Genomic DNA, 72,089 nt, shown 5'->3' with positions numbered 1-72,089 from the left:
GTTTTGTGCTAAACATTGCACAATATTCCAGATGTGTACTGCTGAGAATGATTTGCACCTACATCCGTTGTCAACATGGCTGCAGCGCTCGGTTTTTTTGTGTGATTTCGTTTCTGTAATGGCCGAATTATGTGCTTCGCTGCTTTCCCCACCGAGTCGCTTCAAAACGTCCTTTCGCAAAGGCACGTTTGGGCGTCAGGCGCGAGAGGAGGTGATGAATGTCTACTTTCAAATTCGGCAGGAGACTCCGGCCGCGTCGTACTGCGAATGCGCTGTAAACAAGAAAAGCGTCCGGGTCACTACAATTCACTGATAGGCGGCGAAATCAGGCACCCCTTTACCTGCCGATCACATTGAACGCCAAGAAGCTGGTGGAAAGAACTGCGCCTCGAGTTTGTTATATCCAAACAATACAAGGAAACGTCAACGGCCGGGTCATCGGGTGCCTTGCAATGTGTACTTACATCTCGAGACTATGCCGAAATGCCGAACAGGTGGAAAGCTCGGACAGAGATGCCAGCGGCCAGCCTACGTACTGACATTCCTGTGACTAAATTTCAGAGCGTGAAAGGGTGCTTTTTAAACCTGTAGCAGACAATACCGTTGACACACCCGTAGCAGACGAAATCCTCGGCGAGCGCGGGCGGCGCAGCGGAGTGATACAAAAGTGCAGGTGAGATCGCGTGACCTATTGCCGGCGTGTGATTGGCTCCGGCCACACGTAGCTTTGACTGCGCTCGGACAGAAGCTCCTTGCACTGACGTCACATCGCGTACTTTTGAACACCATGTAAAAGGTGGAGAGGGAAGCTGCTTTTGTACGAATTCTGAGTGCCAGGTTAGTCTTCTCAAACCGTCTGGGAGGAGAATAGCGAAGTCTGTGCATATCCGGGAGGCACAAAGGAGGATCCTGGAAAAGAGGGGAGCTCCTTCTTCCCCTTTTCTCTGGATGGCATCGGAAATGACGTCATGTGCAAGCCACGCGAGTACACAGAAGAAATCCTAAAATCCTGAATTACTACCAACTAGATTGCAATACTGAGGAGCTAGCGGATGGAGGGAATGTAATCTGTCACAGTCCGGGAGTTACGGCCTCTTCCGTTGCATTGTCCAAAGGGGGTGGAACTGGTGGATTCCACGGTGGGCTAGGGGGCAGCTCGATGAGGCCAGCCACACACACACACACACTTCTTGCGGAGGCCTCCCCAGCACGGACCTTGTCCAGTCACCATCGCTTTTCCCGGGCTCGATCCGCTTTTTTGCAGATTTTGAATATCAAGGCTCCGCAAGTTCAGAGCAGACTTTGTGTTCACACAGGTTGCATTTCCTGCGAGACGAAAACAACGGGGTTGAAAGCGCGATATATCAAACCAAGTGCAGGAAAGACTTGGAACCATTCGTCCTGCGGGGTCTTGTTTATATTGAGGGGCATAGAAATTCGGAAACTGATGTACACCTGGGTCAGTCTCCGGGTAATTCAACGAGAGTAGTCACTAATGTATCGGGGCGCAGCCGGATTTGGTGACATAAGCAATATACTAGAACTTGTTCAAGGGACTCGGGGCTTCTTCTACTCAAGAGTCTGAGTGTAACGTACAGGGAATTCTCCTGATCAAATTTTTCATATTTTCACATGTGGAGAGAGTAGATTTCAGGCACCCTCATGGCGTCCTTCCACTCTAGTTTTTTTCGTTCTCTAAATGCCTCAAGCTCGCCATCCGTAACCTTGGTGTTTTGCAAGCCCCCCAACCCGTCGCATGCATTCTTGCCGTGCCCTGTTGCCGAAAAGATCCACTTCGTCGTCTGGAGCTCACTGCACTGCAACTAGTGAAGTTGATACCAGTTCTTAAAATGGGCGGCCGCTCCATCGCTAACATAAGCAAAGCGAGAGTAGATTGGTGCGTTGTCCCTCGAGCTGTGCCTTAATTTTTGACAAGGCCAAGCATCCATGCGCCGAGTCATGAGTTATATCATCGCAAAGCGCAGCATAGCTCCGCATAGGCTTCCTTGACGTTACAACGCACGTAAAGATGCTGATTTGCTTCTTCTGCAATGGTATGCCTGTACTTCGTCGCAAGCACCACGGTTCAATTCTCGACAAAGTCAAAATGGAAAACAATAGCACCCCTTTCACAAGACTGCTTCTCATCATGTATTGCCTTTGCTTGCACGCGTCGTAGGTAGTTATGAGGGATCCACTTTATCACAGTCTTTTGAAGCTCCTTGATAAACGCTGCGGCCGTCAGCGTCTTCTTAATGAACTCCCCCAATTCCCATGTGGCGTAGACTACGTCCTCATCATATCCAATATAGATTTTTTTTTCCAATGTCGATTTTTCCGCTCTTGGGCTCTGGTCGCACTTGCCGAGGAAGCAAGGGAAAGTAGGCTGCGGACATAAACAGAGAGCCTACATATCTTCCGCAGCAGGTGAATCCCCTATCGTATTTTAGATGCGGAGCATCTCTTGCTCGGGTCTATGTCCCGTGGCGTCGTAGTCCGCACTCACACTACGCATACGCAACTCTCCTCCTTCCCTCTCTCCAACAGCTGCGCATTACTCTTTCCGCTCTCTCTCACTACCAGCTGCGTGCACTTCACGTGCGTTCGCTTCTACTCACACCGCGCGCGCATGCGCAACTCTCCTCCTCTAGTCTCCTCTCCTTCAAGTGTGAATATAAGCAGCGGATAGCGCGCTGCGCGCGTTCAGTTCACCGCTGTTGACTCCACTTCACTCCGTTCTTCCGATGAAGTGTGATGGAAGCAACAGTCCCGTCAGTTAGTGGGTTGGCGCAAGCAAGCGTCAGCACCACCCCACAAACTAACAGCAACGCTACATCCACTGAAGACAAAGCTGCGCAGCGAAGGGCACGTGACGCTGAGCGCAAACGCTTGAAGCGAGCGGCAGACCCTGAACTACGGCAACGAGACGTTGACGGCAATTCGTCAACGTTGAGCGGCTGATGCTGAACTACGACAACGTGAAGCAGCGGCGGTTCGAGAACGTCGAGCAGCAGAACCTGAGGTTCGGGACCGTGAAGTTCAATGTAAACGTACGAAGCGAGCGGCGGAACCCGACCTTCGAGAACGGGAAGGCGCGTTGGTTCGTGAACGTCGAGCAGCAGAACCTGAGGTTCGAGACCGTGAAGTTCAACAACGTTACTAACAGCGTTAATAACGATCCGCGATGCTCCGCATCACCCCATGGTTCCCCTCGGGAAGATGGTGTAATTTTTCAGCCCCACGAGACATAGCTGGAACTTGGCACAGTAGGTACAAAGACACACCTCTCGGTGTGGCAAGAACTTGCCCCAGTGAGGTCGCAAAGATATAAACTTTGTGAGGCCAATTGCAAAGCAGGGGTGGGCAAGTTTGTAGACGCTGTATGCTCCGCGCAGGGACCGGGTCATGAAGCGTAGCCCATTCGGTCTCTCCCTCGATTTTCACACGCACAAAATCTTCCTTATTCGGGCTTTGCCATCCAGCTCGCCCGTTTTGTAGTATGCAAGCACTGCATTAACATTCTCTTCACCAACCTTGCATCTACACGCCTCGCCTCCCCGGTTCTCCGTATTTGCTCTACCGTGGGGAGGGGCTGTTGTGCCACTGCAAGATGAATGACTGGTATTTGTTCATTATCGCCACGCGCCCTGCCGGTCTACACCGCATGTTTACACCGCGCAGGGGACGCCGCCGGTGTCGCGTATCGCTGCCTTGCGTCGGTGAGATACGATGGCCTTTGCGAGCGCGGATGTAACCTTCGGCCTCACTTTCTGCTTCGGCCTCACTCTCGGGGGGGGGGGGGGGTTGCCATATAATTTGTCGGCAAGTCTGCATCAAGAAACACTTGTTTTCCTTTAATGTCTTTGTAGTAATTAAAAGAAAATCCTTGTCGCCAGAATGTAGTAATTAAAAGAAAATGCGGACACCCGAGAAAATAAAGAAGAGCAGTGCCTGGACGGTGAGAGAGACGTCCGACGCGGTCGGTGGTTGAAGCGTAACTGTTTATATAACGGTCAACAACGTGGGGTTGAGCCAGTTGGGCGCCACGGGACGCAACCCTGATAACACGGGCGCAATAGTGGAACCGTGGCGCCATCTAGGTAGTGTGGCGAGTGATTTAAATAAAAAAATATTATGCTCCGGCTAGGAGTCCAGCTACGCCGCGGCCCATCTCCGTTACACCCAGGAAGCAACCGGCACGGGCGCCAATCCATGATGTGTCTTGTCGCGTGCGATCAAACAACCATGTAATCGCCTGTTCTTTATTGTCAGCGTGTATATCAAAAATATGTAATATCGCAAAAAAAAAAAGTGAGGAAAACGGACTGAGTTTACATGAAGCGAAGACTAATAGGCACTTTTATTAATTAACGCTAATATATTTAGGCTGCACTTGGAAAACAATATGTTGTGCTTTAAATCGTCCGGTTCACGAGCAACGCAATATTGGAACTTTTTGACAACGGCATCGGCTTGCCTGTGGAGAAGATCGAGGGCGGGGGCGAGCTGAACTTTCTACCGCAGCGGTCGGATGCAGCCGAGAAGTTGAACAGCGTGGTGAGTTGAGACGGACAGAACTAAAACTGAAGCCAATGCGAGCGGGCGGTGAACCCGAGACGGTGGCCCTTCTGTTTGAACGAGTGTGTGCCGTTAAAGATAGACATGTTGGGTTTTGTTCAAGACTGATCGATATCTCTGGTGCCAAGAAGCAACGATTCCCACATGCACAGAAGGCAGCGCAAGCAGTCACTTAATGCAGTGATGTGATTGCTGCGCCAATTGCGCCAAACTGCGCCAAGGGGCTAACCCTGCCACATCCTGCTACATTTCGCCAAAATATGGCTAATCTGCGCCAAGCCTGCGCCAAAGGACCAATTTTGGTCGCCTTTCAAAAACGGAACTAAACTGAAAACCGCAAGTGAGCATGCGTGAGCTTGGTGGCACAAAAGACGCCGCCGGACACAAAGTACCCTACATCAATTGCTATTCGGTCTTGCATGATTTTTCCCGTCGTCTCGCGTTTCGCGCTCTCGTCGTCTGGGAAATCTCATCCCGCGTCTTTTTTTTTTCTTTTCTTTTTCTTTTTTTTTAAATATTTTTTGCGATAGACGCGTGCGTGTGCACACCCTCCGATGTTAGTGTGCCGAGTGCCAAACATGCCGCCCGGCGAGAGTTAAAGGGATTGTCCGGTCGAAACCGGAAGTACTTAAGTTCTTGCGCTCGTTACGTCGAGGGAGCCTTCATGTAGACTAACATCATTTTTATTTTGATATATGATCTCCCGTTATTAATTAAACCTTTCATGAGCCTATGTACGAAACTGCACCCCGAATTTCGCCAGTGTCAATGGCTGACATCCGTAGGTGCTGCGTGACGTCACAAAACGCAAAGGTTTGTCGGATGGTCGGGATAACAAGCGTTGGTCGATGGATGTCTTGTATTTTGTTTCGAATTATATAGTCGCCAAGGCTACCCTACTTAAATACGGTTCTTTTAACGCAGTTCCCAAGCATGTGCAAAAAAAGTCACGCCTTTTAGCAGCAAATTACTCGCAGACAGCCACAAGCTTCGAGCACACGTATATGCCGTTTCGAGCAAACACAACTGCGACGGCCACCGATCGAACTAGGGGCGCTTGCAAAGCAGAGGATGCAGATTTCGCCTCTGAAGCGGCACCTAAGTACACGAAGCGGCCTCTGGGTACACATGTGAGCGGATCCACTGGATCGGTGATGAGGCTGCGGATCGTTCCCTCAGAGGTGATGTCCGCGGGTCGGACACAAACGGCGAATCGTTCAAATGCATGTTGTCACTTGACTTGGAGAAGCTTGGTGAATCGTAGTCACGCTCCACTTTCACAAGCGGGTCAAACAGAATCGGGCTGCACGCGTGCTAAATACAGCTTAAGGCCCGTTCACACTCTTGCGACTGCTTGCGACCTCTTAAACCTGGGTTCCTTAAAACTTCTTAAACCAGAGAACACACTGGCGCCATCTATTGGGAAGCAGTGTAAACTCGGCGGTCCGGCATAATTTTTTTTTTATTTCTCGAGCAATATCCTTTCTTTTTTGGCTCGAAAAACTTTTGTCAATGTTATAAACGAGCCTTTCTATGGGTATTACGCACTATTGACCTCGGAAATCCCGCAAAACCTTCGCTTTTGTGAAATGCAGTTCTAGGGTCACCGCATAGATGGCGCCACAATGTCAGTGTGTTCCCTCATTCTAGAAACATTTCAGAAGTAAAGGCCCGTTCACACTCTTGCGACCGAGTACGACTGAGAGAGACGAGATCTCTTAAAACTTCTTAAATGTTTTTAGAATGAGGGAACACACTGGCATTGTGGCGCCATCTATGCGGTGAGCCTGGAACTGCATTTCACAAGAGCGAAGGTTTTGCAGGATTTCCGAGGTCAAATGTGCGTAATACCCATAGAAAGGCTCGGCTATAACATTGACAAAAGTTTTTCGAGCCAAGAAAGAAAGGATAATGCGCGAGAAATAAAAAAAATATGCCGGACCGCCGAGTTTACACTGCTTCCCAATAGATGGCGCCAGTGTGTTCTCTGGTTTAAGAAGTTTTAAGGAACCCACGTTTAAGAGGTCGCAAGAGTGTGAACGGGCCTTAAGAGATCTCGTCTCTCTCAGTCGTACTCGGTCGCAAGAGTGTGTACGGGCCTTTATGGTATCGTTTCCAGATGTTTGGTTTCGGTATCGCTGCATAATCAAATTGATTGATCCGATTTGGGTGAGGAGTGGATGGACGTAGTTTAATATCGTTGGCACAGCATCACACGTATACCTCAGCGAGCCTCCTGTCCGCTTAGAGCTCAGCTCGTTGCTCTCTTCTGTGAGATGATTGCTGCATAAGCGGGATCTCGATCTTGACAGGAACCTAGTCCCTACGCACGGCGACGATCCACTTCGCTCGACACTGCACATCTCGCGGAAAAGTGTGACACGTCATGTCTTGGCTTGCATGTGCTGCCCGGTGGTTGTGGCACCCAACCGCGCAACAAAAATCTCACCCAACTACGAAAAAAGTCGAGCGCAACAACAAAAACGAAGCACGCTGAGGCAGACGAAAATGCTCGCTTTGTGTTTTATGACGTCAGAGCTTCAATGTTGCCAACAAAAACAGCGTTTACGCTAGAATGCGATTAAAGCAGCATAAATTCAATTACTCACGCAGAGGGACATATAAAATTCAGATATTGCGCGTACGATCCGTCTCGAGGCAATAACAATGATATTCAATTGTTTTCTCGGATACAAAATTTGACCGGACAATCCCTTTAAGGCACGTTTATACTCAAACGTAACGTCGACGGGCGTGGCGCAGCCCGCACAGATACGGATTGGTCGCAGATATCGAGTTTCTGGTTGCCGGCCAATGAACGGCGCGCGTTCTGCGCTACGCTGCGTTCACTGCGCTCAACGTCGGAGTATAAACAGCCCTTTACTTGCGCGGCTAGAGTTACTTCGTGAGCTGAAGCGCTCGCGCGACCACCTTCGCCGTGATCGCGCGACGTCGTATGTGTCCGTCCCCACGTCGCTACAGATATGGCGCTTTCTAAACTGAAACGCATCGACATTCCTGCTCTTGTTTAAATCATACGCTGCTATAAAGATCCCTCCTTAACTCAATGACTGCTTGGCGAAGTTTTGATTACCTAGGTTTTTCTCGATAAGCTTTCTTTCGAGAGGGACCCCAGTACGTGAGAAATCTGCCGCGAAAGAAAGTTGATGACGAGAAGTGAGCTAAAGCAAAGAAGGCAATGTCTGCACGCTGAACCCGCACACCGCGCTTGTTTGTCTCGAGTTCAGTCGTTGCACAAATTTAAGCGCTCCAAGAACTTTTTTACCCTGATTCGATCGCAATGTCTTGCATCGATACGCTCAGGTTCTTTTTTTCTGTGTGTTTAGCCTGTACCTCGCCTGCCGGCCTGGCAAGCACGCTCCGCTGGACTGTTTATTGTCGTCTGCTGGACAGTTACATTTTGCATACTATTTTGGGAACCAGTTGGCGACGGAGCGGAGTGGCATGGTTTCGGTTTTGATTGAGCAGCCGTTGCTTCCGCGCGCGTGACGAAGCATGTGTAACTGCAAGCCTGCCGAAGTTGCCCTCACGAGGAGGTGAACATGATTGCACGAGAGGCACCAGCCGGGACGCTTGCAATCCATTGTTTTACATTTGCTTACTTTTTATAAAAATCTGCCACGTCTGGAACCAGTAAAACAATAGCAAGTTTTTTTTTTTTCTTTTTTTTTTCGGAATTGCTCGGCATTGCCTACAGCACTGTATACTTGTGGGATGTCTCAGCAGCAAACACACAGGCAGTGAGTTCCGCCCCAACACGTCACATCACAACACAACACATAGTGCCCTTCGTTTGTCCAGCACTTAAAACAAATATTTATTTTTCTAAGAATATATTCTCCACAAGTCACTTTTTTAGCTTTGAAACACTGTCTTGGCTGCTCCAAAGGCCACATTTGCTGCTCCAAAACACTGTTTTGGCTGCTCCAAAATGTGCTCCAAAATGGCTTAGACCAATCACATCACTGTTAATGTCTCTGTAGACTTTTAGTTTCTCCCCTTTGTCGCACCGAGCTTAATGCAAAGATTGTACAGCCTTCAGGAATATGGAAAAGCGATTTGACGATTTTATCTTAGGTGGCGACGGTAGATTTGCTTTGGCTAGGCACACATTGTTTTGGTTTGGGAATAAAAGGTTTGTTCTATTTTCTCCTTCAAAATAAAGCGCGTCCGGCCAAGGCGGGCTTGGCACCGCTGCATAAACAGCATTGGCGAATGTGTCTTTCATAATGCCAGGGAGTGTACATCTCGTGCTAATTAATGTCTCCTTAGTTTCCTGGCCCGGCTCGCGAACCGTGCACCACACATGTGAGGAGCGTAATCCTGTGCGAGCACCTACTGAGGCCCATTCTTCTTTTTGTGCTTCCTGACTATATCGATTTCTTTCTCCGGTAAGTCGAAAAGCTGAACGCTTCTTGTCATTGTTTTATTTTTTTTTTAACGAAGCATTTTGACGTCCGTCTCAAGGAGCCGTCCTGCGAACGAAAATTGTGTACTATGGCGAGGTGCTTCAAGCCTTACAACCTGTGTATAACACAAACAGTTATATGACCCCGGTCTGGCTACATGAAGAGCTCGTTCCGTTTTCTCCGCCCTTTGTGCCCTGGCTTTAAAGGGGCACTGACACATCAAAATCATATTTTTTTTATTATCCGAAACGATTGAAAACGATGCCGGGACATTACCCTTAAAATTTGAAATTTGGGAATTGAGTATTTGTGAAGTAAAAAAAAAACAATTTCCAAATGCCGAATTCGAAGTTCCCGCGCGATCCGCGCCGCTGCTTTGACGTGAAATATTGCGGAGCCTGAGAGTCCACTTTCTTTCACGACTCTCTGCTGTTGCCATGGCGACCCAAAGCGAGGAGGAAAGGAGCGAGCGCAGCGAGCGCCGGAGGACCGGTTTTGAGCGGTGTCGCCTGTTTTCCGTTGGAGGATACAAATTCAGGAGACGGCACCACCAGAGCCGTATATGTAGAGAGTTTGGCCATTCGTTGGGAAGTATACACGAACTCAACTCTCCTACGTCACGCCGCGGTGGTGGCGCGTCGGTCGCACTTCCGGTCTGGGGTGGTGGGCAGAAGTCGCCGTGCCAGACATGCATTCTTGTGTTCTTTTCGGATAAACCAGACAAAAAACCTGCGTTCTCGTCAAAATGCTGCGACGGGGGCTGTACCAAAAGACTCTGGAAAGGTTTGAAGATCAGTTTTCTTGTGTTTCTTCCCGCTCCGTTCGTCCGAGTACGTGGATAGTAGCCGTGAAAAGGGTAAACCAGACGCTGTCGAACTACGATTGCTTGTGTGGGCAACACTTTGTGGTCGGCAGATGTATTTGTTTTGTTGCAACATGAACGAGACAAACCCGCCAAGTTGTCCGGGCCACCCGCGGGTTCAGTGCGTCTTCAAATTCACACGGCCACATGATCGTTCGAACTTTCGTCTGCTCTTTCGAGCCTGCTTTTTGTCGTCTGCTCGTTCAAACAAAAGCGGCCCGTAAACCAAACTTTGACCCGTTGATTGCAATAAGAAGTGATTGCAGGCCTCAAGAGACTTATGTAGGCTCGGTGTAAAGAGTAGATACAAGATGTTGATCATTGGTACCAGTGGCCATCACCAACTTGTTACGCTTGGTCTGTTCCCGCTTCCGAATTTCAGTATCGACGTCGATCATCGCCGCTACCTTCTACACTTTTGCAGCACGAGCGACGTCGCGACCGAAAATATCCAGAAGAATCTCATCATGGTTTTGGCGTCCATTCTGCGCCGTTCACGCGAATGAATCGGCGCACGTCAAATTATTTACGCAAAGTTTAGCGGTGTAACGCGCCTTGATAATTTCGCTCAGGGGATTAAAGTGGTAAGACATCGCTATGAGGACGTAGAACAGACAATTCCAGCGCGAAAAACAGTATGCAGACTCACACAGACGCCGACAACGTGACATTCAAATGGTTTGTTGACGCGGGACGCGGGGCTTCTTGCCCGTACTCCATTGCGCATGCGTTCGAACTGTCGTCTGCTCTTTCAAACTTGGCTGCTTTTTGTCGTCAGCTCGTTCAAACGACAGCGGCCCGTAAACCAAACGTTCACCCGGTAATTGCGATACGAACTAAGTGCAGGCCTCAAAACACTCTTGAAGGTTGGTTGGGGTGAGAAGTGTAAACAGTAGATACAAGAAGATGTTGATCATTGCTACCAGTGGCCAGCACCGATTTATAATGCCCGATTCCACTTGCGGTTTTCAGTACCGACGTCCACCATCTCAGCTACGGTCCACGCTTTTGCAGCCCGAGCGACGTCGCGACTGAAAATAGCGAGCAGAATCTAATCGTGCTAGTTAGGATTTAGCGCCCATTCTGCGGCGTCCACGTGAAATGAATCGCCGCAAGTCGCATTATTCGCGCAAAGTTTTGCCTCGTTAATTTTGCTGAAGCCGCTCAAGTAGTCAGGCATTGTTAGGAGGACGTAGAATCAACAATACCAAGAATCAACAATACCAACGCGAAAAAGAGCACGGGGACTCCCACCGACGCCGAAAACCTTCCAAAACCGACGCGCCCCATCGCGGCGAAATACCACGCAGTGCACTCTGGGAACTAGTTGGCCACTCAGTTTCGGTTTCGACTGAGCAGCTTCATCTCATGCTATCACGCCGCGACCGAACGGGCTGCTTGCGTTTTCGATTATCTGACTTTTCACGAAAGTACAATAAATACATTCATTCTCGAGCGATACAAAACGAAGACCGGGGCACTTTCCTTGGTTCTCGAAACACCGGGTACTATGAGTGCGTATGCAAACTTAGTAAGACGTGGCTTAGTCACCTCACCCTACGAGTGCATCTTTGAGCTCAATGTCAGTAATCCCGTCCAGTACTAGTGAACTACAACTGAAATTTGTTCGTCCGGAGCCTTACACGCAGTTTGTTTGCCAAACGTCCGCTTCTTGTTACTTCATTTCTGCGAAAAACAAGCCGTATCCTCACAAGGTATCAATATTGAGGCCAGCGTTTACGCATAAACTTTTAAGGAAACGCAATAAATTCGACCTCACTACTGCACAAAAGTTACTATTATGTCTTCCTCGTGTCATCATATATCTCCCACTCAAATTTTATGCTGATAGAAGATTAACTTTTCGCAAACGTTGAGATCGGCTAGCTACAACGGAGGCCCTAACAAGCGTCCCCTACTCCTCGTTAAGCCTTTTTGGACGAGCTTTTACTGACGCCCGAGATCTGTGCCGGGAACGGTGTGTCTGAAATTATCTCGGCATACTCAGGCAGGAAGAAAGCAAACACATAACAAATATTATGGCCATTGGCAACCGTCAAATGCGCTTTGAATTCGTTCGAGCACTTGTGTGAAGAATGTCGCACCGTGCGCCGGACGGGCATGAACCCCAATGCGGTGCGCATAGGGGTTCATGCCCGTCTGACGCACTTCTGGCGAACGGTGCGACATTCTTCACACAAGTGCTCGACTTTTGCATTCTTAAAACGGTCTGTATGTGCGAATTCGCCTATATGATTGCAGGATAACTTTATGCACACACGCGATGTTGAATATTAGTGGAATGGAAGCGGGTGGGGACTTCACTTCGTGCAGTGCTGCGGCGTCAGTACAGATAAGAGATAAGAAGTGTGTTAAAACTGAGCTTTTCAATGGCACCTCCGAGCTTTACCTCGCATACTCAGGCACATTAAGAAAAACAGTAATTGCAAAAAGTAATACTTCGTCTATGGACGCACGAAGCAAACAAACTTCTTGATCAACAACACTAATGAAAAGGCGCGAGCTCGATGTATGCATACGTATTGGTTGCTACAGCTTGTTGATTCATACACAAGCAAAATCCCCGAGCACCCGAGCTTCGCAGCGTCGAGACTCCCAGCACTGGCTCGTCCACATACCTCGATTGGAATGCTAACAGGATATCCCAAGTACAAAAATACATCAAGCATGTGTTAAGACAAGCGATACGTCTCGGGCTTGTGCTAGAGCTTCGAGGTCTGGCCATTTAGGTTAGTTTAGAGACAACAAATGACGCTCTCGGGACCAGAAAACAATCTCTTGTCGACGTGTCGATTGAAACCGAAACCATGCCACCCTCCTTCCTGGCCAACTAGTTCCCAGAGTGCAACGCGCGCCGTGTTGCATGCAGGGCTTTATGGAAGTAGTCTATTCAATGGTTTGTTTATGGGCGACGGCGGGCTTTTTGCCCACCGTCCACCGCGCATGCGCGGCGCCGGTGGCGTCCGCTAGGGGCGCTCCGGTTTGTTTGTAAACATGAGTTGGTGTATAGGAGACAAATGAGAAGGCGCCATTGGCCGAAAGCGGGCTGGGCGTGTTCCAGGGCGTCTTCAGAAATTCGAATGTGACCAACCAGAAGCCGGAAATAATACCCTGGTGGTGGTCGCGAGAAACAAACCTGATAACTGCATTGGAGTAACTCTCGATGGCTGAAAATATGGTACACGTGATGTTTCAATCACGCTCATCCAAAATGATAGTGGAAGAATGCGACTAGCGGAATGATCGACATAATCCGTACGCCAAACGCCAAGGACCGGGAATTTGCCGTCAAAGTGGTCACACTCTGTCCGCGCAAAACAGAGTTGAGCGGCGCATTCGTTTCTTACATCTTTCTGCATGATCATGATGAAAACAACAAGTGCACCCTATTTTCAACCACGAAGAGTCACTACACTTCACTCTTACGCACTTATTAAAACCATATACGAACAAAGACCTTCGATGATCGATCGGCTCAGAACTGTTTCTCGCTACCACCGCTAGGGGATTCTTTTCGACTTCTGGTTGGTCAAGAGAGCATGCCAAGCCCTCTTTCCGAGTCTACCGCACGCCCTGGCTCTGCCCGCGCCTCCCATTGACCTCTCTACATATTCGGCTCTGGGCACCACAACGAACTCCCGATTTTTGGTATTTCAAAAAGAAGGGCCGTAGTGCGTTCGCAATTGCGTTAAAAAACATATTTTAGGATTGCCGTTATTAAGTGTTATAGAGATGTCGCCTACAAAGCTTCTAAATTTCATGATTCTTGACGTCACGAATCAAAAGAAGCGAGGAGGCTAGAGGCGGGAGAATGAAACGCCAAAAATAAAAAGGCGCGCGCGCGCACAAGAAAAGTTTTTTTCGCGATGCGTTTTTTTTTTGCGTGTCTCTGACTGCAACTTGCATCTTTTTAGACAATAAAAAATATACGACCTTTGGGGTGTCAGTGCCCCTTTAAACATCGGATAATGAAACATCCGCTGCACCGCTAAATATCAGACTAAGGAATGTCAGTTGCCATCATTAAAAATTAATAAAATGCAATGTAGCCAAGCACAAGTGTTCTCAATTGAAATGAATTTACCCGCTGCATTTGAACACACAAATATGCAGCATAGTCTTTGCAGCGAAGCCGACCTGCGAAAACTGCGTTTGGCCGTTCAGAGAACGTGGGAGCGATTTCGATCACTTCTTGAGAAGATAAAACAAGAAAAATGGGGAAATCGCATCAAGCCAATTGAAAGTTCATATGATTGACAGCAATAATAAAATTTAACGAAATAATAAATGGCCTTCTCGGATAAAGTGGGTTCAAAATATCAATTAATTTCATTTTCGACGATATATTTCAAATTTTATATAAAAACTTCAGTGAACATAAAATAGACTAAACTTGTGCCCGTCGATATTCCATGTATATGGCTACACCCGCATAGTATTTGGTAAGCGACAAATATAACAACTCATGAGTTACAAGGCTCTAAAGGTGTCACCGTATTGTCACGTGGGAGCGATTTCAATCACTTCTAGAGAAGATACAAAAAAAAGGGGGAAATCGCATCAAGCAGGCAAGAAAGTTCATATGATCGGCAGCTCTAATAAAAAAAAATTGAACGAAATTAAAAAATGGCCTTTTTCGATAAAGTGGGTTCAAAATATTGGTTAAGTTCATTTTCGACGATATTTCGAATTTTATATAAAAAATTCAGTGAAAATAAACTAAACTTATGCCCGTCGATAGCATGTATAGGGTTACACCTGCATAGTATTTAATAAGTGACAAATATAATAACTCATGAGTTACAAGGCTCTGAAGATGGCACTGGATTGTCAAAGAGGCGATTTTGGCATTTTTTACCTCAAAAACAAAAATACAAAAGTATTTTCCTTTAAACTAAAAAATAGTCCAAATAACATACAAAAGCACAAAAAAATGACCGTAAGTTTTGTATGCTTCCCGTATTCGTACCTGCATACAGAAGTGGGTAAAAAAATCACGGAGTAAAAAAACAAATTTTTTTGTGAAGCGAAATATTTTTTTTTTAATTTTTGAAAAGCGGTTTTGTTCTTTCCAGAAATGGGACAATTACATATATTAAAAAAAAAAAATCGAAAGACCCACCCTGACAAGCGTATTCGATTTCAAATGAAACCACCCTATTGCATTGTAACGCATGGCGTAGCTGGACTCCTAGCCGGAGCATATTTGAAAACGTTAAAGGAAAACAAGTGTTTCTTGATGCAGACTTGCCAACAAAATATGTGGCAACCCCCCCCCCCCCCCCCCCCCCCCCCCCCTGCAAAAGTGAGGCCGAAGCAGAATCTGAGGCCGAGTTACATCCGCGCTCGCAAAGGCGATTGTATCTCACCGACGCAAGGCAGCGATACGCGACACCTGCGGCGTCCCCTGCGCGGTGTAAACATGACCGGCAGGGCGTGTGGCGATGGTAAACAAATACCTGAGTCATTCATCCTGCTGTGGCACAACAGCCCCTCCCCACGGTAGAGCAAATACGGAGAACCGGAGAGGCGAGGCGTGTAGATGCAAGGTTGGTGAAGAGGATGTTAATGTGGTGCTTGCATACTACAAAACGAGCGAGCTGGATGGCAAAGCCCGAATAAGGAAGATTTTGTGCGTGTGAAAATCAAGGGAGAGACCGAATGGGCTACGCTTCATGACCCTGCGCGGAGCATACAGCGTCTACAAACTTGCCCACCCCGGCTTTGCAATTAGCCTCACAAAGTTTATATCTTTGCGATCTCACTGGGGCAAGTTCTTGCCACACCGAGAGGTGTGTCTTTGTATGTACCTACTGTGCCAGGTTCCAGCTATGTCTCGTGGGGCTGAAAAATACGATAGGGGATTCACTTGCTGCGGAAGATATGTAGGCTCTCTGTTTATGTCCGCTGCCTACTTTCCCTTGCTTCCTCGGCAAGTGCGACCAGAGCCCAAGAGCGGAAAAATCGACATTGGGAAAAAAAATCGATATTGGATGTGATGAGGACGTAGTCTTCGCCACATGGGAATTGGGGGAGTTCATTAAGAAGACGCTGACGGCCGCAGCGTTTATCAAGGAGCTTCAAAAGACTGTGATAAAGTGGATCCCTCATAACTACCTACGACGTGTGCAAGCAAAGGCAATACATGATGAGAAGCAGTCTTGTGAAAGGGGTGCTATTGTTTTCCATTTTGACTTTGTCGAGAATTGAACCGTGGTGCTTGCGGACGAAGTACAAGCGTACCATTGAAGAAGAAACAAATCAGCATCTTTACGTGCGTTGTAACGTCAAGGAAGTCGACGCGGAGCTATGCTGCGCTTTGCGACGATATAACTCATGACTCGGCGAATGGATGCTTGGCCTTGTCAAAAATTAAGGCACACCTCGAGGACATTGCACCAATCTACTCTCGCTTCACTTATGTTAGCGAGCGGCCGCCCATTTTAAGAACTGGTATCAACTTCACTAGTTGCAGTGCAGTGAGCTCCAGACGACGAGGTGGATCTTTTCGGCAACAGGGCACGGCAAGAATGCATGCGACGGGTTAGGGGGGCTTGCAAAACACCAAGCCTACGGATGGCGAGCTTGAGGCATTTAGAGAACGAAAAAAAAACTAGAGTGGAAGGACGCCAAGGGGGTGCCTGGAATCTACTCGCTTCACACGTGGAAATATGAAAAATTTGATCAGGAGAATTCCCTGTACGTTACACGCAGCGCGGACTCTTGAGTGGAAGAAGCCTTCGAGTCCCTTCAACGTGCTTTAGTAGATTGCTTATGCCATCAAATCCGGTTGCGCGCCGATACATTAGAGACTACTCTCGTTGAATTACTCGGAGACCGACCCAGGCGTACATCAGTTTCCAAATTTCTATGCCCCTCATTATAAACAAGACCCCGCAGGACAAATGGTTCCAAGTCCTTCCTGCACTTGGTTTGATATATCGAGCTTTCAACCCGCTTCTTTTCGTCTCGCAGGAAATGCGACCTGTGTGAACACGAAGTCTGCTCTGAACTTGCGGAGCCCCGATATTTAATCTGCGAAAAAGCGGATCGAGCCCGGGAAAAGCGATGGTGACTGGCCAGGTCCGTGCTGGGGAGGCCTCCGCAAGAAGAGTGAGTGAGTGAGTGTGTGTGTTTGTGTGTGTGTGTGGCTGGCCTCATCGAGCTGCCCCCTAGCCCACCGTGGAATCCACCGGTTCCACCCCCTTCGGACAATGCAACGGAAGAGGGCGTTACTCCCGGACAGTGACAGATTACACTCCCTCCATCCGCTAGCTCCTCAGTATTGCAATCTAGTTGGTAGTAATTCAGGATTTTAGGATTTCTTCTGTGTACTCGGGTGGCTTGCACATGACGTCATTTCCGATGCCCTCCAGAGAAAAGGGGAAGAAGGAACTCCCCTCTTACCAGGATGCTCCTTTGTGCCTCCCGGATATGCACAGACCGTCGCTGTTCTTTTCCCGATTAGAGAAGATTAACCTGGCACTCAGAATTCGTACAAAAGCAGCTTCCCTCTCCTCCTTTTACATGGTGTTCAAAAGTATGCGATGTGACGTCAGTGCAAGGAGCTTCCGTTTGAGCGCAGCCAAAGCTACGTGTGGCCGGAGCCAATCACACGCCGGCAATAGGTCACGCGATCTCGCCTGCACTTTTGTATCACTCTGCTGCGCCGCTGGTCGTCCGCGCCGCCCGCGCTCGCCGAGGGTTTCGTCTGCTACGGGTGTGTCAACGGTATCGCCTGCTACAGGTTTCAAAAGCGCCCTTTCACGTTCTGAAATTTAGTCACAGGAATGTCAGTACGTAGGCTGGCCGCTGGCGTCTCTGTCCGAGCTTCCCACCTGTTCGGCATTTCGGCATAGTTTCGAGATGTAAGCACACATTGCCAGGTGCCCGATGACCCGGCCGTTGATGTTTCCTTGTATTGTCTGGATATACCAGGACTCGAGGCGCAGTTCTTTCCACCAGCTTCTAGGCGTTCAATGTGATCGGCAGGTAAAGGGGTGCTTGATTTCGCCGCCTATCAGTGAATTATTGTGGCCCGGACGCTTTTCTTGTTTACAGCGCATTCGCGGTACGACGCGGCCGGAGTCTCCTGCCGAATTTGAAAGCAGACATTCATCACCTGCTCTCGCGCCTGACGCCCAAACGTGCTTTTGCGAAAGGACGTTTTGAAGCGACTCGGTGGGGAAAGCAACGAAGCACATAATTCGGCCATTAGGGGAACGAAATCACACAAAAAAACCGAGCGCTGCAGCCACTGCAGCCATGTTGCCAGCGGATGCACCTGTTTCACCAAACCACGTGCATTTACATATATTAATAAAACATAAACTTCAGATCTTTAATTGCAAATCATTCTCAGCAGTACACATCTGGAATATTGTGCAATGTTTAGCACAAAACAGTTATTGAAAAAAAAAAATTACTTTTGCGGACTATTTTGTAGTGCGTAGGAATGCTCTTCTCGATGTTGCGAACCGTCCCTCAGCCTTTGGCTGCGCTCAGACGGTAGCTGAAAATTTTCCGCCCGCACCCTGGCAGGGTGAAGTGCTAAGACTTTATTGCCACGTTTCGATTCTTCTGAACTCCATTATATTACTTTTGTTTCTATCTAAATCATTGTTTTAATTAAACTCCCGTTATTTTAAAACTTGTGTTACGTCCTCTTCATTGGCGCCTCACCGCGGTGCAGGCCGGTCGACTGAACAGCAGTTCTTTCTTTATTTTCTGTTTATAGTGAACCACTGCGCGTGGTGACGGCTTCGCATTAGGTGGCGGCGCTGGCTGCTTCACACTAGAGTGCCTTCATAGACACGCGCGCTAATTCACACAAAGAGCGTTCTCATTGCAAATAAACATCTGCAGCTTTTTGCACTCTTTGAGCCTCTTGAAATTTCATAAAAATATTTCCCCAGATCAATAACTCTCTTGCACCCCTTGACCCAGTCACAGATCATGGCTTTTCTGTTTGCGGTTGAGGCGTGGCAAGAGATCCTGTTGGAGCGACTTGAGTATCGCCCGAGCGCACACTTGGCTGTTGCCTTCGGCGCTGAACCGTTTACGCTATGTAAATCCCCTTTAAAGGGATGGTGAACCGAAATTTGTATTTCAGAAAAAAAAAAACAAAAAAAAACAAAAAACGTAGGAGACGTCGGCGGGACGCTACAATCCCCACAACACTGCTCGTAAAGCGATATCTGGAATGGACGGCCGTATTTTGGGAAAAAGAGGTCGAGATTGAACCAGGCCGACAAGGCGCGTGACGTGAAGATACCTAGTTTTCTCCCCTGTTCGCTTCGCTCCCTCAAGGCTGCGAGGCGGAGAAGACGCGAGGCCGTTCCCTCTCATTCTCGAAGAAACATGACGTGAACATTTCTGTTAAATGCGCCTCCTTTTCTTGAAAAATACGGTCATCCGTTCGAGATATCGCTGTATGAGCGATGTTTTGGTGTTTGTAGCATCCCGTTGCACGCTTTTGCCATGTGTTTTGTGGGGTCCAGATTTCGGTTCAGCATCCCTTTAACTCAACCTTGAATTCCACTCATTCCCCATTGTCTTTCTCGAGATGTGCGGGCGTGTCTAGGGCGGGATGCCCTAGACGCGACCGCACATCGGTCGAAGCAGAAACTCTCGCAATGTCGCTTGTTCCAAGCGATGACTAGAAAAATGAATAAAACTATTTTGTCAGCAAGCTTTCGAGCGATGCCCAGAAATACAAATCAAATCATTTTGTCAGCCAGGTACTAATGGTAAAGTGCTAACCTGAAATGGTAGCACAATGGATATTTAACCAGTCAAGTATAACACCCTGGCATGGAACAAACGCGCCGCAACGTTCACGTGCTATTTTTGGAGTGCTTCGTGGCGCCTGGGCGTTAATGTGACCAAGCACGGTTACTGCGGCATGTGTCGCTTGTCTACCACTAGTCGTTAAGCGCGAAACACATGTACGACGAAACCCTTAAAGCGCGAAACACGTGTACGACGAAACCTTCCGATCCGACGTGCGGACTGCCGGAATGACCTTGGGGGGCGAGGGTTTTCGTAGCATCGGAGAGCGTTGAAAACCCTCGCCTCCGACCGTCGTATTGCGCGGTCGGACGTCGGATCGGACGGTTTCGTCGTACATGTGTTTCGCGCTTTAGGACAGAAACACCCCAGCTGAGATTGATGCGACCACGACCTGGTTACACATTTATTTCCTTGTTTTAAAACGAAATAATGCAACATGATTTTGCAGATTTGTAATTACCGGTCATCAAGGGCCCATCGGGTAGAATTTAAATGAAATCGAGAATGATCTTTTTTAATTGCCGCACGAAAATCGCAAAACTTTGACTTCTTCTATTTGCATGACATTTTCGGGCGCAATGCAGAAAACAATTTCAACAGTAAAACGCTAATTAATTTGCTGAAAATGTACAAAGCATTAAACACTTGACACAAAAAGTTTCAGCTTTAGAATATAAATTTGAAGCGACTTAAAAATTCGCCGAAAAATGCCTTATTATGTAAGGTTTGCTCCAGAAGCCAAGTTCGGCATTTTATTTCGCTTGAAATATATGCTCATATAAGTTTACTTTTACTAATTCTGACAGTAAAGTATGCGTGCATTAAACTTAAAAAGTTTGATTGTGTAGAAAGCTGCATTCTTTATTTCTCCAGCCTCCAGATTTGCGCCGTTGTGCAGTTGGGACAATGGTTTTTTCTATCTTCTCTCCAATGCGATTTTTCTCACGAATACAAAGAACTATCTCGCAAAAGCAAGGTCTGTGCCGTTGTGTGGACAGGTTTAGCTACCTCATATAAAAATGTGTCTGAAAACAAAAAATAGGCATGACAACACCATAAAGAAAAAGCTGAATTTATAAAAAATTAAGTTCCCATCAAAAGAAACAACATTTACGCAAGCATAACTAAAATATCGCTCCTGACTGTTTGCATTCTAAATTAGCTACGAAGTCCAAAAGCTGATTAGTCTGCAATCAAAACTAAAACCAAAATAAAATACAAAAAAACAAACAGATTTAAGCAAGCCTAAGGGCTGTTCACTACTCAGTACCTGCTTAATCCTAATTAGGGTATGGCAAATATGGAGAGATTAGGGCTCTACCTCTAAGAACATGTGGAGTGTATTGTTTTGTATAAACCCACCCGTTTCAAGCTTCTCGGCTGTTGCCAGGTCTGCTCCACATGCAACATTTGGTTTTTCTTTGGGCCTCAGGAAGCATTGCTGGCATTCATCTTCACCGTTACCAGGATTTACCATGCGTGAAATCTCATTTGATTGGTCTTTGGGGTGAATGACACCAGCCCTGTAAACCTTGCGAAAGGGCCATTCCAGCTGCAGGTCCTGTTCCCCGAGGTGTATCCGCATGAAGCAGACAATCCAGCCGTTACTTTCCTTTATATAAAGTTTAAAAACTAGGGAGACACTATAACCGTAAATGGCCCATGTGGTGAGACTATTTAACGACCGCAACGCCACCTCAAGTGCTTTCTTCTTTAGGTCTGCCCACCCCGCAATGTACCAGTGGACCCTCACAGGCTTACAACAGCTTAGCAAACGGAGCTCCTTGCTCACATCGTATTTGTAGTCGGTCATTGCTGGCTGGAGAACTTGCAGTTCTTTGGCAAAACCGGTGGTGCAGACCACGTTAAGGCTGTTGAGCTGTTGAGCCTCAGCCTCCAATTGGCCCTTGCATCTTGCACCCTCAGCCCTGACGTCATTGCTGCACCGGTTCAGGCTGGTCTGCAGCAACATGAGGTCCTCGGATATCTTTCCCGTGGCTCTCTTCATCTCAAGACAAGCACTGCCGACGTCCTTGAGGTCTTCTGTGGCAAGATTGTCTGGAGGCTCACACATTGCTTCGCGAATGCTGCATCCACTCTTGAAGTGCTCCAAAATGTCGCACTGCAATACTAAAGAGCGGCACAGGCAGCAAGGCACGATGCTGAAGCCGCACTCCTTGTAATGGTCCAAGAGGCTGGCTGCAGTGCCGATGAAGCTGCAGCCTTTAGGTGCATTCCAGCAGGCAACCTGGAAAGGATGGAAAAATATATGAAGTATGCCGAAAAATGTGTGCCATCACACAATGTATATGCCAGAAATGTACACGCTTGGTTCAGTTTTTACATCATAGATGAAGAAAAGTAGAAACACAGTGCAAATGCTGTTGACATCAGACCTGTAGGTAACAACCAGGCCTACTTCAGGTGTCATCATTATTGTTGTTTACTGTTGCTCTCTCTCACCTCACTAAATTCTTAACTGTTGGGTCCTTGATAAGTAAGAACGCAACTTTATTAGAGTATATATCCAGCCCGTGTGGCTGGCCGGGATTACATTGATTACATTGTGGAGGGTCGCTCCAACGCTCGGCGGGGACGCGCGCGGTCTCGCGGGGGCGCAGAGTCCGCAGGCGCGCGAGGCACGCGAAAACGAAACCTGACACGGGCCGGTTCGGTGCTCTCCGGACGCGTAGTTCCATCTGGTGCAACGTAGGGGAACCTCAATATACGCGACTCCTCGGTGAGGACCGGGGCGCGAGAACTTGAATACACAACACCCCTCCCCCCTAGACGAATTCTTTCAAATGGGCGGGATGGCGCGTTGTCCGACTTGATCGGCGAAGTGCGATCGGTGAGGTGCTGTTGCTCTCAGATGAATCTGTGGATCGCGCAGCAGCGGGCGAGGGTGACCCAGGAGCAGCGGCCGGGGTCAGTCTGGCTTCGGCAGGTGTTTCCACAGATTCGGTCCTAGACGTTCCCGGCATGCTGCGCCTTGCAGCTGACACGGCGTCGTCACGAGTCTCTTGTGGATCAAGGTCCGCGCCACCAGAATCCGGAGCGCGATCACGCGTATCAGGAATGTCCGGCATGTCCGACGTTCGTTGGCGAATGTGGTCAACATGCCGTTTCCAAGACGTGCCGTCTTGCAGCTTCACCTGATATGATACCGGTCCACTGCGAGAGTAGACGACGGCGGGAACCCAGCGTGGACGTCCCAACGCAAAGCTGCGAGCGAACACGCTGTCGCCGGGGCAGAATTCTCTAATTGTTCTGCTGCTCTGTGCGTGCTTTTCCTGGCGCTGCTCGACGTAGCGCTGATGGTCTGGGTGGACGCCGTCCAAAGCCGACCTGAGTTGGCGCGACATCATCAACTCTGCCGGGCTTCTTCCTGTCGATGTGCTTGGCAGGATATGCTGCTCAAACAGGAAGCGTGTGAGGCACACATCGATGTCAGCGCCTCTCAAGCGTCTCAGCGCTTTCTTGGTGTCTTGGACGAACCTTTCCGCTTGACCATTCGAAGATGGATGGTAGGGAGACACCAATGCTTGTCGAATGTTGTTGCGGGCGAGGAACGTGCGGAACTCCTCTGACGCAAAGGCAGGGCCGTTGTCCGAGACAACCACATCGGGCAGTCCGTGGGTGGCGAACATCCTTCTTAGTTCGCGGACGACAGTCGCTGCTGACGTGGACTTCGTAATTCGTACTTCTAACCACTTAGAATACGAGTCCACGACCAAAAAGAAGGTCTTTCCCTGGAAGGGGCCCGCAAAGTCCACGTGCAGTCGGGACCATGGCCTGGAGCTGCATTCTCAGGGATGCACTGGAGCTTGTGGAGGCGAGTCCCTTGTTACTTGGCAAGTCGCGCAGGTGCGGACCTGCTCTTCGATTCCCTTGTCTAGGCCTGGCCACCAGACGTAGCCTCTGGCGAGCCCCTTCATGCGCACCATGCCGGGATGTGCAGAGTGGAGAATCTTTAGGATCTCGGGGCGGAGGCTAGGTGGCACAACTACGCGGCTGCCCCAAAGAATGCAGTCGCGGTATGCGGAGAGTTCGTCGTGGCGCACATAGTACGGTTGGAACTCTTCTGATGGCTTCTCGTCAGGCCATCCATGCTTGATCCATCGGAGGACGCGGGACAGCTTCGGATCCTGTTTCGTTAGTCGAGCAATCCGCTCTGCGTCGACTGGCCTCTCTGGAGCAGCCTCCAGCAGGAGAACGTCCTCCAGGGGTGGAGGCTGGAAGTCCTTTGTCGGCAGAGGCAACCGACTGAAGGAGTCAGCATTGCCCATCTGTCGACCTGGACGGTAGACCAGCTCGTAGTCGTACTGTCCCAGGAGCAGATTCCATCGGAGCAGGCGTGGCGATAGAACCGCTGGGATGGGTTTGCTGTGGTGCAGGAGCCCAACCAAGGGTTTGTGATCTGTGTAGATCTTGAAGTGTCTCCCATACAGGTACTGGTGAAACTTCTTGACTCCTGACACTACGGCCAACGCCTCTCGGTCTGTTTGGGAGTAGTTCCGCTCAGTCGGAGTCATCGTCCTGGATCCGTAGGCGATTGGAGCTTCCAGGCCAGGCTGATTTTCATGACTCAGCACAAAACCGAGCCCGTATGGCGATGCGTCACATGCGAGAACGAGGGGCTTGTGGACGTCGTAGTGTCTCAACACCGCTGACGATTCCAGAAGCTTTTTTGCGTTGATAAACGCCTGGTCTTCATCCGGTCCCCATCTCCATGGCGAGTCTTTGCCGAGGAGACGATGCAGGGGTTCGAGCGTGTGCGCTGCTCCGCGTAGGAAACGGTTGTAAAAGTTCAACAACCCGAGGAAGGACTGAAGCTGCTGCTTGTCCTTGGGTGCTGGAGCTTCCTTCAGAGCCTTGACCTTTTCTTCAGTCGGGTAAATGCCTTGGCTGTCGATGCGATAGCCCAAGAAGACGACTTCAGGCACTCCGAAGGCGCACTTGTCTTTGCTCAAGCGCACTCCATCTTCCTGGATTCTGTTCAAAACCGCTCGGAGGTTGCGGTGGTGCTCTACTTCCGTTCGGCCTCCGACGATGATGTCGTCCAGGTAGACGTGCACCATTGGGAGTCCGGCCAGCAGTTCCTCCATATATCGCTGAAAGATGGCAACGGCTGTGGCGACACCGAATGGAAGGCGGGTGACTCGAAACAGTCCGCGATGCGTGTTGACCGTTAGCAAGTCGGCGGTCTCGTCGTCCACAGTCAGCTGCTGGTATGCTTGATCTAGGTCAAGGCGCGAGAACACCTTGCAACCTGCGAGGTTGGCGAAGAGCTGCTCTGTGGTAGGTAAGGGGTATGTCTCCCATTGGAGCACAGGGTTGACGGTGCACTTGTAGTCGCCACACAGGCGAATCTTGCCGTTTTTCTTCACGACTGGGACGACCGGGGTTGACCAGCGTGAATTACGCACTGGCTGGTATACGCCTTGCTCGACGAGAATGTCGATGGCGGCTTCTACGCGAGGACGTAGAGCAACAGGTACCTGGCGCGCTTTGAGGAACCGGGGTGTAGCCGCAGGGGCGACCTCGATGCGAACAGGTAGTCCTTTGCTTTTTCCCAGTCCCTCCTTGAAGACTTCAGGAAATTCGGCTACCACAACGCTGACTGGTTGCTGCCGAAGGGTTCGTTCTTCAGAGAGTTGCTTCACGCCACTGAGGCCGATTCCCAACGCAGGAAACCAGTCTCGACCGAGCAGACTGGTGCCGGTTCCTTTCACCACCAGAAGAGGAAGGCGTGCCTCTCGGGTCTTGTAAGTGACGTCAACCTGCAGTGTACCCATCATGTCGAGCCGCTCGTGGGTGTAGGATTGTAGCTGAAGTGGAGAGGGTTGAAGATTAGTGGTCGTGAGGTCCAGAACTCGGAAAGTCTCTGAGCTGATCACGGTGCAGGCGGAGCTTGAGTCCACCTCCATGGATAAAGCATGTCCGTTGATCACAACGTCTGCGAATACAGCGGGGTGACGGAGCTGACTGTTGACAGTGACTGCAGAACCGGAACCTCCTCCACAGGTTGACCCGTGTGGCAAACGGACGGCGTCACGTGGTAGACATCCTGATATGGGGGATCGGCTGCTTCTGTCAGCTGGTGATTACGACCTCTGGGCCGCCGTTCGGAATCAGGTGATCGCTCAGAAGCCTTGCCCGGTTTCTTTTGTCCTTTTGCCGCTTTTTTACGGCAGGCCTTCTGCAGGTGTCCTTTGTTGCCGCAGAAGTGGCATACGACACTGGCGTAGGAACAGTTTACGGCGTCGTGTGAGCCCGTGCATCTCCAGCACTGGACATGAGAAGATTGATCGTTGGTGGAAGCGCTACCACTGGGGGGCTTCCGTGGCGCCTGTGCCACTCGGTTTTGCTCTTGGCGAGCTTCTGACCTGGTGCGACGAAGTTCTTCTGTCTTAACGGCTGCTTCCTCAGCAGCCCGAGCCATCTGAACAGCCTTGGTCAGTGTGAGCTCTGGTTCAGCCAACAGTCGGCGCTGAAGGGTCTCGTCGCGCAAGCCGCATACCATTCGGTCGCACAGTGGACGATCAAGCCAGTCCTCAAACTCGCAATGACGAGCGAGATGCCGAAGTGCAGCGAGGTAGGCCGGCACTGTCTCTCCTCGGAGCTGATCCCGTTTGTTGAATCGAAAGCGTTCCAAGGTGACAGAGGGCTTGCTGACGAAGTGGGTATCCAGTTTAGCCACGATGTCAGCGTATGGTGTCTGCATCGGCGTCTTGGGGGCACACAGGGAGCGAAGGAGTGTGTAGGTGTCCACTCCGCAGGCACTACAGAGGATGGCTTTCCGCTTGTCATCGGTTGCGATGTTCTGAGCTTGAAAGTAAAATTCAAGCCGTTCCCGGTACACGGGCCAAGCGGCTGGCTGATCCGGCGAAAATTCAGCCAGGGCGAGGTATGGGGCCGAAGGAGCTATCACAACAGTCGGGGTATCTTCGTCCGGGGAAGACATGTCGGGTCCAAGGAGGGTGAACACAATGGAGGGCGGCCACGCCCAAGAGTTCTGGTTTCGGAGCGCAGCGCAGGGCTTCACGCGCAAAACGGGACGTAGTACGCTCTGACGCTGTACATACGTGGAAGGCGAGTCCGGGGATCACTTGCCTCGTCGCCAGTTGTTGGGTCCTTGATACGTAAGAACGCAACTTTATTAGAGTATATATCCAGCCCGTGTGGCTGGCCGGGATTACATTGATTACATTGTGGAGGGTCGCTCCAACGCTCGGTGGGGACGCGCGCGGTCTCGCGGGGGCGCAGAGTCCGCAGGCGCGCGAGGCACTCGAAAACGAAACCTGACACTCGCCCGGTTCGGTGCACTCCGGACGCGTGGTTCAATCTGGTGCAACGTAGGGGAACCTCAATATACGCGACTCCTCGGTGAGGACCGGGGCGCGAGAACTTGAATACACAACATTAACTCAAGCAGTGGGCACAACCTGTCACATTAAAGACAGTGATAGAAGCCATATTTGATCCTCTATAGCAGGTTTTGTAGTGGGCAGAATATTGGCTCGGAGGAGCTAGTGATGCTTTTGGAGCAGATGCTTGGTGCCAACACCTGTTTGCATATCACTTGAAAATAAAAAAAGTGATGGCATCACTGTTCAAGTTCATCTTTGATAATGATTGAGGGTTCCTCTTTTATACCGAAGCATATCACTTATTACATTTTGTAATAAGAATACATAGGACCCAAAGGGAACAGAGAGCCTGCTTTTTAGAAATCAGCCTCTGGTGAGGGTAGGTTCCATATACAATGGGTATGAAATAAAACGGTCGAAAAATTAATCAAATTGCAACACTTCAGTTGAGATAAAGCCTCCCACCCCCTTTGCACTTGATAATTTATTTAGCCTGTAAATATCTATTCTTATGCCTGCAAAAAGTGGCAAATTTGTCAAAATGTGTATAAATAAAAATGCGCCTTTAACATCATAAACTTCAAAAACAACCACCCCAATACCATGGGACCTACACTCGTGACACTGCTAGTTCGTGGCGTTGGAACCAGAGTGTAGTCAGCATCAAATTTTTGGGGTTTTTACAATCCAAACCAACGAAGGGCATCTGGCACGGACCAGTGGAGGGCTGAGGATCAATTTCTACCACCTGGGGATCTTTTGACGTGCAACTGAAAGTTCAGTGACACGGCACCTTCTCCGCCATGTGCCCATATGCCTCAGTCATTCACACCCGCCACTTGGAGATCCGTAGGCCGGTGCTTTGCTCCCGAGCCACCGAACAAAGTGCAGTCAAGTTCGCTGGCCTTTAGGTAGGCAGCTGCATGGGAACCAGGTTGACTACCATATTTATTCAAACAAGACCGCCATGTTTGTTCCTCTTCCTCCGCAGAGCCTTTTAAAATTAGAAGTCAACCTACAATCAAGACCGAAGGGGCTCAACTTGAATAGTAGACAGCATAATTTCCCACCCTACTGCTCTAACCCAGTCTGTCCCCGAAATCAGCCACTTCATTGCCTTTCACCACCATGCACTGGGGGAGAGGCAGTGAAGGCTTTGGCTAGATGGCGCAAGCCGCCACCCGATTAAAAGAGTTTGACCGCATCCATCCATCCAAAGGTTGGCGCGAGCAGCACGAGTGTCGCGGTGCAGTGTAGCCACGGCAGACACGATAATCCAGTGAGACCATTGGGATACAAGATACATCCCACTATTTTGCCAATTTTTTTCGTGACTTTTAGGTCCTGATATTGCCGACATCGTCTGGAAATTCAGACTATGATGAGGCCAGTGCAGTTATGAGCAATGTGTGCTGCCTGGGACCAGGAAACGATTTTGAAATCGAATTTTATGCACTGCATGTCGTAAAAGGTGTGAAAAGAAACGAAAACACAAAAATGAAGGGCTCAAAAAACTTTTTCGCTATAGAAGTTTTACAAGAAAGGCGGGCTTTCTTACACCTTCTTTCCTACAAAAGCTCCCTGCCTTTTCACTGCGATGCATCAGTGGTGCCACGGCACGTCAGCCAAATCCACATCGCCTATTGGATCAGAGCCTACCTCACCAGCACCGTGATCATAAACAATAAATTGCCGGCGAATCTTTCTTAAAAGTTTTGTGACAGATTATTCTAATCCACATTTTCTTGAATAATTAGCGATGTGACGGAAATTGCCAAATATTATAATGCTCGGAGCTATGTGCCATCTATCGTGTGGTAAACGAAGCAAGAGAAATGTCAGACTGTGCCAGTGCATAGTTGCCCAGCTGCTGAAAAACGTGGCGTTGGAGGTGATAATCGACGTGGTGGAAGGCCATCGTTTTGCATAGCTATCCTTGACTGAATTCTGGTCGTGTGTCGCGATGATAACCCAGCACGTCCTAGAAGGGAAGATTCATCTACTCGTGGGGTTGTGTTGTGGCGGCACCTTCAAGACAGCAGAAACGCTCGTGCCATTGTCTTTGTTTACTTCGACTACAGTGGTGCTTCCTTAGCATCTGTGTCCTCGAACATCGCCCGGATTTCTTATTTTGCGTATTCCATGCTTGTGATCCAGTCCAGGATATTACTGGTGCATACTGCATTTAAAGACATATATGAAGGATGTGAATTTTGACAAGTTTTCGTCACCTAAAAAAAGTAATTAATGTTAGCATTTTTTGAACGATCGCAACGTCTATGCGATCATGAAATCATATTTCCATGTTGCTATATCTCTGCTAAGGTTACACTGTCTTCTGCAATTATAGAAAAGGCGTGTGGCTAGATTTGTACTATCATTAAAGTCGTGATCGTCCAAGACAACGTACTGCATCGTTTTCTTGTCTTTTTTTCATCCACCCTACCCTGCAAGCCTATCCTGACAAAATAAAAGTTAATAAAGCTTGAGCCCATAGAAAACTGTGCATTTTGTGCTACACCAGTGAGGTCCAGCGCGTCCCCTTCTTTTTTAGAGATACCATGGGAACTGGTGAGGGCGGAGAAGCGACTGTAGTGCTGACAACCTGAAGCGCTCCGTACCGGCATATGGGACCAGTCCAGGGTGTAAGATAGACAGGTGGGGAAACGAGAGCCTAATGAGCGACCGGATTGTGTCCCCCTCGGTTTTCTCTTTTTCTGTGGCGCCATCTATGTGGAGCACCGGGAACTCTCAGTCCGGGTAGGCGACCGGTGGTGACCAACTAAACTAACGGATATGATTTCTCGTGGATTTTCAATGAAGGACTGTCGTGCTCTCGGTTTATTTTGCACACTTTCCCATAGAGTTCCATGCAAATCCGATTCCAATTTTTTTTCCTTTCGCCGCAGCGCCATCTGTCGCAAATAGGGGGTACCCGCAAGCAGACGAGTACACAATCCGGTCACGGCGCTACGGTAGGCTTCAATGGGCCGTTTCCCCACCTGCCTATCTTACACCCTGGACCAGTCCCATGCTGTTGCTACAGTGGCTACAACATGGAGAATAGAAGGGTAGGAGAGGGCATGACGTCAGCCGCGTAGCCTCCACAAGCCATGCTCCCTTGACGCCTCGCCTCTTTCGCATTTTCCTCCTTACTCTCACCACATTACGTGACCGTAGCTAGCCTTCGTCTAGCTATGGTGTACTAGAATACACCACAGCCTAGCCTTCGATCTGATAAAACCTACCGGACGGAGCGCGCGCAAGCCTGCAAGAAATCTTCCTACAATCAACCATCCATCTCGCACGTGACATGTCACGCGCACCAATCGCCAGACAGATCTGCGGTCACGCTGGACACAAAATCGCTTAAACTTTTTATGACTAGGCTTCCCTCCTAGTACTTCTAACCTCTTTGGGCTACAAGGAGAAGTGTGGTGAGCGCGCCGGCTGAGGCGTGGCACTTCGCCAGGGAAAAAGTAGATGGCGCTGCGGCACTTATACACGTTAGCGGCGCGCAGAGGCAGCATTGGTAAGGCTGCGTTTTTATTTGATTACGCCTCCGTATGTCTCATCATATAATAGATATGGAGTGTTTTTACGTAGTTAAATAAAACTGAATGTCGGAACTATCATTTTCTAATTTTGAAGAAAAGGAATTAGTGAAATATCACGAATCGCGGGCACATATCGACGGCTCTGAGCATAGGGAAATGTGTTCGACTACGTAAAATTTGCAAATATTTTGCCACCCAGTGCTATGTTTAATAAATAGAGTCACTGACCACTATTCTTTGCCTTACCTTATGAGTAGAGCGTGAGCACGTGAAAAAATATGCCCTTGTAGTGATAGTGTCCGATGAATTTTCAAACGGCGTTGCGTCTGCCCCTGTTTTTTTTTTAACTTTAACCTGGGGCTGCGTTAATTATAATTATGGTGTTTCTTTTTTATTCTACAGGGTGTCACAAAAAAAATGTACACGGTCTTTTTCCCCGCATAAATAAACGAGGCATCGCCGAACGCTCATTCCCCGCCCAAAAGTAGAGCTAGAGGTCACAACCAGATGCCAAAGTTTCAGCCCGATCCGATGACTTGATCAAAAGTTATAAGTGATTTTCTGAAAATTTCAATGGGAAAATGGCGGCCGACGGAGTTTTCAAACACATGGGGCTCTATGGCACCAGAAACCGAAAACGGGCAAAAATGGGCTCCATTTTCCCATTGAAATTTTCAGAAAATCACTTAAAACTTTTTATTAAGTTATCGAATCGGGCTGAAACTTTGGCATCTGGTTGTGACCTCTAGCTCTACTTTTGGGCGGACAATGAGCGTTCGGCGATGCCTGGTTTATTTTTGCGGTACCGTGTAAATTTTCTCTTGTGACACACTGTAGTTGTCAGGTAAACACAAAAGTGAATGAAAACATACTTTTTATTCAAGCAATAATACCGTCGTGCGAACTCAACGTAAAGCAAAAGGAAATTATGGAAAACACACTTCGAAATGTTATCTTGAGTCACAGTAGAAATGTCTATGTAACATGCCGAAGCTTCAGATACTTCTTCGCGCGCTGCCATTGAGCGAACGTGCTTTCATCCTTGGGCACACCAAAAAGAGAAAGTTCCTTCTTGCACGATTTGTAACCGGTCGTGCACCCGGGCACGAAACAACTGCTTTGCTTCCTAAGCATGAGTAGACACATCCAGCACGGGGGCTGAATAGTTTAAAACCGAGCTCAACTTCGGCATCGAAAGGCGATCAAAGCGTCTGCGGCGACGGGGCGAGCGACGGCGTCCGGCGACGTGTAAGTGAGCGCGAGCGCCCCCACGCGGATCCCTTCCTGGCGGCTTCAAGGTCTCCCATAGGAGCTGCTTGGCGCTCGTCACACTTCTCCTTTTAGCCACTGTACTGTTGCTGTAGCACAGCATATCTAATTGAATTTCGCTCAGCTGCAATGTGTCCATGACTCTCGGTGATGAGAGGTGCAGATTCAGAAAATGTGTCGGTGGCATTGGCGCCATCAGAGCCGTAAAACCCTGTGGTAAAACCTACCGGCACACAGCCCGCTCTTTGCTGCACTCCCATTCTCCTACTGCCAAGAGAACTTCCGGTTCCGGTGACGGAGCACGTCACGACCGTCAAAATTACGCCACGGCTTGTTTGCGGCGAGTTGGAGAGGAAGAAAAACTCAATATTTCAATGATTTCTCGTGTAGAAGTTAATAAAACGAAACGAAAATGGATGCCCGCTCGACGTTCAGTGAACATTGACGGTTGAATGTAAAAGTTATTCGGCAAAAGTAAAAAGGTCATTTCATGGTCCCTTTAGGTCAAAGCGCAGCTGACAGAATAAGCCAATGGGGGTGACCAATAAAACAGCATCAAAAGCGGGACATCGTAGCGTTTAATATCCATCTGCACATGTTCTTTCAGCATAGACTACAAAGAATAACACCAAGCAGCCAAACATTTCTTTGGTCGCTAAGCGAAAATGAATCCCGTGGTCTGCTAGCCAGCCACTGCCCGTGACCAGTGTCGAACCGAAATTTTTATCGGTTAGGTTCCGGTTCAGGGTTTAGGTCCGGCTCAGTTCCGGGGAGCAAAAATAACGGTTCAAACCAATTTGAACTGCTAAATATAGAATATATTTTTTGCGTTCCTTTGACAATAGGCACTTTCAATAGTGAAACGTGTAACTCTATAGCTTTTTTCATTCACAGAATTGACTTTTATTTTCACGTACCAAATATAAATTGCGTTATTTAATTTCTATGAAACAGTAAAAGAACCTAGATTAACATATATGACTCAACATCTATTTTTTTTACCTCAGTCGCATATATTTTAGCTGACTCTAAAGATTATCAGTCAGAGAGGTTGCCTAAAGTACCGGTGATTGGTACAACTTTGCATCACAGTACTGACAGTACTCGACCTATTGAACCCGACGTTTCAATAGGTCGGGCTCAATAGGTCGAGAGGCACTTAACCATCGGCGTATGTCAACGGACTAGGGCACTTGAAGAAAAAGTGAGTGAAGCAAACGACACATCGTAGGTGAAAAAAAAAAAAAAAGCTGCTGCTCTCCACGTGCAGAGTCGCCCCTGATGAAAAAGCCGAATCGGTTTCGAAACGTCGGACTCCTAACTGCTCAGGACTTGGTTGGTTATGGTCCGTATTTCTCTAATAGAGATGATGCTCCTAATTATACATAAATAGCGCAAAGAACAGACAATATATTAAAAATTTAAATCACATTTAGACATTGGATTGCACGGGCTCGAAACTTCACAGAATACTGTCTCGGGAGGCTAAAGTTATATTCAGATTGACGTGCACTTGTTTTGGGGCCTCATTTTACAACTCTGTACTTTGTCAGTCATGCGCACTCTAACATTTATTAGGCTGCGGCATATCATCGTGAGAGTGCTATATATACTGCACAACCTTACGATTTGGACATCCCCTTATGCTGTTAAGTGATGACTTTGGTCTAGAGCAGTGGTTCTCAAATGGGGGTCTGTGGACCCTTTGGGGTCCGCGAAGGCATTCTAGGGGTCCGTGAAGCCCAGCCTCATCAGACATGCCAGGAAATAAAAGTTGTTGTTTTTCAGACTGAGAAGAAACGTTCCAATTTTCGGGTGGGTTTTTATGTCAATAAGAGAAGTCTACTTCACACTAGCCCTTAGTTATGTCCATCTAATAAATTGCTATCATAATTAAACTATTTGCAACTCCAGCCCGCCCCTCGCCCTCTTGCGGACGAACAGAGAACCAGAGGAGCGGGGACGGCAGCGGCACGGAAACGGTGGCAGGGACTGTCGGCTTTGATGCGTGAAGTCGTTTTAACAAAAAAAGTGAGCGCTTTAAAATAGGAATTACTGTGGTCCGCCTTGCAACAGCGTTGTACGAAGGACCGCGGATGTCTAACTTCATTAGGGACTTTTCGTATATCGCATACTCTGCGGATTTCTAGTTTGTGCATGGCCGCCAGCTCAATCTGTCCTCAACTAAACAGCAAACGCTCCCGCTAATAATGTAGAGCTCTAGCGTACGGTCTATAAAAAGTCTATTCTTGGCCCTAAGTAGGAGAAAACACGTCGCGTAACGGTATGTCGAGCAATACACATCAGGAATGGGTTCGCGTTTAAGGCCATTACAAGCACCTTCAAAAGACAGAATACGCATACTTGCTTTCACGTATTTACAGAACAAATAAAGAAATGCTCGAAGCTTTTTAACCGCGTTAGCCAGCCGTTCGTGACGAGAGCTTCAAACGGGCAGTTTCGGAGAGAGGGGCCGGAACGTTGCAAATAACACGGTACCAAGAATGAACAGTATATTATAATATTTATTTTTGATAGAGCAATAAATAAAACCACTAAACACGCCGATTATGTTAACAGTAGTGATGGGCCGAACTTTTGCCGAATCGAAAGTTCGGCGCTGAATCTTGGGATTTGGCAAAGCCGAACTTTTCTAAAGATTCGGCAAAAATACATTGTTACCAGACTTAACGTTGATACTTTGTTTTTCTGGCAAAAAAAGGTTTTATGTTTCTTTTTTCTTAACTTAAATGCAATGTGTAATGTATATTGACATAGTTATTACTAAATAAGATGATATTCTGCAAGATAATTGTATCGGTGTCGTTTTTGCGTGTTTACTGGCCATTTTAGCGACCCCTTGCAGAAGTGGCATGACAACGAGGTTGGGTAGAAGCGAGCGTGATGCAGTCACGAATCACGCTACGAGAGTTTCGGTACTGAGGCATCATTAGCGCAAGTCTGCATCTGTGTGTACATTGTTAAAATAAAGGCAATAATGCTGTGTTCTTGCTTTCTCTGCAAGTCACAGTTTTGTGCACAAAGACATATGCAATGGTTGCTGAGCTTCACCAGAAAAGATAATAATAACATTGTAAATATGCATGTTTATTTGAGTCACTTGACGTCAGCTTTGCATGAAAGTGTGCATCCCGTATTCAAAACGTCTCGTTTTTAAATTTTACAGTGATGTGATTGGCCTAAGCCGTTTTGGAGCACCTTTCGGAGCAGCCAAACAGTGTTTTGGAGCAGCAGAAGTGACTTTTTGAGCAGCCGAAACAGTGTTTTGGTGCAGCAGAAGTGGCTTTCGGAGCAGATATTCTTAGAAAAATAAAAAAAAAAAAAAATATTTGTTTTAAGTGCTGGACAAACGAAAGGCACTTTGCTTGCCGAAATAAACGAATTATGGTCAAGTTCGACCACCTGGGAGTCTTTCAAGATGTAACTGCAATGTCAATGACATGGCACAATTTGCAATGCTTCAGTTAAATGATACATACATATGTACCCACTATAGATGGATAAGAACCAAACTTCACATATTAAAATTTATTTAAAAATGACCAGCATAGTAGTAAGTATCACAGCATTAGGTTGACTAGTTATATAATAAAATAAATGGAAGCAGTCTCCGACTGATTAAACACATAAATACGTCAGTGCCATGCGAAATTGTACACAAGAAAAAGGTGCATTACGACTGGCGGGTACTTTTTGCTTTACGAAACTTTCTGCAAGGCTGCTGCAAGCTTCGCTTTGGCTTAGGCTAGTAATGAAGGTCCACTTTCAATGTCTTCGAAGAGACATTGAGACATTCCACAAGTGTAGAGTGCTGTAAGCATTGCCAAGCAATTCCGAAAAACTGCTTGCCACCGTTTTACTGATTCCAGACGTGGCAGATTTTCGTCAAAAATAAACGTAAAACAGTGAATTGCAATACCGTCCTGACTGGTGCCTCTGTCATGCAATCATGTTCATATGCACGTGAGGGCAACTTCGGCAAGCTTGCAGCTGCACGTGCTTCGTCGCGCGAGCGGAGACGGCTGTTCTATCGAAACCGAAACCATGCCTCTCTGCTTCGTCGCCAACTGGCCTCCAAAAATTTATGCAAAATGTAAGTGCCCAGCCTACGACAAAAAACAGTCCAGCGGAGCGTGCTTGCAAGGGCCGCAGGCGAGGTACAAGCTAAACCCACAGATAAAAAGAACCTGAGCGCATCGATGCAGGACACCGCGAGCCAGGGTCAGAACGTTTTTGAAGTGCTTTGTGCAACGACTGCACCTGAGACAAACAAGCGCGCTGTGCGGGTTCAGCGTGCAGACATTGCCTTCTTTGCTTTAGCTCACTTATCTTCACCAACTTTCTTTCGAGACAGATCTTTCACGTTCCGGGGTTCCTCTCGAAAGGAAGCCCACCAAGAGAAATCTAGGTAATCAGTACTTCGAAACAGCACTCTTTGAGTTGAAAAGGGATTTTTGTAGTAGCGTATGTTTTAAACAAGAACAGGAATACAGGAATGCTGATGGACCTGCGGCGGTCCTTATGTTTCAGTTTACGAAGCTCCCTATCTGTATAGACGTACGGACTGGCTGGCAGGGACACAATATAGTTTTCCCAAGGCCGCTGCTTTCAGCAGCGAGTGCTTTAGCTGACAAAGTACCTCCCGCCGCGCAAAAATGTGCTTTTGTTTCACAGCGTGACGGCATGGCTGGTACCCAGCACGTTAGCGTCGGAGCGTCCGCACACGCCCGCATCTATCGTTGAAAAAATTTTAAAAAAAGACGCGGGACGAGATTCACAAGACGTCGAGAGCGCGAAAGAACAGGCGGCTGGAAAAACCATGCGAGACCGGATAGACGATTGATGCAGGGTACTTTGCGTTAGGCTGTCGCTTGCGCCACCTAGATCACGCAGGCTCAATTACGGTACTAAGTTTAGTTTCGGTTTAGAAAGGCGACCAAAACTGGCCCTTTGCGCAGGCTTGGCGCAGATTGCCCATATTTTGGCAAAATGTAGCAGGATGTAGCAGGATTGGCCACTTGGCGCAGTTTGGCGCAATTGGTGCAGCAATCACATCACTGCCTTCAAAAATGCCAGTTTCTGGTGTTAGGATACACAAACGTTTCGGAAGATAGGGAGAGCTAGGAATGGTCGGAGGTGCAACGTTGAGCATTTTAGTTCTGTGTTTAGTTTTATGCAGATACATGAAAATCGCGAAATAACACTAATTGAAAAAACAATATTATTTTGTTTTGGAACACACTACTCCTGAGCCGAAAACAGAATTGTTATTATTGCGAGGAGTGCTTTAAAGTAACTGTCGGCCAATGTTTCAGAATGCACCTCATCATTTGTCACTTGCGCAGTGAACTGCGTAAATTACTGGTCGATCTTCTATTCTTGAGGCAGAAAATATTAAAGAGAACCACACTCGCTCAAAAACGCACAGTTACCGTGTTGCCTTCTCGACACCGCTCTGTAACCGCTGGTTGTACTACATTGCACGATGGTAACCGCACGGCTGCAGGGCATCCATTTGCAGTCCATGGATCCGTCGCATTCTCGTGCGTGCACAGACATTTGTCGAATCTTTGCCAAACTTTCCTTCGAAAGTTTGGCCTTTTCTAAACTTTGCCGAATCTGAAGTTCGGCAGATTTAATCCATCACCAGTTAATAGGCAGTTTTAGCATAGTGTTACCCGAGGCTACCATTGGCTACCGTGAGCACGGCAACGCTCCTGGCGCGCATTGAAAATTGTACTTCAAAGGCGCAGCGCGAGCTTCCGGTTGTAACGCTACACCGCACGATAACCAAGCCATCCTAAAACTTCCTATCAATAAGCATAGTGCAGTGATCACGTTTTGCAATACACTAAAACCGAGACGGTGAGCAGCGAGATGGAGAGCACCACTCTTCAGAAGCTTGACGGTCACCATGTGCGGCTCGGTTTTTAGAGCACTAATGGCAAGACAAAGCGAAAACACGTTATCTTCATCACCCTCAAAAATATTCTGCCACAAACAGTGACGTGGCCGATGCCTAAAATGCTCTTGCCCACCACAAAGCTTCACACGTTTAGGTTTCTGCACCTTTTAAATATCGGCATGCTCGTTTTCGTAACGCGCATCAACATCACCGTCACCTGCAATATGATCCTGCCGCCGCTTCGCATTTGTAGAGAAATAAATTATTTTTAGCGCACTGACCAGCATCAGCGAGCAGGCGCACGGGAAATCCTGGAGAATCTATCCCCGTCTCATCCACTCTCTTGGAACTACCGGCCCGCCACCTAGAGGGCGTTAGAGTTGCGAATATATTTTCCTTCCCGTCACCACGAACTGAGTCTTCCATCATCTCCGCCGATCCACAAGAGGTCCGCGAAACATCAATGGTTGAGAAACACTGGTCTACAGCGTCAGATAATGACGACAGAATTCTAGAGGTAGGACTGGATGAGTACGCGGAAGTGACCTTTTTCGGTCCTTTTGAGCACATGACTCTCAAATGTTTGCTTGTTAACATCTTCATAAGTGCATGTTAATTTCCAACACTTACAAACATTGCGCATGGTTGTTGCACGCTCTCGTCGTTTCGGTTCTCTATTGGTTCAGAAAAAAAAAATGTGTTCAAAGTTTTAAACTTCTTTCACCTGTTATGTTCAAAAAATGCGAGATTTCTTCTTTATTTAAAGGGACCATGAAATGATTTTAAAATCGAGTTTCATCCACCGCACGTCGTAAAAGGTGTGAAAAGAAACACAAAAACACAAAAATAGGGAGCCAAAAAAAAATTATTTGCTATAGAACTTTTAAAAGAAAACTGAACTCTTTTGCGCCTTCCTTCCTTCGCCTGTTCACTACGATGCATCCGCGGAAATGGAGCACGTCAGCCAAATCCACGTCGCCTATTGGGTAAGTGCCTACCTCACCAGCACCGCGATCGTAAACAATAAATAGCCGGCGAATGTTTCCTAAAAGTTTTGTTAAATAATATTCAGATCCACATTTTGTAGCATAATTAGAGATGTGTGGCGAAAATTGCCAAATTTGATAATGCTGAGAGCCAAGCGCCATCTATCGTGTGATAAATGTCACGATCTTTCTGGAACGTGGACGAAGGGGGCCGAAGCACCCGCCGAGAAGAGACGACACGCAGCCTGGTTGAGGGTGGACGATGACTGACCGGAGCAGTGTGTGCTCGACGGCGTTTATTGGGGCGCGGTGATCAATGTTGCCCGCCGAGGCTGGCGGCCACAGACGGGCGGACCGGAGGGGGGCGCTACATACTTGTCACATCCCTCCCCCCCAGTTTGTTTCTCAAAAAACAAAATAACTAAATACACGACGCGCACGGCCGACACCAACTCTGCGTCTGGTCGTGCAAAGTCTTGGTCGGTCAATGATGAAGATCACCCAGGCGAGTAGCGGTCAGGTGGTCTCCGCTGCCGCGTACTGCGCCTGGGCACTGGAGTTGACGGGCCAGGTGTGGCAACGCCGGGCGCTGCCTGTACGGGTCGCGCTCCACCCGGTGGAGCTGCAGGGGCCGGATTCGGGAGTGGCACTGGTCCAACTGGTGCCACAGGAGTGGCGACGCTTGTCGCCTCCGGGGTGGATGGCGCTCCGCTGGCCGCGACTGGTGCTGTTGGGCCCCCTGCAGGCTGGTCCTCAGAAGCGACGGCCGAGGGTGGAAGCCAGGTCCCGAGGCGAGGCCTGACATGGTCGGCGTGCCGGTGCCAGGTGGTCCCGTCGGGCATGCGGACGAGCAGCGATGAGGCGCTCGCTGGTGAAACCACATGTCCGGCAGACCAGGGTGGGCCAGGACGGAAGTTCCTGGCGTACACCGACGCTCCCGGCTCCGGCAAAGGCCCGGGACGGCACCCTCGGTCAGCAGCCAGCTTCTGCTTCAGCTGCTTCAGGAGCGCCGTGGACCGGAGGTCTGGATGCAAGACGTCCAGGGGGTCTTGACCATCCGGCCCAGCAGAAGCTCGCAGGGGGCACGGCCAGTGACCTCGTGAGGTGTGGTCCGGTATTGAAACAGTACCCGGGCCACCTGCGTCCGGAAATCCCCGGGCTGGCTCCTCTTCAGCTTGTTCTTGAGGGTCTGTACCACCCGCTCTGCTGCACCATTTGAAGCGGGGTGGTACGGCGGAACCAGCATCCGGCGGATCCCATTTCTCTGCAGCCAGTCGAGGTACTCGGCGCTAGCGAAAGCGGGACCATTGTCGGACACAATGATGTCCGGCAATCCCTGCGCCGCGAAGACCTGCCGCAGAGCCGCAATGGTCGCGCTTGCCGATGGACTGGTGACTGGCAGTGCCTCCACCCACTTCGAGAAGGCGTCCACTACCACCAGGAAGTAGTGGCCCTTGAAGGGTCCCGCATAGTCCACGTGCAAGCGGGACCACGGCCTCTGTGGGAACGGCCAGGGGGTGATCTCCACGTGGCGCGAGGCTCGCTGGTTTTCCTGGCAGACCTGGCAGCCTTGCACCTGGTGCACGATGTCCTGGTCCAAGCCAGGCCACCAAACGTGCGACCGTGCCACCATCTTGGTCTTTTCGATGCCAGGATGCCCCGCGTGCAGCAGCTGCAGCACCTTGGCCCGCAGACTTTGTGGAATCACCACCCTGGAACCCCACAGGAGGCAGCCCTGCTCCAAGCTCAGCTCTGCGGTCTTGTGGCTGAACGCCTGGTGACGCAGCTCCTCCCCTCGGGCAACCGCCTTGACCACCTGGGACAGCACCGGGTCCCGGCTGGTCGCCTGCGCCACCGCAGTCCTGGTGAGCACCCCCGGGTAGGCCCGCTCCAGCAGGAACACATCAGCTGGCTCTGGAACGGCAGCAGGCACCTCCGGCAGGGGCAGGCGGCTCAGGGCGTCAGCAGGTCCCAGGTCCTTCCCAGGGCGGTAGACCAGCTTGTACCTGTAGGCTGCCAGCGTCAAGGCCCAGCGTACCACACGAGGCGAGGCTTGCACTGGGACCGCCTTGTCAGGTCCCAGCAGCCCCAGCAGCGGCTTGTGGTCCGTGACTGCCTCGAACTGCCGGCCCCACAGGTACTGGTGGAAGCGCTGGACCCCGAAGATGAGGGCCAAGCCTTCTTTGTCGAGCTGGCTGTAGCGTTGCTCCGCCGCATGAAGCCGACGAGAAGCAAACGCCACAGGGCGTTCCTGACCATCCTGACCCCGGTGCGACAGGACGGCTCCTACCCCATACGGCGATGCATCCACGGTGAGGACTACAGGCTTGGCCGGGTCGAAGTGTACCAGCACTGGAGCCTTAACGACCAGCTCCTTGCTGTGCTGGAAGGCCAAGTCCTGCTCCTTCTTCCAGGCCCACTGCTGACCGTCACGAAGCAGTCGATGCAGCGGCTCCAGATGCGTCGAAAGGTTGGGCAGGAACCTCCAGTAGAAGTTGATGAGGCCGAGGTAGCTCTGAAGCTCCTTCTTGCTCTTGGGCTTCGGCGCCTTGAGCACGGCCTCAATCTTGCGGGGTGCCGGGGCCAGGCCAGCCTGGGAGATGATGTGTCCCAGATACTCCACGCTGGGGGTCAGGAACATGCACTTGTCCAGCCTCAGCTTGAGACCGGCGTCCTGTAGTAGTGTCAGGACTTTGCGCAGGTTCTGCAGGTGGTCCCCGTCGTCGGTACCGGTAACCAGGATGTCGTCCAAGTCCACCGCCACGTGCCTCATGCCCCTGAAGAGGTTGTCCATCTCTCTCTGGAAGATGGCTGGGGCTGAGGCCACGCCGAACGGTAGGCGCGTGTACTGGAAGAGTCCCATGGTAGTCGAAATGGTGACATACTTCCGGGCGGCATCCTGGAGCACCAGCTGCTGGTAGGCATCTCGAAGGTCGAGCTTGGAGAACTTCTGTCCCCCGGACAGAGCCGACCAGAGATCTTCTACCCGAGGCAGCGGGTACTTTTCGACGGTAGCGACGGGGTTTATGGTGACCTTGAAGTCCCCGCAGATCCTGACGCGGCCGTCTCGCTTGAGGACTGGGACAATTGGTGCAGCCCACTCGGAAGACTTGACGGGCACCAGGATTCCCTCTCGCTGCAGCCGTTGCAGCTCCTGGGTGACCCCGTCCTTCAGGGCAAACGGCAGCGGACGCGGCTTGAAGAACCGAGGCCGGGCTCCCTCGGGTACGTGGATGCCGACCGTCGTGCCGGCGAAGGTGCCCACCCCCGGCTGGAACAGGGACTGGAAGTCGGTCAGGAGGCTCGGGACGTCTTGCACCACGTGCAGCGCAGCTTCTTGGTACTCCGGCAGCCGAACACCCAGCGAGTGAATCCAGTTTCGGCCCAGCAGCGTCGGCGACGACCCCTTGGTTAAGTAAAGGGGAAGGATTGCCTCCCTGTCGCCAAGGCGAACGCTAACTTGGGCCCGACCCTGGACCTGGGAAAGCTGCCCGGAGTAGCTGCGCAGCATGACGTCAGACGCCTCAATAGACACGCCGGGGAAGGTCCGCTTGAAGAGCTTCCCGGGCATGACCGACACGCTGGCCCCCGTGTCCAGCTCCATGGTGATGGGGTGGCCGCAGATTTCGACGGACACCAAGTAAGGTGGCACAGACGATGGGGGCTTACTCGTCTGCCACACGTCGAAAATCTGCGGGTCCTCGGCCACGACGTGGACCCTGGCTGAAGACTGACCCGGGCCTGGTGCCGCTCGTCCCCGCCGCGTTCTCTTGCGACGACCACCCTGGCCGCGGGCTTGGCTGGAACCCGGGCTTGAACCAGGCTGCTGCTGCTGGCCGCCGCTCGTCCTCCCCCCTCGGCAGACACGTGCGAGGTGCCCAGTTCTCCCGCACGTGAAGCATTGTGCTTGGACGAACTGGCACTGTGAGGGGGAGTGGGCAGCACCGCAGCGGCTGCAGGCACCGCTCCTTGCCGCCATCTTGTGCACCGCCGCTTCCGTCGACGGTGAGCCGGCCGCACGCGCTATCTCGCTGGCGTCCTTCGCTGCTGCTTCCATTGCCAGCGCTGCCTTCACCGCGTCGTCCAGCGAGGGGTCGGGGAGCTCCAGGAGTCGCGTCTGCATGGCAGGGTTGTTGATGCCGCAGACGAACCGGTCCCGGAGTAGCGAGTCCAACTGGTCGCCGAAGGCGCAGGTGCTCGCTAACCCTCGTAGCGCAGCGACGAACTGCCCGAGGGTCTCCCCGTCCTGGCGGCTCCGGTTGTTGAAGCGGAACCGCTCCATAAGCGTGGACGGCGCCGGGCTGAAGTGCGAGCGCAGCGTGGCGAGCAGCTCACCCAGCGTTTTGACGTGCGGCGTGGCCGGCTTGAGGAGGTCGAGCAGGAGGCTGAAGACTCGGGTCCCGCAGCTGGCCAGGAAGATGTCCCGTTGTTTCTTCTCCGGCGTGTCGTTCGCCCGGAAGAACACGTGGACTTGTTCTTCGTAGACCGGCCAGGCGGACCCATCTCCCTCGAACGGCTCGAGCCTCCCGTACAGCGGCATGGCGACAGGAGCGGGGCGCGGTGTTGCGACTCTCTCGGCGGCGTGGGCCGAACCGTGCACGTTGGTGGCCTCCAGTGCCACGGTTCCTCGTCGCCAGTGTCACGATCTTTCTGGAACGTGGACGAAGGGGGCCGAAGCACCCGCCGAGAAGAGACGACACGCAGCCTGGTTGAGGGTGGACGATGACTGACCGGAGCAGTGTGTGCTCGACGGCGTTTATTGGGGCGCGGTGATCAATGTTGCCCGCCGAGGCTGGCGGCCACAGACGGGCGGACCGGAGGGGGGCGCTACATACTTGTCACAATAAACGAAGCAGCTACTGCGCGTGCGCAGTAGGGCAGGGCCGACAGTTACTTGGGTGGCGGCGACCACGACCAACTGACGAACGTTTATTTTCTTTGTTTTCCTTCCTCTCAAAACTCTGACTGACTGAACGTTTATTTTTCTACGTGTTCTTCCCGCGCGTGCCGACTTCAAGCAGCAAGAAAACAGTACTTAAAACAGACCACGACGAACAAGAACGCTGGATCCATCGACTCCGACGAAGCGAGCTGCTCAGAATATAGGCCAAGCAGGCATTCCGACTCGGCGCTGCGTTGCTTCGTCGCAAGACCGTCTGCCTACGACCGGCTGGCGTGCTAAATGGAATATGCCCGCGCGACCCTTGTGGACCCTTCCCGTATTATAGTTTGATCGCTGACCTCAATTCTAGATTAAGAGGTGAGGTCAATCTCTTCCCCTTGTTTTCCGAGGCAGTGTTGACGAACACTCGTCGATTCTATCTTCTTGTTTTGTGTGATATAGAGCTGAAATAAACGCCGTATGGATTACCTTCGTAACACGGTATGTACACTTTGTTATTGGTATGCCATTTTTATTCTGACAGACTGCACGTCACTGTCGAGCTATAACAGTTCGTGGGAGGTATACGTACAACCCCGGTCCAACCTTTCTTTGCCGAGTTTCGCGTCAGTATCGAGTTGCAATCGTAAAAGAGCGGTCCCGAAGCGCTTACAAACTGCGCGAATATAGCACTTCCATCAAGCGCGCGCGTCCGCTCCGAGTGTAAACAGGTATTTACGTGGCTCTTGCTAACACTCGTAGTTCAAACGTATCTTTTTTTAACGTCGGCTCGCTCCTGCATCTCCGAGGCCGCGAAAAACGCCATCTACGTCGCTTTGCAAACGACTGGCACGGGCCGGCCCTTCTGCCAACAATGACAGGGTGGTTGACACCTGGGGACCTATGTTGGACTTTCGAGAAACTAGAAACAGAAGTGACGTACCGGCAGGAGGAGCGTAACCAAGCAACGGCGCGCACCGCGAAACCGCCCTCTTTGACGCCGTGACGACATGGCAAGATTGACGTCTGTCACTCACTTGAGAGGCGTCAAGAGCCAACCACCGAAGAGCGGAAGTAGCTACGCTGTCCCCCTGCCGTACCTACGCTTTCCCGGCGTTACCTATCTGGAACCTAGTCCCTACGCAAGCGTCCGTTTCTCCGGCAACCGGAAAGGCATTTTCTGCTTTTAGTCAAGTGATGGCAGCCAATCCCTTGCGGCGGCGACCTTCACATCGGCTCTTTTTTAAAGAAACTTGTCAAACTAAAAAAATACACGTGTTCTATTGAAATGAACAAATAATTTTGTAGCGGTTCCAGAAAATATTAGATGGAGTAAACTCGCATAAAAAATTAGAACAACATGCGGGACGCGGATGAGCGCCTAGTTCAAATTACCGGCGCTCATGACTGCTCAAGAAACGGGCTGATGTGGCCTCTTTGGTACGCGGCGCAACTGAGCTGAGCCCGGCGCTCTCCAGAGACGACAAAGTTCGTCTCTGGAACGAGCTAACCTCCCGGCTCAACTTCCTCGGGCCTCCAAGGAAGCCTCCAAGGAAGGAGCCGGAAGGTTGGAAACGCTGGAAAGCTGGCGAAACAGGCGAGGTAATTTGCGTAGTTTACTCAGAGTGTGGACCAAGCTATTGAATTACTTCCTTTACCTGCAGACAAACAGGGGGCGGAGGCGCCCGGGTGCGCTCGCCGGCGTCATCATACTCACGTATTTAGGCGCTGGTGGGCGAGGACTCGGCCCTGGGCGCTCCCGGGTTTTCTTTATTTGAAACCAAGAGGTCTGCACTCTAGCCACAACTTGCCACCCGCCTGAAACTGGCCTCCGGGTTTGCCATTTTTCTTTTATCGAAATAAAATGGAGATTTGGGCCAGTTCGTTCATTGCAAACAAAAAAAGCGCCGAAAAAAAAAAAAAAAAAAAAAAAACACAGGGACGCAGCCGAAGGGAAACAGGACAAGGTGCACTCTCAACTAAAGTTAAATTTTCAATAAACTTCAGTTAAGAGTGCATTTTGTCCTGTTTCCTTCGTCCGTGTCCCTGTGTTTTTCGTTTGTTTGTTTTCTTACATCATTGTTGATCTCAACATACCTCTACTATGGAATCTGTCATGCTTCCATGTGTGACAAAACACACACGAAATGGCAGTGTGCTGAATTAAGTGAAGTGTAGTGTGAAATAATGTCTGTGATATATCCTCAATTTTAAAGAAAGTATTGCAACCTGTGCTTTCAAACATGTTTATTTTTCATGTTACGGCATTGTTGTGAAAAAAAGAAAGCACTTTCAAAGACACCGCTTGTTGTCTTCTTTATACATTCAAACTGACACAAATCCAATATGTGATTATCGAGTAATACACCTGGCCCTGTGGTAACCATAATAGATTGTAAAATGGAACAGGGCAATGGAAGTGTAGAGAAAATGAATCGATGTCCAAACCCGATACGAACAATATATTGTAGTAAAAGAAGCAAAACGGGTCTCACCAGTAGCCTCATTGAGTTATCCGTTTCCTGCAAGGGCGAGCCAGATGCCCTGTTGGCTAGCTACATAACCTGCAAAACATTCTGTTATTGTTCCAGGCATTTTATGCACCCTGCTTGCAAATTAAAAAAAGCTCTATCAACATCACCGTGATGCACCGAATAGCATTTCGGAGGCGGCACTACATGTCCGTAAAGGTAACACGGTGGTTGTGCAACGAACTGCGCAAAGCATTGGAGTTGACACTGTGGAGTTTATGGACGGCCTTGACTGTGGAGCAACACATGAGGCACATACTGCCACTGCGGGCTTCTCTGGTGGCGAGGGCGTCAGTCGAGGTGAGGACGACGAGGGGTGCGCTGTCGCCGGTGGCGTCTCTGGTGTGCGGGAGTGCCACCGTGGCGAGGACGATGAGGGGCTCCCTGTCGCCGATGGTGTCCCTGATGGGCGGGACCTCCATTATGGCGACGGACTCCTTGGCACTGGTGGTGTCCAATCTTTTGACATCGGTTTTTCTTCACAAAAAAGAAATGACCTATCTTGACACGTGCTGAAGCGATAGTGCGGTTTATTTCGTTGGTGTTTTTTCAATAAATGTTTAGTTGTGAGTTCAGCGCTTGTGTCGTTCACACCTTCCTTTCGTCCTGTGTATTTTTTGCGCGCTGTTTATTTCCGTTGCTTAGGTACACTTTAGAAATAATGGGCCATCTTTTGCACACTGCCATCTTTAAAAGTGGTGTAACCTGTCAAACAATTATTATGACCACTGAGGTCACATATAACGTAGAGGTTTTTTTTAACACACCTGCGAGGGCTGATACAGCCCAACTGACTTCCGGAGTTGCATTCTTTAGTGTCAGGCCTTTGATTTCGCAACAAATGTTTTTCTTAGCAATAATGTGACAGCAGTAAATACCTGGGTGGTGTCTCCATAACTTAATACATAGAACACTTTTGAGTAAAAACAATATTGTTTGTTTCAGTGCATAAGAGGCCTCCTAAGGAGTTCACTAGCCTTGCGTTAGCACGTCGGTAAAGTCTGTACAGCCAATTGCTTTGAGACGCTTGCTCCCAGACTCCTGAGAGTGCTGGCAGGAAGAAGCCTTGAAGCATTTTTGACATTTCACAAATATTTAAACTCGTCCAGATGGCAGCTGAATAAATTTCTTCAGCACACAAATTAAGCTAGTTTGCGCATTTCCGAATACAAGGTTTTGAGGTTTTTAGCGCCCCGTCACGAGACGGGACGCTACAAAACCTCAAACACTGACACCCCCAAAAATTTTGTGTTACTTTTTGCCAGGCGTTTTATTATGGTGTCAGAAGAATACCCAATCAATATTTTGCAACAGCGTCACATATATTTTTAATAAAGTCAAAAAACGTAACTGCTTAAAACTGAAACTGAACTGGGCAGGAAGAAACAAATAGAGAGGAGGAGAGAGTTGGCGGAAGTCACCTGGTTATGCGACGTTTTGTTTCTGCAGTCAATATATTTGCGGCATTTTAGAAGGCACGAAAAATGGGTATCATATTTCTTTTCTATTTTTAATATGGAGTGTGTTCCTTCGATGACCCACGACTTTGATTACATTTGGTGGTTGTGTCTAAACCATGGAAAACGGCACGAGACCATAAAGAAGAAAGTGAGCGCAACTCGAACCGGGCATTTCTCGATCGGCGGTTTACGGGCGGAAAGAAAACAAATTTCGAGCCGCAAATTGTGTTCTGGGTAGTTGGGCTGTCATGTCATGTACAAATAAAAACCTTGGCAAGCATAAACACCCTGTCGGTGTCCCTTTAAAAAATAGGCCCCCAAGACTAATCAACTCTCAAAGTTATCACTGCCGATTTCTTTTGAGCAGCACATCCATCATACTACATGTTAGAAAACCCTACCTTTCGAGACCCGGCCCGGCCCAGGCCTGCTAACTCAAGGCCCGTTCACACTTGCGACTTGGGACAGTCGCTGGAGCGACTAGCGACAAGCGACTGGCGACCACCAGTGTTCATACCTGATTGAGCGACCAACGAGTCGCCAGGCTCGCTGCCAACTTAACGGATAGTATTCAACACCTTTTCAAGCCGGCTGAAAGGTTTTTCTGATTAAAGGTGCCGGCAGGAAAAAACAAGAAAACGTAGTGGTGCTTCGGAACGTAAAGTGACGGCTATATGTGCGCTCCCTCAACCGTGATATTGTACGTACCTGCCATGCCTAAAATGTCGCCGATCTCGTTTTAGGCCTGCAGCTTTTTGCCCCAATCCTTGTGGTTGGGGTGCCGCTTATTGTAAAGAAACAAATAGTCTTTGACAGCATTAATAAGAGCTTCCGCGGGGAACCCGCCGTGCGCGCGTCGCTATTTTCCGCAGGAAGCAGTGCCGGATGTAAACAAACACACACATCACTTCCGACGAGACTCTCTGATTGGCTCCGCCGTCCAGCGACTCGGTTTTGCGACTTGAGAAATCGGTCAGGGAGCGACTGCGCAAAATCGGTCGCTACCGACCTGTTTTGGTCGCTCTGCGACCAAAAACCAGTCGCTAGTCGCTCCAGCGACTGTCGCAAGTGTGAACGGGCCCTTAGCGCTACCCAGTCTGGACCCGGCCCGAAGGGATGCCTACCTCATCAGGCCCGGCCCAGTGAGAGACCAAGGTGTGCCTCATCTCTTAAAGGGGCACTCAAGTGGATTCTGAGATCGTCTATTTATTGTCATAACTCAATCTGCGGGCTCTAAGCATTCTAGAAATCCCAAAATTACATTCAAGGGCGGCCGATTTCCCTATTAAAAATCCAATCAAAGATCGCTGTTCTGCGCCTAGGCGCACGCCGTCAGGGGCGCTGTCGGACGGGAAGGCAGCAGGGAAGGGCGTGCGCCATCCAATCACGAGTGACGGCTTCCCGGCGGATTGATCCTTCGAACCGGCGGAGTGATCTTCCGAATGTGCGCGTATTTGATGGATTCTCGTTGGGACTCATTTTGTTTACTTCGGGTCTTGCGTCGTGCGGAGATGGACCTGCCAAATCTAACACCGTTGGAGGTGGAAATTCTTCGGCGGACGGCAGATATCAGCTCAATCTCCTACGACGCCACTCCTACGCGCGACGCCGATGCCTCGAAAGCGACGGACTCGGACGACAGTTCGCGACGCGACACCGGAGGAAGACGACGAAACCGACGACGCAACCCAGCGGCTTGGGAACACCAACTGGTAGGCGATGAGCTGTTTATTATACCTCTCATAGGTATAGCTGATGCTGGTTTTCTGTTTTAAGGTGCCAATGCAGTTGCTGCGTGCCGATGGAAACCGTCGCAGAGTGTGTCTGCTGCCGTGACTACCCGGCCGCCGTTCGCAAGCAGCAGGGCTGGCAGAGCTGCGTGACAAGCCACCCGGATTTCGAGGTGCTGTGCCTCGATCCGGGTGTGCTACAGCTGGCCTTGTTGAACATGCGCCACTATGGTGAAAGAAACATGGGGGCAACCTCGAACGAGTGAGTACAACTTCGTGTTACCGGTCGCGAAACTTGCTGTTCTGCCTCGGCCCCCGTTTTTCTTGCGTACGCATTGAAGCGGCGTGATAGCTTTGAATAGAAATCATCATTAGCGTTCAACTGCTTTTGAATGTTTTTCGCTTTGCGTGTCTGCTTTTTTCTTGTTTGCCGTGCGTTTTTGGTTCCATGCCCATGCCTCCCAAGCCGCGGGCCAAGGATAAGGACGGGTAGCTTTATGACAGCGTCTATTCTCCCGGCAGCTGGGAGAATAATTTTTCGAAATTCTACCGACGATCGCCTCCCATTGGTTGTCTGAAATCATACAACTGCCGGTAGAATGCTGATTTTCTTGTTCTTCCAACATCTCATGGAAACACGTTTCATGGACAACTTTTACGCTGACGTTTCATCGACACTCGTTACGCGAATTGCACGCTGTAGGGACACTTCATCGCGCGTGTATCCCTCGGGCCAGTGTTAAACCCCCCCTCTTCGCCTCCGCTTTCCCTTGGCGACAGTCAATGGTCCAATGGGAGTCAACTGCCGGTTGAATTTCGGGGAAATTATTCTTCTGGCTGCCGGGAGAATAGATGTTACGTGGCTTTATAGACTGACATGGAGTCAGAGTTGGACTACTGTCTCTCGTCGGTTCTTGAGGCTGCTCAAGTAGTCAGACATTGCAAGGAAAACGTAGTCAACTATTCAAACGCAAAAAAATACAAGGGGAGTCACACAGACGCCGGCAACATCGCATTTCAATGGTTTGTTTATGGGCAAAGGCGAGCTTCTTGCCCACACTCCATTGCGCATGCGCGGCGCCGGTGGCGTCTGCTAGGGGCGCTCCAGTTTGTTTATAAACATGAGTTGGTGTATAGTTAGTTGTGCCGATCATTTGTTTGTTTGCAAATACATCACATGCACAGCGAAAGGAAACATAAAAGAGAACCATAATATACGATGGTTTTTCCGGGGAAACAATCACAAGAGAGGTGTAGATTTCAGAGTAGCGAATATTGCTTATTACATCTGATTAGTCTGGTCATTGCCTCAGGTGTATGGCTGGTGGGTGTTCCTTACATTCAATAAATGTGGACATTGTTTCAGGCGCTTCCGGTTCGCTGCCTATAGGCAGTGTGTGCTTTGGCTGTGGCGGAGACTTGGACAGAAGAACAGGCGACCACTGCCCTCCTGCATGGTCAAGGCAATTAGAGGTCACTTTGCCAGCGACACCTACTCCGGGTTTCGGTACCCCTCCCTTTAAAGAAATAAAAGCGCTAAACAATGCATTGCCCAGCAGTCGTTCTTCGCCCAAATGTAATGTTAGGCGTTAGAACCAGGTGACAACTTATTTTTGTCCAGTTAAATGTCATTATCGATTTTCATGTTTCAGCGAGAACATTGGGAGTTTTCATTGGCTGCCATCTTCTTGGCGCCTTTGAGCACTTACTGCTATACTCCGTGTCACCTAACAACCGACTGCTGTGGATGCTACGAGCCGATCGATTCGGTGAACCTTGCTTTGAGAACGGGAAGTGGGAGCCTCGGGAAGAAGATCCTCTTCCTTATCGTTCTCGCGGCGAGATAAGCTGCGAGCCACGCGCTTTCCACGACGGAGCCGCGTCGCCGCGTGGGCACATCACTCCCGCGTAACAAGGCGAGGAGAAAACGTAGTTCGCTCTTTTTCAAACAATAATAGCTGTATTACGTCACCTACAGCCAAAGATTTGACGTTGTTGTCAAAATATAATGTGCATGTGCCTAAAAAGAGCAATAATAATAACTCTAGCAATCTTTTCGCAGTTCGCTATTTCTATTGGTCGAATTCTATGGAGGTGGTGGAGACACGTGATGGACCCCGCAAGAGGATATAGTGCCTGTGTATTTCTATTACTGTGAGTTTACTAGGGCGCCTTGCCATTTAGAACTGGTCATTTTTATTGACTGAAGCCCAACAAACAATATGCTTCCAAAAACAAGCTTCTCCAAAAAGCACTTGAGTGCCCCTTTAAGTTCCAAGCTGCCCAGGGAAGGTTTTTGTGTATTTGATTCGTTTACTAATTTGCATGAAAGACGCTGTCATATCGCAGTTATGTTGTAAACATTTGAAGGCTTACACAGATATAAAAGACAGAGCTTATCTTCGGTAGCCAAAGGCATTCTTTTTTTTAAGTTCGAAAGGGAAAGGGAAAGACAGTCGCACTGTCCCGTGACCGGATTGCCCTCGTGTTTTCGCCTGCTGGCAGCTGCCCCACTATGCTAATGAAATACCCAGAATTCTCTGTATCTTGCGGGTATTCTTAGACCAAGACAGCTTGCTTTATTTATATATATATATATATATATATATATATATATATATATATATTTTTTTTTTGTAAAGTTGAAGCAAGTTTGCGCTTTGGCTTTTTTTTTTTTTTTAATCTTAACGCTTAATTGCGTAGCATTTTCTTCTCAATGCTTTAGAAAGCATGCTACACCATTGCCCGAACCCGGCAAAGACCCGAAAATGAGCCCTGGTCCGAATCGTGGGCCAGTTGGGCCCGGGTTTTCGGGTTGACCCGGCCCCATGCAGAGCTCTACTGCACGCCATTGGGTAGTCTTAAAAAAACAGTGAATTTTAAAATTTATCAATTGGTCTCCATAAACAGGCATCAGTTTTGTTCCTATCCATTGTTCTCTTTTGTTAATAATTTCAAGTGGGGTGAATACATTGAGAGTGGCTATATTTCAGAAAGTGAGATAGTGCCATGGAAGATAGAAAAATATGTATTGAGTAGTAATGCTTCAAAATATGAAAGGATAACTTTTATTCTGTTATATACAGTGCACGATTTTCTAAACATGTGTCTGAACTACCCCTTAATCGTAACACCATGGAGCACTATGAAGTTGAACAACTAAAACAGTTTTCAACTGGATGCAGTCAAAGCAAAAGCTGAATTTATTAAAAATGAAGTTTCCATCCAAAGAAACAACATTTATACAAGAATAACAAAAATATCGCTCCTGTTTTCATTCTAAATTAGCTGTGAAGTCGAAAATCTGATTAGTCTGCAATCCAAGCTAAAACGAAAATAAAAGTAATAAAAAAATGCAAACAGATTTAAGCAGGCTTAAGGGCTGTTCACTAGTCACAATCCAAATTGATAGTAAATGAAGCAGTAAAAGCACTGACACAGAAGTATTTCTTGCAAGCTCTCCACTAGTCGAAAAAATAATTGGAGATTTCACAAAAGTAACCTGGTTTTAACTCAAGTTAAAACACCAACTCACAAAGCAACATTTTTTAAAACAATACACTGTAAAAGTGTCACGGATGACAAGTGACGAGGCGGCGAATGACTGAGTAAACTGAACGTTTAATGGGACGAACTTGTGCCCAAAAGTAAAAGGAAAAGAAAGATAACAACAGAGCGTCGCGGGCGTCGAAGGCGGCGAAGCAGCAACATCGAACGCTGAGGCGAAACTGACTGCAGATCAGCACGCGGAATCCCTTATGTACGCGCGTTGGGTTCTGGAACAATCGGCCTAGATTGTTCGACGACTGGAACTTTCGGAACTCGATCATACGATAATAATCTCGAACACACTAGAACGCAATGTTGAAAGAACAAATAAAAGAGCATTCCACTGACTTTCCGCGCTACAGTCAAGCACGGTAACCACTCGGCCATGCACGCGGTCGCTCTCCAAACGAGCGTGGCATTACTTCCCCCCCCCCCCCCCCCCCCCCTTTAAAAAGGCATCGTCTCGATGCCACGTAAAAGGCAACAAAACAGAGCGAAACAAACAAAAGAATGGGGACATACGGAGGCTCGCGAAACACAATCCTATCAAGCGGTGCACAAGATCACAGTTCGCAGTCTTATCGCGCGTAGTACGGCCTGAGGCGCACGACATGGACGACTTCCGGTCGTGGAGCGCGGCGTGATGAAGTGCATGTACCGTCGGGCATCACCTCGTAGTTCAGATCCCCGAGTCGACGTAGTACTTTGTAGTGCCCAAAGTAGCGCTTTAGGAGTTTCTCAATGAGACCACGGCGGCGGATCGGTGTCCACACCCCCACCCTGTCTCCGGGCTGCAAGTGGACGTCCCGACGACGAGGGTTGCAGCGGCCAATGTCGACACGTTGTTGGGGTTGAATACGGTTTCTGGCGAGCTGGCGGACTTCTTCTGCCCGTTGGGCAACCAGCTGGGCGTCGCCGCTTCCGTCGACAGCCGGTTCGTGGGGTAGCATCGCGTCCAGCATTGTCGTTACTTTGCGACCATGAACCAGTTGGAAGGGTGTCACCCCTGTGGACTATTGCACGGCCGTGTTGTAGGCAAATGTGACGTACGGCAACACCTCGTCCCATGTCTTGTGCTCCACGTCGACGTACATGGAGATCATGTCGGCGATGGTCTTGTTGAGTCTCTCCGTCAGCCGATTGGTCTGCGGGTGGTACGCCGTTGTGCGCCGATGGCTGGTGTGGCTGAGACAAAGGATTTCTTGCGTCAGCTGGGCCATGAACGATGATCCACGGTCTGAGATCAAAGCTTCAGGAGCGCCGTGCCGGAGGACGATGGACTCGATAAAGAACTTGGCGACTTCCACAGCAGTCCCTGCAGGAAGAGCTTTCGTTTCGTCCAAGAAACCTTCGCACGGCCTTCTTGTCTGTCGGTGCTGGAAATGCTGCGACGGCGCGAGTCTTCTCTGGGTCGGGGCGAACGCCTTTGTTACTAACCACATGACCTAGGAACTTCAGTTCGTCATTGGCGAACCGACACTTTGACGGCTTCAGGGTGAGTCCGGCGGTCCGTATGGCTTGGAGAACTGCTCGGAGTCGTCGCAAGTGCTCGTCGAAGTCGCTGGAAAACACTACGACGTCATCGAGGTAGACGAGACAGCTCTGCCACTTCAGTCCTGCCAGTACGGTGTCCATGACACGCTGGGAAGTTGCTGGAGCCGTGCATAGTCCGAAGGTCATCACCTTGAACTCGTACAGCCCATCTGGCGTGACGAAAGCAGTCTTCTCTCGGTCCCGTTCGTCGACTTCGATCTGCCAGTAGCCGCTCTTCAGGTCCACGGATGAAAAGTATCGGGAGTGGCGCAGCCGGTCTAACGTGTCGTCGATGCGGGGGAGTGCGTAGACGTCTTTCTTCGTCACTGCGTTCAGCTGCCGGGTGGTCCACGCAGAACCTAAGAGTTCCGTCCTTTTTCTTAACCAGTACAACTGGAGAGGCCCACGGACTGCTTGAAGGTTGGATTATGTCGTCGTTCAGCATCTTGCTCCTGGATCACCTCCCTTTCTTTAACGGAGACTCTGCACGGCGATCGATGCACAGGGCGCGCGTCGTCCTCGGTAACGATGCGGTGTTTCGCAACGGCGGTTTGACGCACCCTCGACGACGTCGCGAAGCAGTCGCTGTATTGGCGAGGAGGTGCTGCCGTCGTTTCGGGCCTGGAAGCTTGGGGTCACTGTCGAGCTGCGCTGGCGGCGTAATGTGTTGCTGAGGTGGGAATGATTCTTCAGCAATCGCGGTGATTTCGGCGGAGTTCCGAATTTCTTCGACGTGGCCTACAGCGGCACCTTTCGTGAGGTGTTGCGCTTCTTGGCGAAAGTTCGTCACGAAGACCACGGTGCGCCTATCCTGAGGTTCAGCCACTCCTCTTGCGACGCCTATTCCTCTTCCTAGGAGTAATTGAAGGTTGCCTTCAAGAACAACTTCGCCGCAGGTAGCTGCATCAGCCACTACTGGTACGACAACACTTGATCGCGGCGGCAGGTTCACGTAGTCGGCAGCGACTCGGACGGCGGCTGACGCTGTTGGAGGTTTCTCTGAAGACGGAACAGGCTTGCGCAGCGTCAATCTGTTCTCACCAAGGTCGATGACGGCGCCGTATTCACACAGAAAGTCCATGTCGAGAATAATGTCTCTGGAACAGTCTTGTAGAACGACGAACTTAACAGGGCACGTCTCACCGCGGATCTCGACGCGAGCAGTGAATCTCCCGATTGGTGTGATGAGGTGCCCTCCAGCGGTTCGTATTTGAGGTCCATCCCACGGCGTCGTGACTTTTCGAAGGCGGCGGGAGAGCCTCCCACTCAAGACTGAGTAGTCTGCTCCGGTGTCCACGAGTGCTGATGCGTCGTGGCCGTCGATGACGACGTTTAGGTTATTGGACACCACTGCAGGGACGTCGCTTTGGTCCCTGGTAGCGTTCGAGTGGGGTCCCCCCGATGTTTGTGGAGGATCTTGGCGTCGGTCGTCTTCGGTAACTCCACCCAGGGGTTGCCGTGCCTAGTTTCCCCGGCGAGGAGCGAGGGGGGGCAGGCTTTCACGTCGTGGTCGGTGCATCGGCGAAGCTGGACGTCGCGGTGACGGCGACCGGAACTCTTGGCGGGACGCAGGCTCGGGGGACTGAGGTCGTCGCAGGTACTCGTCGATCTCAGTAGGGCGTTCACCATGACGGGGGCGCGGGTCGTTCGGGTGGAACCCGCGTAGCCCGAGTCGTCGATATGGGCATCGGCGGTAGGTGTGGTCCGCTTCCCCGCAATGGAAGCACAGAGGGCGTCGGTCGGGCGTTCGCCACACGTCGGTCTTTCGGGGTGCGCGAGGCTCCGGGCAGACGTACTGGACTTGATCGTCGTGGCGTCGGTCGTGCTGCGGCGCAGGAGACTGACGTCGGGGCGGCGCGATATAGGTGCGACGAGGAGGCGGTGGCCATCGGGCCACTGCGGCGTAACTCAACGTCGGTGGTTCCGGAGCGGTGCTGACGAGAACCTCAGGCTGCAGCGCTTGGTGGACTTTTTCCCTGACAATCTCGGCGATTGAGGGCGAAGCTGGGCTTGCGGCGGCAGGTAGAAGCTTCTTGATCTCCTCCCGGACGACGTGCCGGATTATCTCGCGGATGTCCGTGGTGTTGCAGCCGGAAGAAGAAAAGGAACCGACGCCGGGAACTCGGTGGTAGTGGGCGGCTCGTGCTTGAAGGGCACGTTCGATGTTGGTGGCTTCCGTCATGAAGCCTTCGACTGTGGTAGGCGGGCCTCGCACAAGACCACCGAAAATGTTTTCCTTCACGCCGCGCATCAAGACTCTGAGCTTCTTTGCTTCGGATGCTTCAGGATCGGCGCGGTTGCTCAGTCGCAGGACGTCTTCCACGAAGCTAACGACGCTATCGTTAGGGCCTTAAATCCTCGCTTGAAGAAGCTCTTCCGCTCGTTCTTTTTGTTGTTGGTTCGTGAATGTTCTTTGCAACTCAGCCTTGAGTTGCTCCCAGGAAGTGATCGAAGCTTCATGGTTCTCGAACCAGTTCCGGGCGGTTGCTTCCAAGGCGAAGTAAGCATTCTGTAGACACTGTTCTGGTGTCCACCTGTTATGACGGGCCACTCGTTCGTACTGTTGGACCCAGTCGTCGATGTCTTCGTGGCTTTCGCCGTGGAAGGGAGCCGGTGTCAGAGGAGCGACGGGTAGGTAGACGACGGCAGGAGCGGCGGAGTTCTGCGACTGGTTGGCCATCGTCGTCTTCTTCGGCCTGGGGTTGTCCAGCAGCAAACCATCAAATCACAAGTTAGCTCAAGTCATTGCAAGGAATCAAGAAGAGTTAAAAAAGAATAAAAGATGAAGTTTTTTTTTTTTTATTATTGACATGCAATTTTGCTACTTTTAGAGAAATGACTTAAGGCCACGGTCCCACTGAATGTGGCAGTTTAGGTACTTTTTGGCAGGTCATTACTCATCTCCTTTTAAATACTGTTTTGTGGGATTGATGTTATTCGAAAGGCAATGCAGTCCTCTTTCATTTGATATTATGTATGTGTTGATTTTTACTGTACATGCGCATTTGTAGCGTTGCGAATATGATGGCGCGGACCCTCACTTGCTCCGCTAGTTTATGTTTTATGAACGATCCATTAAAGATAACACGGTTCCAATATAGCAGTTTTGTTAAGATGATGTCGGAGCAGAATGGAACGATACACTTTTTTGTTATTTGCATTGCTTTGTTTTTTTCATCCCTCCAAATATTGCCCTAAAATTGTCATTTTTCAGCACAAATATGTTTTTAATGACAAGAGCTAGGACAATGAAATTAGCCACAGATGTAGGGCTTATAATTGGTAATATGCAAAAAAAAAATGTAATGTTATGTAAATTTTTTTTGTTTAGATATTTTATATCAAACGTAGCACTTTTCTGTGCTTCGAGTCATGGTACTTCAAATGCCGCTGAGGAAATAATTAAACTATGATAAAATCTTTGATAACATTTAGAGCTACAATGGTTGCCCAAGAGGTGGACGATGGCTTTTTTTCATTTTCAAAGTCATAACGCTCCAGGAGCCCTTCAAACTTACCTGTTTTTGACGCATATCTTTTTTGGACATCAAACAGATTTATTGGCATCTAATAACATTTATTGCTTGGAATAGATATACATTGCGATGTATTAAATTATCACAGTGATCTTGCTTTGGTTCTTTAATAGGTGTAGAGCTTACCTATTTTTAAAAACAATTAAAAACTGTTTGGGTGTTTTGTTGCGCTACCTAACGGATGGCAGACAAACTGCTGATTTCTAATGTTCAAAAAATTTCCGAGGGCGGCGTTGGCGTCTGTATCATCATCAATCTCCGTTTCTTTTTAACTCCACATTTAAAAAAATATATTGGAAGATTTACTATCGATAAATGAATGGTTTAAGTACTGGGTCAGGTGAATAAATCTAAGACAAATAATTACACAAGCGTAGCGTGATATTCGATATGATTGAAATCAATAAACAATAAAGACGAAGAGGAAAAGAATACACCCGAGTTCACTTCATGCCTAGAGTCACTAAATGAGCTTTAAATTATCGGCACTCCGTTCCCCAAAATTATTTTGGGCTCTGCCATTTTGGGTCTTGTTCAGAGCAAACGCAACTGCCGATCGTCATGATCCAAAAGTACGACTTCCTCAGCATTAGATGCGGTGCTAGGAAGCTGATACAATATTGCAATGCTCTGTCGCGGGTTGTTTAAACATTTGTGGGGGACGGAAAAGCGTTTCCTGTGATTTTAGATAAAGCTTCAGATAACTGGCAACCATGATTTTAAGCCACAATATGGCCAAGTGTCTTTACTCTGAACCGTAGCTATATTTAGTGGCACAAGTGGGAACAATGAGGAAGAGGCAGGTGTCAAAAGGTCAAAGTGACTTATGGGATCCACGGGGCTTACGTCATGGCCCCTCCAGGTATTACAAGCCTTTTGAACAAGAGCACGAATAGTGTCATTAAATAAACTACGCTTCAAAGTAGCGACACTTGGCCATATTGTGGCTTAAAATCATGGTTGCCAGTTATTTGAAGCTCTATCTGAAATCACAAGAAACGCTTTTCCGTCCTCCATAATAAACAGTTTGCGACAAAGCAAAGCAAAATTACATGAGCTTCCTAACACCGAATCTAATGCTGAGGATGTCGCACTTTTGAATCATGACGATCGGCAGTTGCGCCTGCTCTGCACAAGCATCAGAATGGCGGCGTTCACAACACTGTCGGGAAAGAGAGTGCCGATACTCTAAGCGCAGCTCATTTATTAGCTCTAGTTCCCGCGAAACTCCTTTTCCCTGACTGAAACTGAAAGTAAATATGAATAATACACCATTCTTATAGCTTATTTTGTTATAACCAACTACACATAATAAGAGGAGGAAGCGGCCGGGTAGGAGAAAAGCGGGTTTTATGTGCGACCGTTCTAACCGTCTCAAAAGAGAGAACGCGTGAGCTTTTTGCTGGTTTAAAAAAAAGGCATCTAAAGAAAAGAGGCGGCACGCTGTGTTCTTTGTTATTATGCGTCTAATTGCAAATTGTTGTCTGTATGTTTATACAGCCAGAAGTTAGTCTGCCTTAGTGGGCGTCTGGTGTCTCAGCTGTAGATGAGCTATTGAGCCAGTGCGGTACAACCGCAAACCTGGGGTTTTTAACGTGCACCACACAGTTGGGATACCCGACCGCACGCCGGTAGGATGCTCTTCCAGATCGAAACGGGCAGGGGCGGGGTGGGTTCTGCACCGCGAGCTTTCGCTCCAAGTGCTCCGAGCTGGTGTGCGCTAAACCATGCACTCGGCCACCGCCCCCCCCCCCCCCCTCCCCCGCCCTTTTGTCCGTCTAATTTATATACAGGTATAAGTATTTGAAGATCGACGATAGACGTCGATCGTCTCGAGGTAATGTAACGTAATAACATTATATAAATAATAAATTTGTTGAAGAACTGAACGACTAAATTTTTCAATTCTTGGATTGTAATATGGTGGTAGCCTACTGTACTTACTGTTGATGAAGAGCAATATGAGGTGACGAGGTAATGATTAAATTATGAGGCTCTATAAGGACGACGATATTAGTGGGTGTCGAACCACAACGTACAGTGGTAGACATGTTTCAAGTATCGTGTACCTAAAGACTTTCTTCACCCGCAACAGTATACGGTAGAATCAATGAGGATGCTGCTTTACAACTGTACGTGGAACAGAAAACTGCTCTGTGCAGAAGTGCGGCTTATTCGTTAATATGAGGGACGGATTTCTAGCAGCATTCCCTGATTGACTACTTGGAACGAACGGCCTCGTTGACGTAAAGTGTCCCCGTTCCAAAAGATTCTTGAAGCATACTTAAACCGCAAAAGAGTATGAGGCGAAAAATAAGAAAAAGGAGCATGGTGTGAAAGATCCAAATCACCACCATAGCTTCTACTATCAAATACAAGGGCACTTACACAATACACAAAAAGAGTTTTGTGAGTTAGTTATATTTACACTCAAGGGCATTGATATCCAACGTATTCAGAGGGATGACACCTTCTGGTCAACCAAGAAAAAGCCTTTTCTACTCAAGTTTTTCATGGAAGGCCCGACTTCCGCTGAAATGTCTTAGGTAGACGAGTTGTCCGACCGAATTAACTGCCATTACTCCTGATCTGGGAATCTCTCGATCTTCGTTCGTAGGCCATAGTGTCATGAGATCGAGGGGTGTGGCTCTTCGTCCGCCGAATATTGCTTCGGCGGGTGTTTTTACCGTGTAATATGAGACCGTCGCGTGCTGCTAGAACAAGAACCTGGCGATTCTTCACTGAACTGCTTCTTCCGTAAGCATCAAAAGTGCTTTTTTTTCGTTTCGCACACCATCTGTTCTGCTTGCCCGTTAGTTGCAGGATGGTATGGAGCACTAATGTGATGCCTGATGCCGGTTTTTTTCTTTTTTTCTTCAAAAACTTGTTTTTTTTATTTGAAGCAAGACTTGGCGCGTTATCAGAGAAAAGTATTTTCGGTAGGGCAAAAGTAGGTAAAAGAGACCGTAGAACGTCAATGACGTGTTTTGACGTCGTGGCAGGCATCGTGTAAACTTCCAGCCACTTAGAGTACGCATCGACCATGACTCCGCAGATGCGGATACGTTTCGCCACCCACCGACTGAATAGTGGATCGTTTTTAGTTACTGTTCAGGATGGCGTTGGACTCAAGGAAGACTTCAAGTCTTTCCAGAACGTTTCTGAAAACTATAATGTAACAACCTTTACAACATCTTCCGGACCCCGTGAAACACAATATTTCGTGACCTTATTTTAGTCGTCATTAGAATGGTGAGGTAAGTACCGTAAATCGCGAAGCAGTTTACTTGACGTCCGCTTCCACTGGTGTCTTGGAAGATTGAGTCTACTGAGCGTGCATTCCTGCAGAAGAAATTGTTATTGATAGAATATTGACACGTCAATCAACATTTGATTCCTTCTTGGTAAGATTTATAGCGAAAGCCCGTTACAACCGCCGTACCGCATCTCCCGATATCAGAGAACAATTTATACCAAGCCTGACATTCTCGCATACATCCGTTTGCTGGGCCGCGCTACTTGAGCCAGCTGAGCACATCTGGCAGCGGCGCGAGCAAGGCCACGAGGGGAACGTGATGGTGCTCGAGCCATCCCACTGTGAACCAATGTTTCGGCCACCCCACTAAAGCCCCTCGATATGTTTGCGTTTGTCGTGCAAGTAGCGTCAAATGCGCGAGTGCACGAGACCCGCATCTCGAGCGGCCCTTGGAAGCGAATGGCGGCGCAGCACTGAATTAAGCGGCTCTAGGAAGCGAATGGCGGCGGAGCACCCGCTCGTGGCACGTGTCTTGCGCATTTCCACAACAATGGTTGGCGGTACTTGTAAAAAACGCCTTTATCAAGGGGCTTTACACCCCACGGGTGCGTGTCGCCATCTATTGGTTGAACTAACGCCTTGTCCAAGATGGCTGCAGTGGGACCGCAGCCTTAAGTTTCTGAATTAATAACAAAACTACAATGATGACTTTTTTTATATATTCATTAGCTGCATTTCAAGACGCAAATATTGATATATCGCGCGACGTTTTGCATAAAGTTGTTTGTCAGTAAATAATTTCTGAAAGTGTCTCTAAAACGTGTTTCTTTTTACGTTTACCCATTATTTTTTCTTCCTAAAATATATAATAGTACGTTTTATTATTTGGTGTTCAGGTTGTAAATAGTCTATTAAATAAATGAATTGTTTTTTAACTACATGCCCTCTTTGGTATGACATTGGCGGCTGTGCATATTACCACAGTGAAATCTTGGCAATGTCCACGCCTCTAGCGTCTCAATTTTATATCTCTGGGAAAAAAGTTAGCTACACTGTTCACATAGAGCCGAATGTTTCTTCCAAGAGCCTGGCTTTCCCATATACTTATTACAGAAATATCAAAGATATGACCCGGACGGTCATTGTATGATCCGACGTGGAAACACCCTACTATATTCGATGACAGGTTAAGAGTAAAGTGGAAGCTCCTCCCACTTTTTTCCACTTTAGAAGAATGAATGCTGGAGAGGAGGGCACCTCCTCTCCAGTGTTTGTTCAGCTAAAGTGGAAAGGGGCAGCAGGAGCTTACCTTGGCCATGGGAGTTACGCAGCAAATTGGGAGTTACGGTGAGAGTTACGCAACCAATTTGTGCTCGCTGCAAGAAAACTGAGACCTTGTTACAAGATGCCCACGCCTGGTACCTAGTTTTCTTTTCCATCGATCCCACTTTGAGGCAGGTTTGAGCGTGATAAGCCGTTCTTTGAAGATGGAATGATTTGTGAACATGTAAGTTATCCTTACATATTCAAGTCACCACATCTCGCGCATGTGTTTTGAGCCTCTTGATCAACTGAGAATATCTATGAAACGTTACTTCAATGGGTGCGGGGATACATCGCAGCTCCCAAGTGCGTTCACTTTGCCACGGGCTAAACCAAACAACTTCGACAGCTCAAATTCGGTGACTGCGAGGGCGCAGCCTTGTAGCTCCGTAAAACCTACACCCGAGGGTCTAGACTTGGCGAGCGCCAAAATATAGGGCAAATTACACGATAGGAGCGGAAGATACATGTAAGTCACGAGGTCGCTGCTGCCACACCCACCGCTCAGATTGGGGATTTTCTCGGCCTCAGAAGAAGCCGGAACAAAAGGGGACCTTTTCCCCCTCCTTGCCATGCTATAATACAAGAGAGAAAGGGGAAGAAAGAGGGCGAGGAGGACATTCCGCCAAGCGGAAGAATATGTATGCTGGTCCCCCTTAACTGTCTTTCATATCATCTCGTAGTTCACGTCTTTATGTGTTAAGTGTAACTTTGCAGCGCAGTATACATCAGAATGACAAACCAACTAGCCCAAATCCAAGCATTGTAAGGCTTCATGATTACAACTGGTAGCATCATGCAAAAACACAAGGACAAGGGGAGGAATGCACAAGACTTTGGTGTTTCCTTTTCATTAAACATTTAGTTGAAGTTCGGCGCTCGTCTTGTGAGTTCCTTCCTTTGTCTTTGTGCCTTTGCTTGCTGCTACCAGTAGCTTAGTGGCATCGCTCTGTGAACGGGTTATTGTGACCTCGTATACGTGTGCCTCTGCGATTCATACAAGTGGTTGTGCTCCTCCCGTAGGCTCTTCAATCATGTAAATATGAATTTGTTTTATTTCCAGCTCATCTGATGATCGGACGCAGTGATGGTCTTTTTATAATTATGTTCTTTTACAATTTACAATATAGTTTGATTTCAGAATTGCCTCCGTTTTATCTTCTCCTTTTTTTAAGACACATTACACTTATTACTAGGGGATCTGTCGTTATATTACGAAACTGTACCCGGATAGCTCTCCGTAATCCGCCACAAGACCTTGAATTATGCGGAGAAGGCTGGCGGCGCGCATGCGCAGCTGCGGCGTTTTCTTCACGGATACCGTAGCGGAGGAGACAAACGGTCTACTACAATTCCCTGCTATCTGTAACCCTCCGTAATACCACAAAAGCCGTAGCCGAGAGTTCACGTTATTGTTATCGTACAGCGAGCGCACAGCGACAGAAGCACAGTGCGCCAGAACGGGACTAGTGTCGCAAACTAGAGTTGAGGCATCCAAGCCGTCAAGCGTTCAGACGATATTGAAGGCGTAAAGGAAGAGTACGGTAACAACTGTTACCGTTACCATACAGCAATGGAAGTGCAGTGTGAAAATATGGGACTGAAACCGTAGCCTTCCCTTACTCCTTCAATACCGTCTGAACGCTCGACGGCTTGGATACCTCAAGCCTGGTTTGCAGCTTTAGTCCTGTACTTGCGTACTGCACTTCTATTGCTGTATGCTTGCTGTACGGGAATGATAGTGTGAACTGTCTGTCAGTTACTGCTTCGGTGGTATTACTGAGAGTTACAGATTATGTCTGGCGTCATGAGTTAGTGCAGTACGGTTCTGTAATATTACGACACTTTTTTTAACAGTGATAGCGTCTTGCATCTTCAGTACGCTAACGGTTCGTGTTTCCCCGCTCAATTTAGCGGGAAACCATGAACAAAATTAGTTTCACTTCTAGATTTAGCGGGAAAATTAACGTCACGTGACATAAGTACGAATTCAATTTCTCGCTAAATTTAGCGGGGCGGTGACACCGATGGCGACGCCGACACCACTTAACTCGGAAAAGGGCGCCTAAGAGCTGCGATCTAAAATCTATTATTTGATTACCTCGCATTCCGATCTTATGCACCTCGTCATATTGTCACACGTCAAACATACAACTAAATTTCATTTGTCTTTCAATCTCCAAAATGCGCAATTGATTAATTGGTCCGAATACCTGGAATAACTTCACTTTAAGGCCGTTAATTAACCAATTACATGAGACTCATGGAATGTAGATCAATCAACTAGTGTCTTGGCGAGTACATATGACTTATTGCTTGCACGACCGAGACGGGCCAATATATCATTATCAGGGGTTATATTTGCACGCGTATATGGCGATATATGGCCATATTTACGCACTTATATGGCCACATCTGGCAGTATTGGCCCACTCATATGGCGATGTCTGACCGTATTTGCTCCCATATACAGCGGTATATTGCCATATTTGACTTTTGATATTATCATATATGGCCATATATAAAATATATCAGGGCCATATCTGACATTTTCGTACGGGTTTGCAAACAGAGCTCCTCACTCACAAGCTTTTTGTAGTCAGCCATTGCTCCCTGAAAAACCTGCTGTCCCTCGGTGAATTCAGTGGCACAGACTGTGCTAAGGTCATTTAGCTGCTCAGTGAGCCTAGAAGCTTCAGCCTCTAATTGGCCCTTGCATCTTGTACCCTCAGCTCTGACATCTTCACTGCACCGGTTCAGACTTGACTGCAGCGACATGATGTCCTCAGAGATGTTCCCTATGGCTCTGTTCATCTCGAGACAAGCTCTGCTTACATTCTTAAGGTATTGGGCGGTAGGGTTGTCGGTAAGCAGACGTGTGGCTTGAGGAACGCTGCAACTATTCTTGAAGTGTTTAAAAATGTCAGTCCGCAGCACTGTTGAGTGGCACAGGCAATTTACCCAAGTACAATCAAAAGTAATTCGACTCGAACGTTTGTGTACGACAGAAAATGTGCACCTACCTAAATGGTCAGTAGCTTCTGTGCCGATGGAGGAAGTTGCGAATAAGGCTCAAGAAAAACTGAAACTTTCAGGTCGTATCTTATCGATAACAAGCCCAGACTTTTGACTGTGTACCCATACCGCACGGAGACGCCGAGTGCGACCTTCACAAAACAGATTACTGCAATCTACAAGATGAAAGTACAGTGAGTGCTATTATTGGAAAAACGGTTCGGCTCCGAGATTTGCAATCATGATGCAATCATGATGCAATCATGATGCAATCTACAAGATGAAAGTACAGTGAGTGCTATTATTGGAAAAACGGTTCGGCCCGTGATTCCACACTGCTCGTGATGTTTTGCATGCTGTCACATACCCTGCTAGTTTTAGATCGCAACATTTTTTTCCTTTTGTCGTCAGTCTTCTCCGCCAATCACTCTCGAGAAATAAATATTCATTGTGAAGTTTTAGGGTAAATTTTATATTTGTTCTTTGTTCAACGACAAAGGATGTGCGCATATCTCCTTGATTTGACATCGCCATAAATAAGTCCCGAGTAATCAATTTTAACACGGGTTTTATCAGCCGATTTTCATGGTGTTCTGGAACATTGGGCGGCAAGTATAAAAATACGTTAGTCCCCCTGCATAGTTTGAACTCGCCACCTCGAGCCAAGTGCTTTGCCAACCGAGGCTATCCAGGGTCGGCGGTATGGACCGCGCAAAAGCGAGCTCCGCGCGGCGCGTGAAGGCGTGGTTGCACGCTTCGCGACCTTTCCTGTCGTGTAATGCCATCTCACGGCGTTCGTCAGAAATGGAAGCGAACCTTCGGTAGTCAGTGCCCGTTCAGATGTCCTTTTCTTCTTCCCTGGGTGCTTATCGCACTTGCTGTACTTACCAGTCTTTGTCAGCATCTTGAAGCTTGTACACTTTTTATTTCATGCGTGCCTCCGTTTGTCCGTCTTGTTTGCAGCGTTTAGTACAATCTGTCGAATTTGGGACGTAATTCTGCCAAAAGATTCACAACCTTCTCATACCGCTGGATAGTTGGAGAGCAATGTGCAATTTTGCTTTCAGAGACGTGGTACACTGATTCTAGTGACGTTCTAAAATTACCAATGTATGACATGTAACTTTTTAAACCGCACAGAAAGCCGAGGCGGGGGCGTAGCAATCATGATAAAGGCTGACCTTTCCAGTGAATTGGATGCTTACCGATTACTGTTACATTGATGCAACAGCAAGACTACGAGATGTTGTCGTTATTGATAGGGCAGAGTATTATAGCAGTGTGTTATCGTCCGCCCAGTGGAAATGTTTCGTCTATTTTGCTTATTTAGAGTCTTTTTTAGAGTATGCGAATACAAATAAATATAGCATAATTCTGGGAGGCGACTTTAATATTAACATGTTACTTGAGACAACAAATAAAATGCGATTCGGAGCACTGATCCAAACATGCGGATGTGTGAATATGATAACGGCTCCAACAAGAATTACCACTGAATCATCGACACTACTGGATCTTTTTATTACAAGCTACGATAAGTCACATACGAAATCTGGCATAGTAATAACTGATATTAGCGATCATTTGGGTATATTTTTGTCTATAAATGTCTATAAAAACAAAGCTACTAACAAAAAAAAAAAAATCAGTTAGGGGCACAGTTCCAGAATATAACGGCTGATAACCCGAACAACTTCAGGCAGATACTACCTTCTTTGGATTGGAATGATGTCCACCAAGAAAAGAACGGAGATAATGCATATAACGTATTTTGGAGCAAATTAAAAAAAATCTTTATGAAAGTTGTTTTCTATACAAAACTTTCAAAACTTCTAGAAAAAGTCGCAAACCCTGGATCACTAAAGAATTGCTCGAAAAAATGTGTATTAAAAATACGCTATATCAAAAATTTGTGACAACAAAAGAAACTGAAAAATTTATAATATTTAAACGTTATCGAAACCAACTAAACAAAGAACTACGGCATGCAAAACAATCTTACTTCTGCAACTTATTTTTGTCCTGTAATAACAAAGTCGACGTTGCATGGAGAAAGTTAAACACTGTCTTAGGTCGTTCATGGACCCAAAATCAAGTAGAAAAGTTAAACCTCAATAGTCAGGAGGTGTCCGGAAAAGAGTTAGCTAATGCGTTTAATGACTATTTTGTAAGTCTAGTTAAAGAAAATATTGAGTCAGATGCTTGCAAGTACATAAAGGTTCGAAATAATCACTCTTTGTTTGTTACGCCTGTTACTAGTTCGGAAGTAATATCCGTCTTTAATGCTTTAACAAAATAGCAAAAGTTGTGATTTCAATGGTTTACAGATTAGACCAGTTAAATATGTAATTGATCTTATTTCTCCTGTTTTGACGCACGCATTTAATGTATGTTTGCTACACAGCGTGTTCCCTAAACAAATGCAACTGGCTAAAGTAACCGTTCTACACAAGAAAGGTAATAAAAACGCCTGGGGTAATTACTGACCTATTTCAATACTCTGTGTTTTCTAAAGGCCTAGAAAAAATTATACTTCTACGATTAACAGCTTTTGCTGATGAGCATAACATTTTCAGTCCATCCCAATTTGGGTTTCGCAAACAACGATCTACAGAACTCGCACTTCTTGCGCAAAAAGAACATATTCTTTAAAAAAATTGAAAAAAAAGAGTACTCACGCTTGGTTTCTTCATTGCCTTTACCAAAGCATTCGATTATCTCGATACTAATTTATTATTAAAACAATTAGACATGTATGGGGATTTCGTGGGCAACTGTATCAGCTTTTACAATCATATTTATCCTTCCGTAGGCAGTATATTAATATAGATGGACACTTATCTGAAATCAAGCCGATTGAATCAGGTGTTCCCCAGGAAAGTATTCTCGGGCCTTTTTTTTTCAACATTCATATAAAAGACATATTAAATATGTCCATCCATATACTTTGTTATTTATGCTAATGACGCAAGCCTATTTTTTTTAACGGTGATAGCGCCTCGGATCTTATAGATGATGCGAATGAAATACTAAAAAAAAGCTTTATATTTGGAGTAAACATATCGCTTTGAGAATAAATGCGAATAAAACGAAGGCAGTTTTGTCTCGACCAAAACAATAGTCGTGTCAATATTACTAGGAACATTTTTTAAGTTTAAAACGAGTAGGAAGCATTGCTTTCCTACTCGTTTTTCTGCGTTTTTCGACAAGGTTACAATGGAAGAGTTGAACAGGATCAAGCTTTGGATTGCTGAGGTTGAAGACGAAGCCTACGGTTCAATTTCCAAAAACACATGGAGCGTATCGTTCTCGATAAACCCGTCATCTTCTAGCTCTTTAGTTGTGGAGAGGCACCATGCTCCAAAGCCGCCCTCACTTGTTTTGTTTGGACTTAGGAAGTTTCTCCGATGCTTCTGCCAGTCAGCATTTACCTTGTAGGAAATCATACTTGACTGGCCCTTCGGGTGAATGACACCGACCGTGTACACCTTGCTGAAGGGCCAATTCAGCTGCGAGTCATGTTCCCCGGGGTGTAAATGCATGAAACACCCGAGGCCTACCTCCCCCCCCCATGCGTATAAGACGGATAGATTGGGATACGCTGTAATTATACATGGTCCTCTTAGGACAATACAAGGTCTTCAAGCCACTACTAAGTGCTTCATTCTTCAGGTCTGTCCAGTGTTCAATATACCAATGGATTGTCTCGGGCTTAGAAGGACTTTGCAAACTTTTGCTCACTACATCCAAGACTTCAGTCAGCCTGTCCCTTTGCACACAAAGCTCCTCACTCACATGTTTTTTGTAGTCGGCCATCGCTTCCCGAAGAACCTGCAGTCCCTCACTGAATTCAGTGGCACAGACTGTACTAAGGCTATTCAGCTGCTCAGTGAGCCTAGAAGCTTCAGCCTCTAATTGGCCCTTGCATATTGCACCCTCAGCTCTCACATCTTCACTGCACCGGTTCAGAGTTGACTGCAGCGACATGATGTCCTCGGAGATCTTCCCTATGGCTCTCTTCATCTCGAGACAAGCTCTGCTGACATTCCTAAGGTCTTGGGTTGCAGGGTTGTCGGTAGACAGATTTGTGGCTTGGGGAATGCTGCAACCATTCTTGAAGTGATTTAAAACGTCACCCTGCAGCACTGTTGAGCGGCACAGGCAGCAAGGCACGACGTTGAAGTCACATTCCTTGTAGTGGTCCAACAGGCACGCCACAGGACCAACGAAGCTACAGCCTTTAGGTGCGTTCCAGCAGGCAACCTGGGGCCAAAGAAAACGTATTGAAATTCGGTGAGCTTCCTTTTGATTACAGAATGTTTATGCTAGTTATATAGGAACTTAGGAAAGGTTGTTAATGACAGTGAAGGAAGCAGAAAAATGGTGCAAATACTGTTAGTGCACTCGTACGTAGAAACCCCACCCCGTTTTGCTCGCCAACCACCTCTTATGTCACTAGTTCACGGTTGTTTTCTGCTTTTGAAAGATGACCCACAAAGTAATTCATCGGGTACAGACTCGTATATGCAACGCTTCAGTGCCCGATACGCTCGGGCAGAAAAGAAGAGTGGACAGCTTAACTTCTAACTGCGAGGGGGAGGTTATGTACTCACTGTACGGTTCAGGATGTACTTGAGAGGGACCTCCAGCTGCTCAACATCATCTTCGCAGAAGGGTTTCCGGTCGACAGGACACGCACTTCCTTCGTCGACACATTTGGCATGGCACTTCGTGCACAGCGTGTGGATGCAGGGCAGCCTGACCGCTTTCCTGTACAAAACCCCGCAGAGGGCACACGTTTTCTGCGCAATGATGGGATCTTGGAATAGCGTGGGCCTCCAGTCTAGGGCGTCGGAGAACCCGGCTACTCTGAAGGACTCCATCTCCACAGGGGCAAGGTTGCGGCCTGCCATTACTCCGTCCGTGGAATTGAAAGAAATATGTGAATCGTGCAGGTGTCTTCTTCAGAGAACCTGTGGTGTACATTTGAAATCATGTAAGCAAGATGCCAAAACCACAAATCATTGATACAAAGTCATAAACCAATAACATTGCTACAACAGATACAGTTGCTTGACGCTCACTGGAAGACCAGCCTTCCAGTAGCTTTTGTAACAAAGTTGGTGTTTACAGGAAAGCAGCGGCTGCTCCAATTGCGCCGTAATGCCAGAAACAGGCGCTCTCCAAAACGGGCGGATTTAGGGGGGGGGGGGGGGGGAGGGAAGGACGACCGCCCCCCGTAAGCTCCCCAATGTCGACTTTGTTTTAAAAAAAATTGAGGGCCCTTCACCCCCTGAAGAGGGAAGTCCAGCAAAGTTGGCGCTCTGGTGCAATTTGCTATGTCGGGCTGGGAGCAGCGGCAATGGCGGTTTCACGTTGGCGGCATGCCCATCCTCACTTCTGGGCGCGCCGACGTTCCTACTCCAGAGCTGTTTCTCTTCGGAACGTACAACACGGGTGCGACTATGTGAAGTTTCAAGTCCAACTGATAAGGACAGTTGCGCGATCTTCGGCAGGTGGCCGCCGAAGAGCGCGCGGCATTGCGCAATGTCGGGGGAGAGAGACGCCTCGCGTGGGGGAAGTCGCGCGCGTGGGGCGCCGGCGTCTGCAGCATTAATTCATTCAATTTATACAAGTTCCTTTAAAGGCCCTCGTTGAGGGCATTACATAAGAGGGGGGGGGGGGTACATGACAGGAGAGCATAAAACAGTAACAACAACATGCGAATACATGGGGTGCTGCAAAATAGCGTGGCCATCGCCACGAGCAAAAGGTAACCGCAATACACAAATTAGTCTGGGTACATGGGGAGCATATTAAGAGGATGAAAACGTACGATACATGGCAACCAGTAAACACAAGACAAACAAATAGAACGGCACAGTGTGGATCAAGAGAAATGAGAACAAAGAGCGTTGCGAAATGCTGTGGGATCCGCCTGGGTCCCTCCGCAGCGAGGGGAGGTCGTTCCAGTCTACAATAGTACGGGGGAAGAGGGAGGAGTTAAAATAAGATGCGCTGCCTGAGATGCGGGAAACGTGACACGGGTGATTTAGCCGCGATGAAGGTCGTCTAAAGGGTAGGAGGAGAGGGTCTCGGAGCGCAGGGAGGCAGTAGTAAAATTTGTGATAGAGGCAGAGTCTCGCTTTCTTGCGGCGGACGTTTAGTAAAGGAAGGTCAGATACGCTAATTGACGAATCGTATTTCTTCAAAATAAACCTGGGAGCACGGTTCCGGACTGCCTCGAGATAATTTAATACGTATATTTGGTGAGGGCTCCAAATGGCCGCACCATATTCCAATTTGGGTCGATTGTATGTCTCATTTGCCCAATTTCGCCCGAATGGGGAGCCGATTCTAGGCTGCGACTTATATAGCCGAGATAGCGAGATGCCTGAGCGTATATAAGCTCGATGTGAGCGTTCCAAGTGAACTCGCTAGTTAGAGTCACACTTATTAATAGGACGGGACGTTTTCGAC

General features: G+C 48.7%; 1 protein-coding gene and 1 pseudogene across 1 annotated transcript; both read right to left on the bottom strand.

The window, feature by feature from the left end:
- Positions 1 to 20,079: 20,079 nt before the first annotated feature.
- LOC120844606 lies at positions 20,080 to 31,759 on the bottom strand. The gene is made up of 3 exons (XM_040216468.1): positions 31,598 to 31,759; positions 30,860 to 30,967; positions 20,080 to 21,931 (listed from the first exon to the last, which is right to left on the bottom strand). Exons 1-3 carry the CDS (start codon positions 31,757 to 31,759, stop codon positions 20,993 to 20,995), a joined length of 1,209 nt encoding a protein of 402 aa, XP_040072402.1. The 3' UTR covers positions 20,080 to 20,992.
- Positions 31,760 to 68,289: 36,530 nt separating this feature from the next.
- LOC115332516 overlaps positions 68,290 to 72,089 on the bottom strand; it is a 6,695-nt pseudogene continuing 2,895 nt past the window's right edge.

The sequence above is a fragment of the Ixodes scapularis genome, unplaced genomic scaffold (genome assembly GCF_016920785.2).
Source record: "Ixodes scapularis isolate PalLabHiFi unplaced genomic scaffold, ASM1692078v2 PGA_scaffold11__112_contigs__length_91849675, whole genome shotgun sequence".
Taxonomy (NCBI): domain Eukaryota; kingdom Metazoa; phylum Arthropoda; class Arachnida; order Ixodida; family Ixodidae; genus Ixodes; species Ixodes scapularis.
The sequence above is the reverse complement of the archived record's forward strand: the minus strand, read 5'-3'. Positions and strand labels throughout refer to the sequence as shown.

Excerpts from the sequence above, each read along its gene's own strand:
- LOC120844606 (XM_040216468.1), bottom strand. The coding sequence starts at position 31,759 with ATGTGTCTACTCATGCTTAGGAAGCAAAGCAGTTGTTTCGTGCCCGGG. Across the intron at positions 30,968-31,597 it reads AGTATCTGAAGCTTCGGCAT|GTTAAAGTTAAAAAAAAAAC; the intron begins GTTACATAGACA and ends ACGCAGCCCCAG. Across the intron at positions 21,932-30,859 it reads GCTCACGCTCTACTCATAAG|GTTGCCTGCTGGAATGCACC; the intron begins GTAAGGCAAAGA and ends CATCCTTTCCAG.